The sequence below is a fragment of the Castanea sativa genome, chromosome 6 (genome assembly GCF_040712315.1).
Source record: "Castanea sativa cultivar Marrone di Chiusa Pesio chromosome 6, ASM4071231v1".
In the NCBI taxonomy this organism is placed as follows: Eukaryota; Viridiplantae; Streptophyta; class Magnoliopsida; order Fagales; family Fagaceae; genus Castanea; species Castanea sativa.
In genome coordinates, this window is record NC_134018.1 from 10,564,562 (window position 1) to 10,628,036 (window position 63,475).

The 63,475-nt window shown below is 36.9% G+C and overlaps 4 protein-coding genes and 1 long non-coding RNA gene across 10 annotated transcripts; 3 read left to right on the top strand and 2 right to left on the bottom strand.

The window, feature by feature from the left end:
• The first annotated feature begins 3,258 nt into the window (after positions 1–3,258).
• LOC142639421 (uncharacterized) lies at positions 3,259–3,771 on the top strand. The gene has a single exon (XM_075813606.1). It carries the CDS (start codon positions 3,259–3,261, stop codon positions 3,769–3,771), a length of 513 nt encoding a protein of 170 aa, XP_075669721.1.
• Positions 3,772–15,725: 11,954 nt separating this feature from the next.
• On the bottom strand, positions 15,726–16,409 carry LOC142639422 (uncharacterized). Its single transcript, XM_075813608.1, has one exon. The coding sequence runs from the start codon at positions 16,407–16,409 to the stop codon at positions 15,726–15,728; it is 684 nt and encodes a 227-aa protein (XP_075669723.1).
• Positions 16,410–33,238: 16,829 nt separating this feature from the next.
• LOC142637852 (uncharacterized) lies at positions 33,239–42,724 on the top strand. 2 transcript variants are annotated; one of them, XR_012844917.1, is made up of 4 exons: positions 33,239–33,397; positions 33,872–33,979; positions 39,137–39,214; positions 42,556–42,724. It is a non-coding gene; the product is annotated as an uncharacterized LOC142637852 (long non-coding RNA). The 2 variants fall into 2 exon arrangements; XR_012844916.1 differs by having other exon boundaries at positions 42,553–42,722.
• A 3,535-nt stretch (positions 42,725–46,259) lies between these two features.
• LOC142637851 (uncharacterized) lies at positions 46,260–55,232 on the top strand. Of its 5 annotated transcripts, none has more exons than XR_012844914.1 (8): positions 46,260–46,322; positions 46,405–46,538; positions 47,639–48,371; positions 48,467–48,824; positions 49,430–49,492; positions 51,009–51,712; positions 51,808–52,162; positions 55,101–55,232. XR_012844914.1 is itself a non-coding variant. In XM_075811808.1 (6 exons), exons 2-6 carry the CDS (start codon positions 46,517–46,519, stop codon positions 51,817–51,819), a joined length of 1,188 nt encoding a protein of 395 aa, XP_075667923.1. In that variant the 5' UTR covers positions 46,260–46,322; positions 46,405–46,516; the 3' UTR covers positions 51,820–52,305. The 5 variants fall into 5 exon arrangements, 1 of the variants encoding a protein (XP_075667923.1); XR_012844913.1 differs by lacking the exon at positions 55,101–55,232 and adding an exon at positions 52,352–52,978; XR_012844912.1 differs by lacking the exon at positions 55,101–55,232 and having other exon boundaries at positions 51,808–52,305.
• Positions 53,504–56,456, bottom strand: LOC142639423 (uncharacterized). The gene is made up of 2 exons (XM_075813609.1): positions 55,113–56,456; positions 53,504–54,698 (listed from the first exon to the last, which is right to left on the bottom strand). Exons 1-2 carry the CDS (start codon positions 56,138–56,140, stop codon positions 53,504–53,506), a joined length of 2,223 nt encoding a protein of 740 aa, XP_075669724.1. The 5' UTR covers positions 56,141–56,456.
• Positions 56,457–63,475: the final 7,019 nt, after the last annotated feature.

Genomic DNA, 63,475 nt, shown 5'->3' on the forward strand with positions numbered 1-63,475 from the left:
GTTCGAGAGTTCAAATGAACTTCTGACCTGACTTGTGAAAGGGAAAAAATATAAAACACACACACACACACACACACACACATATATATATATATTTATTTAACAATAGGAACGTCGAGAACACGAGGGTTACATGGTTCTGCCTTGTCGACCTACATCTATGGAAGAATCCTTAAGGGCTACATCTTTATTATGTAAGAGTATAATACAATAACCTGTGTTACAATGAACTCTAATATAAGTATATATAGGCGACTAAATCCTAGACTACTGGTAAATGTAGGAGTGGGCTTAGGCCTATTACATTGGGCTAGTATGTTTAATATATCTCTAACACCCTCCCTCAAACTCAAGGCGGAAGCTCAATGAAGGCTTGAGGTTGGATAAGCATGAGAAGATCCATTGAAAATGCCTTGAAGAATGCCTTTGATGAAACCATAATGAAGAATATGCTAATTGACCAATTTCGGAGTTTCAAATGAAGAAACAGAGTCCAAAATCGGAATCTACGCGAAAAAACTGAGCAAGATAAGCCCCATTGGAAATTTTAAATTTTGGTCAAAAGCAACGCAAAAGTAAAACTCAAAGGGTCAAAGTCAATAGTCAGCAAAAAGTCAACGGGTCAAGTTTAGTCAACGGGCTACACTATCTGAGTAGGGTCACGGATCGGGCTGTAGAGCCGCTGACATCATACAACGACGTATCAATGACGTGGACTAGGGGCTGACATGGACAAGCTTGCATGGTTGCTGATGTGGAGTGATGACGTCATCGGATGACATCAGATGACATCACCAGGGGTTCTTTGACGCGTGGCTAGAGTGTGAGATGTCCTCCGATGTGTGGAGGAACTTCGGTGGATTGTGTAGTGAGTTGGACACCCAGACTTTGTTGGTATAACAGACCAGTGGGCTACGAGGATGCTAGGGCAGCACATGTTGCCAAAGGAGGATCTAGTTCTAACGAATTCGAGGCAGCGCGTGGAGCAGTCCGCCGAAACAACGGTAGTGTGTGGGGGTGCGTGCAGCTTTCTTTAGAGGTCAGAATTTTGTGTTTTCCTCTTCATATGCCATGGAGTACGTCTGTATAGTTGGTTTCATCAGGGGTACATGGTTCAGCCTTGTCATCTTACATCTACGGAGAAGTCCCTTAAGGGCTACATCTTTATTATGTAATAGGGTAGTGCAATAATCGGTGTTACAATAAACTCTAATATGAGTATATATAGGCGACTAGACCCTAAACTACTAGTAAGAGAGGGTTTGGATACCACATTTTGCGTCTGCGTCCAGAGCTTTTTGCGTTTTTTTTTTTTTTTCTTCTGCTGCGGGAGGGACAAGCGCGCACTGTTCATGTGCGTTTTTAACAATTTTTTATTAAAAATGGGTCCCGCAGTACTATTTACACATTTAAAAATTATTTTGCTACAGTGTTTTCAGTTTTCAGTTTTCAACAATAAGTTCTATCCAAACGGACCCTAAATGTAGGAGTGGGCTTGGGTTTATTACTTTGGGCTAATATTTCTTTACTAATTTAATTTGCCCTTAAAAATATTTTTGCATTCCTTGATTTAAATCTTGCACATATAAGCAGGGACGGAGGCATGTATAACATTGGAGGGGACATACCCCCCCCTCTCTCCCAAAACTATTGAAACCCCTTTGAAATGGTATATTGTTTTTAGAAGTTGGGCTTCTAAATGATTGGCCCCTCAAAAAATTTTAGCCCAAGTCCACTGTTAGTTTGTATTTTCTATCGTTTGAAATCTTGCGATAACCCTTCAGAGTCCGTCGGCCCCACACCCCACTGTTGGATTCTCAAATAGACCCCCTTCCCACTCATATAAAAGATATAGTTTTTTTTCCAAAACCGAATAAATGTCTAGTAGCCTTGTGTCCTTTCTTTTTATATTTTATAAGAACACTGAAGTGCATTGTGTTTATGGGTTCCAGTTAGCTCAATTGACAAAGTCTATGATGGATGAATATGAGATCTAGGATTCAATCTTCGCCTACACCAAAAACTGATTGGTGTCTTAGTTTGATAATAAAGAGCAAAAAAGTGCATTGTGTTATTTGTGTATTCAATTGTAAAGTGTAGTGTGCATGGTGCTCTATTCGAAATTATTGGAGGTTTCTTTTTTTTTTTTCCACAAATTTGATCTTTTTTCTCATCATGTCATTTTCTTCTTTAACTGATTTTATCTTTTACTATTAGATCTAGTTGCTTGATAAGTTGTGCTAGCTATAATTTGTTTTTAGAGGGAATTTAGGCTGCCATAGAGATAATATATTTTTACTTATTATTATTTTAAGATTTGAAAAAAATGTTAAGAATTTCCCTATGGATGCCAAATTTATTTTTTAAATGTTTTTTATATATGTTTATAGCAAATTAGACAAATTTTGTACACACATTTGAGCTTCTCAAAAAAAAATTGAGTTTAGAAATATTATCATATTTTAAATTTGATCATTTTGTATGCAATATATTCATGAATTATAACTAACGTACAAATATGTAACTTGGCCCTCCAAGTAAAAAAACCTGGCTATGCCCTTATATATCAGCCTAACCCAAAACTAAACAATAACACAAATTAGCTCATCCTAAAACCAAACAGTAGCACATATCTTCCTTTGGTCTTCTCATTCTTTGAATCTCATCTCATCTTCCGTCTCTGTCTAACTACCTTGGTAGAAATTAAATTATTTCTCTCTCTAACTTGAGAGCTTCTCTCTCTTCAAGAGAGTTTTTCTTCCCTTCAAGCCAAGACATTAGCTTACACTGTTTCACATCCTTCGTGTCTCTTTATGCCTTTAATATTTTCCTAACCAATCACACCCCCTTTTCGAGCTGCCTTTTAACTTATCAAGGTTTTTTACTCTTTATCTATTCCGGGTCTCTATGCTTTTTGGTTTTTTCCCTTTCTGTCATTACCAAGAAGCTAACTTATCCTATCAAACCAAACAAACATTCACTTTTTCTTCCTTTACTCCTTGCTTGTCTTAATATTTCTTCAACAATATGTATCTTGTCTCACCTTAATACCTTTTATCTCTCGCCGTACTCTATTGTCTCTTTATCTTCCTTTTCTCTTGTCCCTTTCTCATTTGCTTTCCATCTATCTTTACTGCTTTCTTTAGTGTTTTTTACCCATGAGTGACCACTTTCCTGTGAGGGACTACACTTGGTCCAAGAGTAGCGGGTCAGAAGTTAGTGCTGACCCCTTTTCTGATGAATCAGACCAAGAATCACATGGAAGTGAGGAAGACAAAGCTCCATTTGCTCAACATGGACCCATTATTGAAGCAGATCCTGATGAAATTAACATGCAAAGGGATTTCTGGTCTCACTATGCAAATGGAAGACCTCTTGCGTATGTGCAATGAAGGTCCATGGGCAGTTGATGGAGCACTTCTGATTTTGGAGAAATGGAAACCAAATCTGGTATTTAATAAGTTACACCTTAACTTTATATCTATTTGGGTTCCATTTCATGATCTTCCTCTTGAGTACCAATACCCTGAGATGGCAAAAATATTGAGTCAAATAATGGGGGCTTTGGAAAAAGTTGATAAGGAAGATCGATTTCCAAGAAACATTAGGTTCTTACGAGCCAAGGTTCGAATCGACCCTTGGATGCCAATGTTCTTTGGCTTTAAGTTGCGACTCGATGATGGTACAAGGACTTGGATACAATGTAGATATGAGAGAGTACACAAGCTCTATACAAGGTGCGGGATGATTGGCCACACTAGAGGGCAATGAAATGAAAGCTTAGCGGAGGTTGAACGGCTTCCTATTAGACAGAGGAATAGGGTTTAGAGATTGCATCTTGTTCAATATGGATTTGATTCCATAGAACCACAATTCCATAAAGAACTCAAAGCCTACTTTAATTGAAGGAGAAGGTGGACAACTAAAGCAAGGGTGGGAGATTTGGGGCAGGATCATCAATTCCTGCAGCAATAAACCTTTGATCAACATGGTTCTGATAACACTGATCATCAACAAGGTACAAAGCAGCATCAACAGCATCCACAGTATGCAACTCAAAACCAACCAGCCTAACATCAGCAACAAACACAACCCTCTGCACAACCCCAACAAACTTCCACACCTCAACCTATGGACCCAAACACTCAAGTCTTAACCCACATTGAAGGTGAACATGCAGCTCTATACTTAGCTATTTATTCCTTATCCCTTGGTCACAATGTTATTCCACCAACACCTTTTAATTCCCCTATCTCTTCCAAACCTGACACACCTAGCCCTGACACTAGCCCAGAAACAATGCTTAATCACTTGAATGCAACACAGGCCCAACCATCACCTCTGCTTAATCAACCTGATACCAATTAAGGAAATACTACAAGCTCCGATATGAGATGGGAAAGGATAAGAGGAGAAGGACCTTTTATGAACAATGGTTTCCTACAGGAGAGCCACAACTCAAGTGCTACCACAGAGAGTGAATCACTAACTGCTATTATGTTTAACCTAGATAGTTTGAATGAAGGTCGCCCTGACTGGACACGTGGGAATGCAGTCTTAACGAATAGCCAACCTCAATACTCCTCTGATTCCTACATTAACTCCTTGGTCCAGAACACTGACAGAGCTAGATTTATTTTTAAAGACGGGAGCCTAAGTGAAGGACCTGCTTGCTCACTCCCAAGTGCAGGAGATCGTAGCAATATAATTCTCAGAGTACTAACATCGAACCACAAGGATTAGGGTAAATTCAAAGACAATATAATTAAACAACAATTTGGGTGAAGAAGAAAAGTACTTTTGCTAGGTGATTGTTAATAAGAATAATAATAAAAACTGATTTAATTCAATAATGTAAATACTAGGGCATCGGGGTGTTTCCCTATATCGATATAAAATTCTCTGTGATCTAAGAAATTATATATTTCATAATTTATTGTTCTTATTGTGGGGTCATGGATTTTGGGATTTGGCCGAGAGCATGTGGTTTTGGCCGAGAAGCATGGGTGGTCCGAGTCCGAGGAGTACTATTTCCTCGGATAAAGCCAAACGCAAATCTGGTATAGATTCTAATGAGCAAGGATGACCTTCCAGGAGGTTCTAATGATAGCAACGAGCATCATGAACATACAAGAGGGATAAAGGCTCAAAAATATCTAAGGGAAAACTACTACCACCACATTAACGAGGAAGTGACCTCTGAACAGTATTATGGCAGTCTTACAGCCACCCTAGAAGACTTTTAGAGGGGGCTGATGGGATAACCATCAACTGTCCACATGTGGTCCACGTGTAGGGTAAGGATAAAGGGAGAAATGTAATATAAATAAGGGTAGAGATCCCAGAGAATGGAGGATGAAAAAAGGAGAAGAGAAAGCACAATAGCAATCTCAACAACTCCTGTAACCATTGTCATCCAATATATGCTTGAACAGAGCTCCTCGGACTGTGCCGAGAACCAACTTTATCACACAAACCGGGTTCAATTCTTGTTGGCTCATCATCCAAAACCATATTAACTGTTATCCAAGCACTAAAACCTAGCTCTTTGACCCACTCTCTACAAATTTATTGTACTGGGTTCACTAGGCCAAGATCCTTTATATTTTGGGCTTGGTCTGAAAATTGTGTCCCCACACTTATACAATTAAATACTTATGATTCGATTGAACTGAGACAATTCAAGAACGCATAATAACCTAGATTAATAATTCGGTTAGAAAAATTTTCAGAAAAACCCATTCACTTTAAAACTTGATTTCTATTTGAAACTATTAGAAATTCATCTAAATACTAAGAAAAACATGATTGAACTTATTGAAAACATGGAAAAAATAATACATCAAAAGAAATCTAATTGAACTATCAAATATGTTGTTGATAAAATCCTAGAAAGAATCGTATTGAATATTCATACTGTATAGAAGAAACATAACCCCTAACCCTAGCAAAGAGTTTAGGCTGTTATTAGAGAAAGGAAAATACAAGGTTTTCTCTCCAAATTCGTTCTCCACAACCTCCCTTCAGAACCCTAATGTCCAAGTGTCCAAAGAAAAAAAATAATCTTTTACTATTTTAATTTTTGTCCAGGTTTACAGCAGTAACTTGTGAGTTAATTTTGGCCTTCAAAAATTGAGAATTTCGTAGATATGTAAGTGATAGTTCCAAATCATTTGGCCCTATGTCAGTTGCATTTTTTAGGAGAGAGATACGCTCAAAATACTGATCAATGCTCAAATTTGATTTTTCCTTTTCAGATTCTACCTCTTTGATTTATTTCCTTATTTGAAGCTTCCTAACATGGTAGATGACCCAAGCACTCTAGCTGCACCTCCTTAGACATTTAAGCATCGTCCTTTAACTCCACTTTAATTCTAGTTTGGCTTCATTTTTCTCACAAATTCCTATAAACTCATCCTTCTTAGATGATTTCCTGAAAATAGAAAATTACTCACAATGAATGACATCTTATTCAAGAAATTCTGTAAAGATAAATAATAGGGACTAATGCAAATTATGGCTTAATTATACAAATTAAGTATAGTAATAAGGAGATAACGCCCAAATAAATATATAACAAGTATACGTTTTAAGGTGCTATCACACCCCCCAACTTAAATCTCGCTAGTCCCTAGCAATCCACAAAACACACATGTCTACTGAAAGTGAAAGATAAAATCTGAAATACAAGCCACTTTCATAGGCTACACGACTGCACTTTCCATGTGCAGCTAGTCTTTGAGTTTACTCTCGTGAGGGTTTGCAGTGACTCTACCCACAAAAGTCAAAGGTTTTCTGAAAATTCCTGCAGCAAATGTTAGTCTGCTTTATCATTATATCATACAAATGAACTTTTAATTTTGAGTTGAGATACTATTCATCATATTAAAGAAATTTCACTAGCTTCACTTTTGGAGTGTGTGTGTGTGTGTGTGTGTGTGTGTGTTTGTGTGTGCATAGCCCATCCGATCAAATTGGCTTTTCCAAATGATGATGCCGAAAATCGTCAGTAAGCCACACGGTCCTCACATGCTCCCGATGAAGAACCTACACAACACAAAAGCTGAAGACCTTAAAAGGAGTATCGGTGTGGTACCAACCAAATACCCTCCGATGGTCAAGTTAGAGAAAATCTCTTCTTCACAACTCTAAAGTGCTAGAGCTGAGGTGAATTATGTGTACCTTGGTTTATGAGGACTTTAGGGTATTTATAGTAGTGTAGGGCCGAAATAAGCGCCTTGGCGAGGAAGTACTTTCCTTCTAGGAGAGTATTTTGTGGATTTTAGTATCACCTAGAGTTCTTTTCCTTATAGAGATATTCTCAATTAAGGTCAAACGTGTAGCACAAGAACTTTCCTTATACACGTACACGTGGGGGGAAAGCTAGGTTATGGACGAAGGTTCGCTCATCGCCCTCAGCTTTTCCCTTCGTCCGTGTTTCCTTCCTAAGGTCGTCAGCTTACGTAGCTGCTCCCGAAAAGGTCGTCAGCTCAGAATCTTCAACTTTATCTCGTCAACTTTCTCCCTTCAGCCTTGATCTCATCATCTTATTCCCTTCAGCCTAATGCCGTCAGATATGAGGCAGAGCCGCAGTCGTCAAAGGAAGGTGGTCCAATGACCAGAGTTGATGGGCTCGTTACTCCCGTCACCTTCTTAAGACGTTAGGAGCTAGTTGTTAAATCACCCTCATCAGCTACCTCCTACTCCATGATCCCGTCAGCTATAGCTGACGGGTTATGGAGTTGACGTTGTTGGGAAGCCATTCATGCGTGGTAATTCGAGCCATCTTCATTAAATGGTGGGACACATGGCATGGACTGATTGGCTCCGTGCCAGGACGAGCGTGTCGCTTCGTCTTCCGTGCCCTCTTTCGCCTATATATATTTCATTTCCCCTCTTATTTCCAACTTTTCACACCTTGCTGATTTCGAGAGAGAAAGCGTCACCTCTGAACTTCGTTTCATTCGCTGATCTCTTGACTCCATCAACTAAATTGCCGTCAACGTCTTGGGACCGTCCTTTTACTCGAGGATTCTTTTAACTGTAAGTTCTCTTCCTTTATTTTACCTTCTTTTATTTTTCTAGTAGTGCCCTTTAGTGAGGTTGTCGGCCTAGGTTTTTAGAATAAACCCGTCGTTTGTAGGTAGTCAGATGTCTAGGGAGGCGACGAGTGAACAATCGTCGATCTGCGAAGGAGCGGGTTACGACGATGTCTTCCAATCAGGTCGTGAGCCCGAGGAAGGTCTATCCCGGTCGTCAAAAAGGGAAACGCCAACCCATTCTTCTGACAAAGAAGTAGGGAGTTCTAGAGAAGGTGAGGTAAGCGAGGATAGTAAAGAGGAGGAAAGGGTAGGTGACAAAGACCAAAGGACCAATGAAGAGGAAAAGGAAAGAACCAGTGACGGAGGTAGGAGTGACGGTGACGAGGAAACCTTAGAGAGTACCTCGAGAGCTTTTGGTGACGATCGTCCTTTTATCCTACCCCCAGAATGGTCCGTCAACCAATTTTCTCCGACGATGTCGAAAAATATTTTCAAAAATTTGCGGGCCCGTTATCAGATACCAAACGATATCCCAATTCGCCTCCTCAAGGAGGGTGAGAGATGTTATTCGGGACGAACCACAGACGTTGGTATGTATAATGCAATGTTCGCTGCCAGATTAAGATTACCACTGACGGCCTTACACCGTCAGTTGGCTAACTTTCTGGGAATATCCGTCAGCCAGATTGCCCTCAACGCCTGGCGAACATTCATTGGTGCCGAGATCCTGTGGGGTCGTCTGAGTGGTGGGAACCGTCAATTAACCCTGGACAAGTTCTTTTGTTGCTACCGTCCTCAGCACATCTCCTCGTCAAAGGGGATATATCATTTTTCAGTAAGGGAGAAAGAGTTAAAGTTGGTATCGAACATGCCCGATTCTAATAGAAAGTGGAAGGGCAAATACTTTTTTATAGAGGGGATGAACTGGGTATGCCGTCAGAAGGAGTGGGAGTTAATGCCTCATGGTTTTTTTGACAACACCTGGGCATATGTTAGGAACTTAGGTTGACCCCGTCTACTTTTTTACTTAGTCTGCCTGTTTGGTTCCTAACCCCGTCTCCTTTTCTTTTCAGCTAACGCCCGTCCACGTATTACCGCAGAACAAGAGGATTTCATCCATCGAGTGACGGCTATTCCCTTGGACGAGCGGAAGTGTCGGGACCTAATCACATTAGACACTTTACATTTATATTGTGGTGGTCCGAAGCCGACGGAGGAGGCTTGCAAGCTAAATGCTTACTCTCGTCGACGTGAGCATTTTCCAGTTTCTTCCGTCTGCTCTGTGACGTTGTTTCTTTTCTAACCCTCTCTTATCTTTTGCATAAATGGAGTCAGCCAGGCAAAGAATACGGGTTGCCGCTGCTACCAAGAAAAAAGAACAGGAGAAGGCCCAAGGGGAGGCGACACCGATGTCAGTTCCGAAGTCCGTCGGGAAGGTAGGAGCCAAGAGGAAGGCTGAAGGCAAGGATGGTCGTTCCAGGAAGAAGGTTGCCTTAACTCCTGGAGGTAAACCTTCCAAGAAGCCGTCGCCTCCCAAGGCCGTCCATAGGGGAGGCAAAAGGTTGATGACGTCAATAGGCCCCGTCAGCCAAGGACTCGTCCGCCGCCTTCTAACCCATAAAGATTATGTCGTGGAGGTGACGGAGTCCATTCTGAAGGATGAGGAGATGGACCCCTGTGCCGAGCAGGCAACGAATGAGATAGGGGCGTCAGGCCTGTTCGATCTTACTAGGGTATGCCTTCTCTTATTTTGGTGTCCGACTAGTTTTAATGACCTGACGTTGTTTTTCCTTGGCAATGTAGGCTATGGTTAGGATGAAGGTTTTGTCAGAGAGGTGTGTAGCCAAGGAGGAGGTGATTACCCGTCTGCATGAGCGTATTAAGTACTTAGCCGACGGACAAGCGCAATATAAGGACGCGAATTGTGTCCTTAGTACGGAGTTGAAGGAACTAAAGGAGAAGTTGGTAGAGGAAAGTCGTCAGCGGAAGTTGGAAGAAGAAGCCAAGCTGACGGCAGAAAAGGAGCTGAAGTCCATCCTAATTTAGGTGGAAATGGCTAGGAGCGATGCTGTGACGGAGTTTAAGGACTCGCAATCCTTTATAGACGCTTGTGCCGCCTACTATGTTGACGGGTTTGAGGACTACTTGAAACAAGTTAAGTCCGTTTATCCTGGCTTGGATTTATCCAAGATTACCATGGACAAGCCTATTCCGTCGACTCCTGCAGGCAACACCGTTAATGAGGAAGGTGACGATGCCAACAAGCTAGAGGTAAGCCAAAGGAATGATAGCATTGTTCTTGCTCAGCCAGCTGTGGATAAGCCCATCACTTCGACTCCGTCAGCAAATCCTCATGGCGACGATCAAAACGCCGTCAACCCTTCTTCTCCTAACGCCTAGCCTTCTATCGCCAAAGGTGACGGAAAGTCTCAAGATCCCCCCGTTTCATGAACTTCAGCACTTTTCTTTTTGTAAAATATAAACGAATTTTAATTTTTGACGCCCATTGCTTTGAGCTTTTGTAAAGACATTACTTAATTTATGTTAATCTCAATGTATTGTTTTATATTTGAGGCATATTTCTCTTTTCTATCCAAGTTAAAAACCACTTGCTCGTGATGAGCCCGTCAGCCTATGGGTGACGATGTCCTCTTTCTGCTAATTATCAAAATAATAACAACATCAGCTTTCTTTTAGGTGAAACTTCGAGCCGTTTTTATCTATTCGTCAGCCTTATGGGCAATGGCATCAGATTTCTCATTTGTTTTAACAACTTACTTTAGCTTGCTTATGCCTGTCAGCCTTTTATAGCGTCAGCTTTCTCAGCTGATTCAATAAAACTTATTTGTTTGCCATTTATCCGTCATTTTTACGGGAAACGGCGTCAGCTTTCTTTTAGCTGATTAATAACTTATTTTAAGTTGCCGCCATATACTCGTTAGCCTCTAGGGGTAACGGTGTCAGCTTTCTCAGCTGACAAACTTATTTAAAATTGATTTTATATACCCGTCACTTTATATGTGACGGCGTTAGCTTTCTCGGCTGACACTTGTGGGTGACGGGTTCAGCTTTCCTCTTTGCTAATTATTCATTAGCTTCATGGATTTTAGTAAGTTTATTTATTTTGTAGGTTTTATAACGGATTTGTCCTCTTTTTGGACGTTATACTGAACCCGTCTACTTGTTGTCCTCATCCACTTTGTGGTCTTAATGACAATCTCCCACCTTGTGGACTTAATCATAAAGTCGTCCTTTTCGTGGTCTTTGCAGTAGGTTCGTCCATTTTGCGGACTTAATAATAAAGTCGTCCACCTTGTGGCCTTGGTAGTAGATTCATCCACTTTGTGGACTTAGAGATAAGGTCGTCCACTTTGTGAACTTAGCGATAAGTTCGTTCACTTTGTGGACTTGGTAGTAGATTCGTCCATTTTGTGGACTTAAAGATAAGGTCGTCCACTCTGTGGACTTTAGTGATAAGGTCGTCCACTTTGTGGACTTGGCAATGCTGTCTCCTTGAAGACATAACAAATTTACTAGTCGTTTCTGAATAAAAATCCTCTTATTATGATGAATGCATAAGTAGAAAATTGTTCCAAAAAGAATAAGCTTTCAGCCCTTAGGGCTTAGAATGTATTGTAGACAAGAATAAACTAGGACAAATAATTAAAAGACATAAACTGGAAATGAGGAGTAGTGTTCTTCATGCTATCTATTACTGGTAGTACTTCCTGAGATGCTCGGCGTTCCATGGGTGGCGTAGCCTTTGCCCGTCAAGTGTCTCTAAGTGATAGGTGCCCTTCCTTAGCCATGATGTTATCTTGTAGGGTCCTTCCCAGTTTGGGCCAAGCTTTTCTTGTGCGGGATCTCTGGCGGCACCCATCACTTTCCTTAAAACGAGGTCTCCGACTTTAAAGTCTCAGTGTTTAACTCGAGAGTTGTAGTGTTTGGCCATGAGGTCCTGGTATCGTGCGAGTCTCTGCTCAACCATCGCCCTGACCTCGTCAGCTAGATCAAGTTGTAAACGTTGCTCTTTGTCATTTCTTCCCTCGTCGTGATTGTCCACCCTGTAGCTCATAAGTCCAATCTCGGCTGGGATAACCGCTTCGCTCCCGTATGCTAGCTAGAACGGAGTTTCTCCCGTAGGAGTCCTTACTGTCGTTCATTATGCCTATAGTACGCTGGGCAGCTCCTCAGGCCATATGCCCTTTGCCCCCTTAAGCCGAGTCTTGATGATTCGTAGTAAGGATCGGTTCATGACTTCAACTTGTCCGTTCACTTAAGGATGGGCTGGGGAGGAATAGTGGTTCTTGATTCCTAGCTCTGAGCAGAAGGCTCGAAAGGAGTCGTTGTCAAATTGCTTACCGTTGTCCGAGATCAAGACCCTTGGAATTTCGTACCTGCAAATAATGTTTTTCCATATGAAGCTTCGTACGTTCTTTTCAGTAATCGTGGCTAAGGCTTCAGCTTCGACCCATTTGGTGAAGTAGTCGATGCCGACAACGAGAAACTTCAGCTACCTTGTTGCTATAGGGAATGGTCCCATGATATCCAACCCCCACTGGGCAAATGGCCATGGGGCGGTTATTGGGGTCAATTCTTCCATCGGCTGTCTAATGATATTGCTGAACCTTTGACATTTGTCGCAAGCTTTTACATAAACCTGGGCGTCATTTTGCATCATCGGCTAGTAGTATCCGGCTCGAATCAACTTATGTACCAATGACCGTGACCCTGAATGGTTACCGCATATCCCCTCGTGTACTTCTCTCATGACATAGTCTGCTTCTTCGGGGCCTAAACATCTCAAGTACGGTCGGGAGAAACCCCTCTTATACAGGACGTCCTTCATCAAGACGAACCGCGCTGACTGGACCTTCAACTTCCTTGCGGCCTCCTTCCCGTCAGGCAGCGTGCCGTCTTTTAAGTAGGAGATCAAGGGGGTGGTCCAATTGTTTTCGGAACCAATCTCCTGTATATTGACAACGTCTATTAGTGGTGAAGGCTGAATAAAAGAGAGTACCTTGTCGAGGGCGATCATATACTCTGCTGACGTAGTTTTGGCAAGACGGTCAGCCTGCTCGTTTTCTCCTCTTGGGATATGGACTATCTTGGCCTGCAACTCATCTACTTTCCTCTTTGCTTGCTCCTAGTGCTTCTTCATCTTTTCTCCCTTGCACTCATACTCGCCGTTCACTTGGCTTGTGACGACCTGGGAGTCGCAGAGAATAACCATGTTCGTGGCCCCTACAGCCTTGGCGAGGTCTAAACCTGCTATCGGGCTTCATTATTAGTTGTAGGGAAATCGAGATGAATCATACATTCGATCTCATCGCCTTCTGAAGATTTAAGTACAATCCCTGCTCCACCAGCCTTCTTGTTGGACGACCCATCTGTAAAAACGCTCCATTGGGGATTTTCTGCCTCCTTGCCTTTCGCGCTGGTGAACTCCGCAATGAAGTCGGCGACCGCTTATCCCTTGATGGCAGTGCGAGGGCGATATTGTATGTCAAATTCGCTAAACTCTATTGACCACAATGTCATTCGTCCGGCAGCTTCAGGACTGCCCATTGCTCGCCATAAAGGCTTGTCAGTTAGGACGACCACCATATGGGCCTAGAAGTATGGCTTGAGTTTTCGGGCCGCCGTGACTAGAGCGAAGGCGAGCTTTTCCATGGGGGATACCTTTCTTCTATACCATGCAGCGCCTTGCTGGCGTAGTATACGGGTCTTTGTGCTTTTTCGTCTTCTCTGACTAGGGCCGCACTGATGGCGGCTAGAGAGATAGCTAGATAAATGAATAATTCTTCTCCCGGTTGTGATGGACTTAGTAGCGATGGTGAAGAGAGGTAGGCCTTTAAGTCCTCGAATGCTTGCTGACATTCAGCCGTCCACTCAAAAGACCTCTTCAGCGTACCGAAGAATGGTAGACATTTATCCATTGCCCTGGATACAAATCTATTAAGCGCGGCGATCTTGCCATTAAGGCTTTGTACCTCTTTCATGTTTCTAGGAGGCGCCATTTCCATTATAACCCGGATCTTGTTCGGGTTAGCCTTAATGCCCCTTTGGGATACCATGCATCTTAAGAATTTTCCCACCGTTACTTCGAAGGCACACTTGTCTGGATTAAGCTTCATGTTGTAGGAGCGGAGAGTGTCGAAGGTTTCCCTAAGATCCTCCAAGTGATTGCCTTCCCTTCGGCATTTTACTAGCATGTCATCGACATACACCTGGACATTTCTTCCAATCTGTTGTGCGAACATCTTGTTCATGAGTCACTGATACGTCACGCCCATGTTCTTTAAACCGAACAGCATGACCTGTAACAAAAAAGGCCTTGGCTTGTTACGAATGAGGTTTTCTCCTGGTCACTTTCGTCCATCTGGATCTGGTTGTATCCAAAAAATGCATCCATGAAGCTCAATAATTGGTGTTGGGCCGTAGAGTCCACTAGAAGGTCGACCCGCGGGAGGGGGTAGCTATCTTTAGGGCACGCTTTGTTTAGGTCTGTGAAGTCTACACACATTCTCCATTTCCCGTTGCTCTTCTTGACCATCACAACGTTCACCAGTCAGTCAGGGTAGTAAACTTCCCTAATGAAACCCGCCTCTAGTAGTTTGCGGACCTCTTCAGCCACTGCCCGATCTCTCTCTTAGGCGAACACCCGTTTCTTCTGGCGGACGGGGGGAAAGGAAGGAGACACATTCAACCTGTGCACCATGACTGATGGGCTGATTCTTGGCATGTTGTCATGGCTCCAAGCGTATACGTCCCGATTTTCTTTGAGGAAGGTCACGAGTGCCTGACGTACCGTCGGGTCTGCAAGGGTGCCGATCTTGGTCGTCCACTTTGGTTGGGATTCGTCAAGAGGTACGTCTTCAAGCCTCTCAATGGGCTCTATTGCTGCCCGTCGTTGTTCTATGTTCATGGCCTGAAGGTGGTCATCCATCTCCGTCATGGCTACGTAACATTCGCGTGCGGCCACTTGATCTCCTCTCAACTCTTCTACTCCATAATCAGTAGGGAACTTTACCATCAAATGGTAGGTTGAGGTTATAGCCTTCCATGAGTTGAGGGTTGGACGTCCTACGATGGCGTTGTAGGCTGACGAGCAATCGACTACGAGGAATGCCACATTATTAGTGATCTGTTGTGGGTAGTCTCCAACGGTTACTGCCAAGGTGACGACGCCAAGGGGAAATACCCTCGTTCCTCCAAAGCCGACGAGCGGGGCGTTAGTTGGAACTAGCCGCTCCCTATCAATCCCCATTTGTTGGAAAGCCAGGTAGTACAAGATGTCTGCCGAGCTGCCGTTGTCGACGAAGACTCAATGCATGTTGTAATCTCCTGCCTATATGGTAACGACGAGCGCGTCATCATGGGGGTGGTGAAGACGTCGTGCATCTTCTTCTAAGAATCCAATAAAGGGATTGTCAATCCGCGACATTTTGGGTATGGAACCCATCAGCTGTATGTTTTGAACCATCCTGAGGTATGTCTTCCGGGCTTTTTTCGATGACCCAGTGGCCATGGTGCCTCCTATAATCATCCTTATTTCTCCTGGGGGCTGTTTGGAATGCTCATTCTCCCGTCGGGGAGCTTGATCTTATGGTGGGTCCGTTCTCTCCTTGCTAATGAACCTTTGTAGCCTTCCTTGTCTAATGAGACCTTCTATTTGTTGCTTCAGGTCGTAACAGTCAGCTGTGTCATGACCATATCTCGGTGAAAGCGGCAGTATTTGTCCCTTGACCTCTTGTTGGGATCCCCCTTCAGCTTGCCGGGAAAGGTCAAGGCTCCTTCATCTTTAATCTGCATTAGTACTTGGTCGATAGGAGTGGTCAAAGGGGTGAAACTTATGAATCTCCCCGCGGGTGGTCTAGGGCGTCGATCATCCCGTCGTTCTTTAGTTCTAGCCTTCTTTCGCCCCCTATCCAATCGTGCTTCTTCCTGTCTTTCCCTTTTTTTGGGCTTCTCTTCTTGAGCCAACAGTGCGTCTTCTGCGTTCATGTATTTGGTCGCCGGGTAGAGCACATCTGACATGGTCTTTGGGTCGTTCTTATATAGGGAGAATAGGAACTTACCCTTCCGCAATCCGTTGGTGAACGCTGCTACGAGTATCTTGTCATCCGCTTCATCAATCGAGAGGGCCTCTTTGTTGAAACGAGCTATGTAAGACCTCAGCGTCTCATCTTCCCGTTGCTTAATGTTCATTAGGCATACGGTGGACTTCTTATACCTGTGGCCTCCAATGAAGTGCGAGGCGAATTGAGCGCTTAACTCTTTGAATGTACCAATGGAGTTGGGCATCAGTCTACTGAACCAGATCCTTGCGGGTCCTTTCAGCATGGTGGGGAAGGCTCTGCACATGATTGCGTCCAGCACCCCTTGAAGGTACATCAGGGTCTTGAAAGACTCCAAATGATCTAAGGGATCCTTAGACCCGTCGTAGCTTTCTACCTACGGCATGCAAAATTTTTGTGGAAGGGGGGAGGCACTAACAGACACTGTGAAAGGCGAGTCGGTTCGCTGGACCAGATCATCTAGGTCGTTGGACACCCGTCCCTTGAGGGCGTTCATCATGTAGTCCATTTGTTCCTTCATCATCTGCATCTCAGCGACTATGTGAGGTGGGACAGTATCGGTGACAGACGGCTGGTTTGTGTCTTGCCGCTTTGGCCTGCTAGGTGCGTTGCTGCCTTCCGGCCCTTCTTAATTCCTTCTTTCCGTGCTGGTTCCTTCTTGATCTTCTTCCTGGGTGTTAGCACCCACGTTCCTCTGACGCAATTGTTCTTCCAAGTCTTGGTTTTGTTTGGTGAGGTGTTCCACAGCGGCGGCCAGAGTTTTGACTTGCCTCTCGAGTGCCATCGTGTGTGGTTTATCTCCTTGAACGTTGTTAGTGGTCGCCATCGAGCGAGTGAGTACCATGCAACTCTTTGTCCGGGAAGCGATAGCACGACTTTATAAGTCGCTAAGTTGTTTCCCACAGACGACGCTAACTGATGATGCCGAAAATCGTCAGTAAGCCACACGGTCCTCACGTGCTCCCAATGAAGAATCTGCACAACACAAAAGCTGAAGACCTTAAAAGGAGTACCAGTGTGGTACCGGCCAAATACCCTCCGACGATCAAGTTAGAGAAAATCTCTTCTTTGCAACGCTAAAGTGTTAGAGCTGAGGTGAATTATGCGTACCTTGGTTTATGAGGACTTTGGGGTATTTATAGTAGTGTAGGGCTGAAATAAGCGCCTTGGCGAGGAAGTACTTTCCTTCTAGGAGAGTATTTTGTGGATTTTAGTATCACCTAGAGTTCTTTTCCTTATATAGATCTTCTCAATTAGGGTCAGACATGTAGCGCAAGAACTCTCCTTATACACGTACACGTGGGGGGCAAGCTAGGTTATGGACGAAGGTTCGCTCATCACCCTCAGCTTTTCCCTCCGTCTGTGTTTCCTTCCTAAGGTCGTCAGCTTACGTAGCTGCTCCCAGAAAGGTCGTCAGCTCAGAATCTTCAACCTTATCTCGTCAGCTTTTTCCCTTCAGCCTTGATCTCGTCATCTTGTTCCCTTCAGCCTAATGTCGTTAGATATGAGGCAGAGCCACGGTCGTCAAAGGAAGGTGGTCCAATGACCAGAGCTGACGGGCTCGTTACTCCCGTCGCCTTCTTAAGGCGATAGGAGCTAGTTGTTAAATCACCCTCATCACCAAACATGCATAGACCAAAAATAATCTAGATTAAAGCCTCTACTCTAAAACCTCTCTTAAGTCATCAATACTCTAAAAGAACACACATAGAAGTAATGACTTTTTTTTTTCTCTCTTCAAATCACATGTGAACTAAAAGGAAAGAAGATGTTTTAAGAATATCACATATGTATACAAAAAACAGCTACTAAAACAACAAGAAAAGATCTCTTAGAAAGGATGCTTAATTCCTGAAAACGTGAGTTTAATACCATTCTTATCCCTAGTTTTTATCTCAAACGCATACCAGCTAGGCACCTTTAGGATCAAGTTGGACTTTAAGCTCAGTGGTAGTATAATCTTATGGCTAGGTAAAGGCAAAACTACTCTTTTTAAAATATGAGATATATGAATCAAATGCAGAGAATTCAAGCCACACCCATATAACATTTACTCAACCATATAACCCTTCTGAAATACATGAGAGATGTGTAAGACACTAATAATTTATTGATTGATTATGTATGTCTCCTCTTTCTTTTTCTTTTCGTTTTTTTTAATCTTTTTTTTTTTCATTCTTCTTCTTTTTGATTTTTTTTTTTTTGGTGGAAGAAAAGAGAGACAATGGTGGTATCTGTATGCATCAATTGCTCAAAACTTGAACCCCCAAGAGAATACCCATAAATAAAAATGTTTTGTGGTATTGTATAAGTATTTCTCATTGCTTAAATGATGGTGACAATAGTTAATGTAAAGATAGACTGAATATTTGTTTTGCTGGTGACAAAAATTGGTGGTCTTAGGCTCTCATCCCCTAAAATTCCACATAAACCAGCATGCCTAAGGACAAAAATAAGTAGGATCATGGTATATCTCCCCATAATGTTCCAGTAGTCAACCAAAAAATATAGAGATCTTTTACAAAAATTGAAGCATATGAGAGAAATTTAAGAGTTCAAATAAAGATATATTCTCACAAAGAAAAATAAGGCTCAAGAAATCTCCATATGGGTTGAGTTTCAGCTTATATCTAGCTTGTTCATGATCCATGCATATCCAACATCCTACAGTCTGCTAACTTGGCTATTGTGCTCAAAAGTTTCCAATTGTGCTCTTTATGAAAGAGTCTTAATATAACAAATAGTATAACCAACTCAACATTATTCATTCCATCACATGACATAAAAATAAAGCTTATAACTCTACTACATACAAATTCAAGATTTTTTTATTTATTTTTAGAATTGAAAAGTTGCAACCAAAAAGAAAGAAAAAAAATCATGCAAGGCGCATCAAAATGTGTAGACCTCTCCCCCCAACTAAAATATTGCATTGTCCTCAATGTATTAAAGCCAAAATAAATTCAAGTATAAAGAGAAGAAGTTACCCTAAGCATTTAAATTTTTTTTTTCTTTTTTAAATTTCTTTCACACTTGCAAATGTTAGCTCACAAAAAAAAAAAACAAAAAACAAAAACAAAAACAAAACGCAAAAAAAAAAATACAATTAAAACAAATATGGTACAACTTCATAAGGCTCTTTCAGAGTTCACGTAACATCCCAATAGGCAGGGATTTCCAGTGATATAGTCTTCTCCTTTGGTATAACTCCCCCTAAGTATGGTTTTAACCTTTGTCCATTTACTTTCAAAATCCTACCATCTCTAGGGTCCTCAACTACTACAGCTTCATGGTTAAACACTTCTCTTACAATAAAAGGGTCATCCCACCTAGGTTTTAAATTACTTGGACCTAAATATGCATATTTAAGACCACCGGGTAGCGGCTTAGGCTCCAACTGTGGTGCCTCTTCACTTGAATGTATGAGTTTTTTTTCATTTTCTAGTAACTCCTCAAATCAAGGCTTTTATCCTTTATTAATTGCCACCATCTGTTATTCTTCCAAAACCTGTAAGGAATCCAACAAAGGAAATTTTTTAGATACATGAATATCACATTCTAAATCAAAAGAACCAATAGAATTATTAAGAAGAGTTTCAAGAGGATCAGAAAAACAATTCTTATTAAACTCTTCTTGAACCACCGCCCCAATGAGGTTCACATAAGCATAGTCATCATCCTCATGTGGTTGTTTAGCCACATGATATATGTTTAGCTCCAAAGTCATGAAACCAAAAGTGAGTGGCATTCTTCCATTCCAAGTCCAAGTTTTTGATATACACTGAAAGGGATCCAATTAACACTTGCCCCAAGATCTAGCAGCTCCATGATGTAATCTCCAATAGTACAAGAGATCGTAGGACAACCTGGATCCTTATACTTTGGTGGGGTCTTATGTTAGATAATTGCACTTACCTGTTTCGTTAGGAATGCGATCTTCTTCACATGATGCTTTCTCTTGATGGTGCATCGGTCCTTAATTACCTTGGCATATGCAGACACTCACTTGATAACAGGCAATAATGGAAAATTTATTTTGACTTGATGCAAATGCTCTAATATCTTAGATGTGGTGTCCAATTTCTTAGGTAATTTTAAGGCTTTTGGAAATGGTGGAGGGATTGGGCATTTTTCAATTTCACCAAATCCAAGTGACTCAGTTTCATCCTTCCCTTTTTCAATTGGGGTCTCCTTAGATTTCTTAGTTACTAAAGGAGAACTTTTATCAATCTCTTTACCACTCCTCAAAATGGTCACAGCTTTTACTTCCTCATGTTTATCCTTAGAGCCAATTTTTAAATTTTGATTGATGGGATTGGGTTGAGTTTGGGAAGGAAGTTTCCCTCTCTCTATCCCACTCAATGAATTTGTAAGCCTAGTTATATGACTCTTGGTCTCTCTTACCTCTTCATCTAGCCTAGTGAACATGGATTCAAATTTTTGGTTTTGCTCACTTTGCCTTTGAATGAAAGTACTAAGTGCATCCTCCAAGAAAGGTCTAGATGATGATGATGCATATGGTGAATTAAAATTCCTTGGAGCAAGAGGATTCAACACATTGTCACTCTTATAACTCAAATACGGATGGTTTCGCATATTTGGGTTATAATTGTTAGAATATGAAGAATTATTTGGCCAATACGAATTAAATGCATGTACTAGTTCTTCTGGCACATTCAAGAATGATGAAAGTGATGCACATTCATTCGTTGCATGGTTTATCTCATGACAGATTTTACACACCTCCATTGGGTCCTCTCTAAAGGTATCACTAACATTCTTACTTCCTTTCATTTTGAGTGCCTCTATTTCTTTAGTTAACATGCTGATTTTCACACTCATGTTATCATTTTTCCTCAACTTGAAAACACCTCCACTAGAAGTGGTAGTGTTAGTTCTAGTCTTATCAATGGATTCCATAGGACTAGGTCTAGTTCATGTGTTAGAGTTTTCAACTATCTCATCAAGATAATCCATTGCATCTTCGGGTTTTTTTTTTTGGTAAAAAGTCCCCTCTGCATGAGAGTTGAACAAACTGTCAGTCTCTAGGTCTAAGTCCTTCATAAATATAGCTAACTAATCTCCAATTTTCATACCCATGAGTTAGGCAGAAATTGAAAAGAACTTTGTACCTTTCCCAAGCTTGGTATAAGATCTCATTTTCTCCTTGGACAAAACGAGCTATCGTTCTTTTTACTTGCTGGTCTTTGTGGGGAGGAAAATATTTCTTAAAAAACTCTTGGGCATCTCCCCCCAACTACCTATAGACCTAGGTTTCAAGGTGTAAAGCCAACTTCTTGCCTTGTCCTTAAAAGAAAAAGGAAAGAAATATAATTTAGCAGTCTCAATAACATTTTGTGCATAGAAATTACTAATTACCTCTTCAAAAGCTCTAACATGGACATAAGGATTTTCATTTTCTTGTCCCCTAATGTCAAGAAGTATTGCTAATAAACCTTATTCAGTTCTACATGTGGTGCATTAGGAGGAAACATAATGCATGAATGAACAGAATTTTGTGTGGGATGCAACAGTTCATACTTAGTTCCTCTATTCTCCTCATAATTATTATATGTGTTTCATCACCCATGATTGATGAAGAAGGTGAAGGTGAAGGTGAAGGTGAAGGTGTGTCAAAAAGATTACAAAAGTAAGTTTCAAAAATTTCTAATTTGCCTTTCTCATTTCTAACCCAAATGCTCATACAACAATGAATCCACAATCAAATCAAATAAAATAAAAACAAAATAAGGGAAAAAAATGGAACAAAGTTACCAATAGAATAATTTCCACCAACTATGCTTTGCTCCAAAACAAAATTGCCTCTGAATACGCAGCAGCTCCTCGGCAACAGCACCAAAATTGCTTGCTCACTCCCAAGTGCAGGAGATCGTAGCAATATAATTCTCGGAGTACCGAGATCGAACCACAAGGAGCAGGGTCAACTCAAAGACAATATAATTAAACAAAAATTTGGGTGAAGAAGAAAAGTACTTTTGCTAGGTGATTGTTAACAAAAATAATAATAAAAACTTATTTGATTCAATAATGTAAATACTAGGGCATCGGGGTGTTTCCCTATATCGATATAAAATTCTTTGTGATCTAAGAAATTATATATTTCATAATTGATTGTTCTTATACAATTAAATACTAATGATTCGGTTGAACTGAGATAATTCAAGAATGCATGATAACCTAAATTAATAATGCGGTTAGAAAAGTTTTCAGAAAAACTCATTCACTTTAAAACCTAATTTCTATTTAAAACTATTAGAAATTCATCTAAACAATAAGAAAAATATGACTGAACTTATTGAAAGCATGGAAGAACTAATACATCAAAAGAAATCTAATTGAACAATCAAATATGTTGTTGATAAAATTCTAGAAAGAATCACATAGAATATTCATACCGTATAGAAGAAACATAACCCCTAGCCCTAGCAAAGAGTTTAGGCTACCATTAGAGAAAGGAAAATACAAGGTTTTCTCTCCAAATTCGTTCTCCACAGCCTCCCTTCAAAACCCTAATGTCCAAGTGTCCAAAGAAAAAAATATTTTTTTACTATTTTAATTTTCGTCCAGGTTTACAGCAGTAACTTATGAGTCAATTTCGTCCTTCAAAAATTAAGAATTTTGAAAAACTCAAAACTAGAAAGTTGTAGATATTTAAGTCACGGTTCCAAATCATTTGGCCTTATGTCAATTGGATTTTGGAGGAGAGAGATACTGATGCTCAAATCTGATTTTTCCTTTTTAGATTCTACCTCATTGATTTTTTTTTTCCTTATTTGAAGCTTCTAAACATGGTAGATGACCCAAACACTCCAGCTGTACCTCCTTAGACATTTAAGCATGGTCCTTTAGCTCCACTTTAATTCTAGTTTGGCCTCCATTCTCTCACAAATTCCTGTAAACTCATATTTCTCACACGATTTCCTGAAAGTAGAAAATTATACACAATGAATGGCATCTTATTCAAGAAATTATGTTAAGATAAATAATAGGGACTAATGCAAATCATGACTTAATTATACAAATTAAGCATAGTAATAAGGAGATAACGCTCAAATAAATATATAACAAGTATACGTTTTAAGACGCTATCAGGACCACAGATCAGAAGGGCTCAATCAGTGGATAATAATGTACATGAGGCCCATTACAGCTATGGATCACGTCTGGTGAGAGCCCAACGTCTGGATATAGGACTGGAAAAAACAGGCCAACATGGACCTCAAAGGTAAAACCCAATTTCAACATCTCCAGTGACCTTTAATTCTAACCCAGGACAGAACTCAAATCTTCGGTGCAATGAAAGTACAAGTAATAGCAGAGGATCAACAAGAAAAAGGCTTGGCATGGAGATAAGGAGATTGGAGAGAAACATCCGTCAAAAACTACTCTGCAGTTGCCTCGGCAATGAAGGTACAAGATATCTTATGCAGGTCAACTCCATCATACCAGAGAGTCTAGAGCAACCAAGTCAGCCCATCTCATAGCTGCAGGGCAATATCAACTCATCATCAAGTTAGCTAAAGCAAGAAGAAAAAAGCCACAAAGGAGAGCATACGCTTTTGTAGCTATAAATATGAATGGAGCGAAAATGTTTTCAGGGGTTAATTGCAATCTTGCCAACACAGCAATAGAAGCTCTACTTTAAGCAATGGTAGAAGTTGGTATCATAGCTAAAAACTATGGCATCCAACAAGTTTTGTTCTTAACTGACAGGGTTAATCTCCATCAAGTTTTCAAATTGAGGAAAAGCACAGATTGGCTGGATAGCAGTAGGATAGCTGATTTGAGCTTTCTTTCTCAACTTGGTTTATTTTGTAATACTTTAATTGTTCCTCATGTAGTAGTTAAGGTTGTGTGGTGTTTTGCTAAACAGGCTATTAATAGACCTTTGTATCACAGGTGGTACAATCCTACTCTATCTAACCATGTATGAACTCTTCCTTTGTTTGGTATCAAAAAAAAAAAAAACTACCTTGGTAACTCCAACTCTAAGAGTAAAGAATGAGTGTTTGTGAGTTGTAAGTATCTCTTTCTTTATTATAAATTTATATTATATGAATATGAGGATGCGTCTGATATTGATCGTATGGACTGTTTCTTTCTTTCTTTATTTTTTGTTATAATGTCATTTGTGTCAGGGATGAAACTAGGTGGGGGCCCAAGAGGGTCTGTGCCCCTATTCATAAGAAAAAAAAATGTATATAAGTATATTTTTTACAATTTTATATTTGGGACCACACTTTCAAAAATTTTGGGCTCCTTCCCCTACAATTTTACATTGATTTCAATTTAATAGCATTTTCATCAGTTGTTAAATACCATAAGACCCCAAATTTGTGCAAAAGTACATTTGTGCTACAAAAACTGTGTAAACTTGCACAATTATTGTAGCACAAACTTATTTTTGCAAATTTACACAATTACTATAGCTATGCAAATGGATGTTTTAGGCTTCTCAAAAAAAAAATGGATGTTTTAGAAATTATTTAGATTGAGGACAGTAGTTTTCAGTTGAAGAAGAGTTGGGATAATAATAAAAAAATTGATAAGGGAATAGTATTCTAATGAAATGTAGTGTAAAATAAATAATTTAATGTAGATTATCTTGAAAGGTGAGTATATAAAATAAAAAATTTGGTTAAATATACTAAAATAGACAAAAAAACAAAATGGAAACAATGTTGTTATGTGTCTTTGTCTTTGTTAGTAGATAATTGAATTATAATATATTACGAAATAATAATTTTGTGCATACATCTTTGTTGATAGTTTGTTAATAATAAATATGCTTCTTTGGAATTTCGTGATTTTTTTTTACTTATACTCTAGTCCCCTTAACTCGAAATCCTGGGGGTCCTTCCTTGATTTGTGTGAATTTCGATTTTTTGTGTATGTGTGCGTGTATGGTATGCATATAATATAACTTTTATAATTTAATAATTAGGGAATACATATGGTTTGTTACATGTATGTATTATCATCACGTTATAATTACATTTTATTATAAATTCAAAGATTTAAGAAAAAAAATAGTAAAGTTAGTTATTGTTCAATCATTTAATTGGTTACATAGAAACTTAGTTTAATATTTATGTATGAATGTGTATGGTTTTGCGGTTGAATAATCAATACAATGCTAATGGTTTGAGTTCTATCATTTAGTTTAAAATATTTTATATAAAAACAATAACAAATATAGATAGTAGCAACTGCATAAAAATAAAAATGTTTATACAAACTTAACAAATAAAATGGTTACACCTACCTACATTGGCAATAGATAATGACAACTAATAATGAACTATTACGTAACGATTTCGAATTTTAAACTCTTTATAATAAAAAATGGTAAAACTTCATGTATTTATGTGTGCATGTGTGTGTGGTTCTTTTATGTGTGCATGTGTGTGTGGTTCTTTTATTATTATTATTATTATTATTATTATTATGTGTGATTTTTTATATTATTAAACATTATTTATTTTAATTTTCTTAACAATGAGTTTTGATTAAAGGGGGAACTCATCTTTTTAAGATACAATTAAAAGTGGACAAGCAAAGCCAGATAATCACGATGCACATGGCACATGGACCTTGTCTTTTGAGGAGATGATGTGCTTGATTTGATGGACTCGTCTCATTAAGGTCATGTTTGATTGGAGATGAAATAGGAATGAAAGAAAAAAAGGGGAGAGAATAGGACTTTGGGTTGTTAGTAAGGAGAGAAAAGTTGGAGGATTTCTGGTAGGGCCTATAAATTTTCTCCCTCGAGCCACCAAAAATTGATTTCTTTGTTTTAGAGAGAAAATAAGCATGAAAGCTTATTGCAATTGGTGTTACTAAATTACCATATTAATACCTCTCACATTGCCAAGTATGTCTCTCAGACAATGGCGAAGCCAGAATTTGAGTTCAGGAGGGGGAAAAATTTTAAAGAATGCCCACGGTCACACACAAAAAAAATAACATCAGTATGTTTGCTATACTATATTTTTCTATTAGGGATTTATTTACACATGAATAATTTTTTTAATGAAAAATTTCCATTTACGATTCTAGTAAGAGATTTTAGTAGTTGGATACTCAGGTGCAAATCATACGAATATGAAATTTTAGTGAACAAATTGTAATATTTAAAAAAAAAATTGGGAACTTATAAACATTTGAAAATTCAAAGTTTAACATGAAAACAATATTGAGCTCTATAATTTATTATATAATTATCTTTACATTTTCTTGCTTACACAAATTTTATTAGCAAAGAATAAATTATTACATTAGAAAATGATTTTTCTTTTATCATTTTTATCACTTCAAAGGCAATAATAATATTCTTTTTCAATCTTTTCAATTAAAACTTGTGCTTCTTTACTTATTCACTTTTATGTTTGTTTTTCTTTTTTTTATATATTTTAAGCTTTAAAACACATTGATAGATTATGAATGATTTTATTTTTCTTTTATATTTAATGAAGTTTTCATATATAAAAAATAATAAACAAATGATAATTTTATAAATGAAAAAAAAAATACGTAAAAGCAAATTCATGTAAAAAGAATAACATAATAAACGAAATACAAAAATTAAGATGGGACCAGCGACGTGGAGGGGAGGGAACAAGTTGATAAAAGGACCAAAAAAATCCTTGAAACTCACAAACTAGTTATTACTCTTTGAGCTATATTTCCTCATAATGGTAATATGACAAATAAGTAAACCCTTAAGTAAATTTTGGGCAGGCCAGGGGGGCAATTGCCCGCCTCAACCCCCCTTGCTCCATTTTTGTAGTCTCATGTTCTCATTCTCCTTCTTTTGGATTCAAATCCTCTAGAGTTCCTAGGCTATTCTACCAATCCTAACCATTCTTTTATGATTTAAGGGTTTAGAATTTGCTATGTCAGCATTTCGGATTCAGATTCTCTAGAGTTCCTAGTGTAATCTACCAAATAAATTTCTACAAATTTTAACCATACTTTTATAATTTAAGGGCCTAAATTCTGTCATGTCAGCATTCTATTAATAATTCTCTTAAAATAATATTGCAAACAAAATAATTAGAGTCTCGCGTCAACGTTTCCAAAGGGGAAAAAAAAATATCAACCACCAAACTCCATCTCAGAAAATTACTTTGTTGAAAACTAAAATCTCCAAAAAAAATCTGAGTCAACTTGTTTTAACAAATTTCTCTTTAAGATATTTATCACACAATATATATATATATATATATTGAATGCTGACATGACATAATTTAGACCCTTAAATCATAAAAGTATGGTTAAAATTTGTAGAAAGTTATTTGGTAGATTACCCTAGGAACTCTAGAGGATCTGAATTCGAAATGCTGACATAGCAAATTCTAAACCCTTAAATCATAAAAGAATGGTTAGGATTTGTAGAAATCTATTTGGTAGAATACCCTAGGAACTCTAGAGGATCTGAATCCAAAAGAAGGAGGATGAGAATGTGAGACTACAAAAATGAAGCAAGGGAGGTTGAGGGGGGCAATTGCCCCCCTGGCCTGCCCAAAATTTACTTAAGGGTTTACTTATTTGTCATATTACCATTATGAGGAAATATAGCTCAAAGAGTAATAACTATTTTGTGAGTTTCTAGGTTTTTTTTGGTACTTTTATCAACTTGTTCCCTCCTTTTTATTAACTTATATATAAGATGGAACCCATAATCAAAGAAAGTTTATTTTATCCCAATCAAAGTCACCACTCTTTATCAGATGATTCAGATCCATTCTGATTGTTTTGTTTAGTACAATAAAAATTAAAATTAATAGGAACACACGATACAAACCCATACCCCTGTTTGGTCCCGAGATAACAAACGAAATTGAATGAGGTAGGTGGATTTAATTTTCCAAACCAAAAAATATTAAAATGAGAAACAAACGGTTGATTTTAAAAGAAATCAAAAGAAAAGGTTTTCAAAACGAAAAGAAATAAAGAATCTATAATTTAAGGGGAAAGAGATTACAATTGACATTAAAAATTGGAACTTTTTAAGGGGGGTTTGAGCACGAAGCACATATGCAAGTTTCAAAAGAAGGAAAAATCGTCTATAATTTTGTTGGAGGTGGAAACCAGGTTGGCAAATCTCCATGGGGAGGAAGGGGGTGATTTTTTTCCCTTGCAAACGTTGTTACACCCTTAAATCATAAAAGAATTGTTAAGATTTAAAAAAAAATCAATTTGGTAGAGTATCCTAAGAACTCTAGAATATCTAAATCCCCTCCTTTTTTTTTATTTATATATGTTTTTGTTCTTTTCCTTACATGTTTTTGCTTTTTTTTTTTTGGTTATTTTTTTTCTTCAAAGTGCCTTTTGTTTTTTCCAGTCAACATTTATTTTTTTGGTTTTTGTTTATTTAAAAATCAACCATGTTTTTTTTTCTTTATTTAATTAATGGTTTTTAAAAAAATTTAAATGGTGGTTTTTCACTTTTAGTAAAAAAATGCAATAAAATGGAAAAGTAATGTTTTATTATTATTTAATGATTAAAAAATATTACTGTTTTTCTTATATTATATAAGGACAAAACTTAGATACAATTTCTTAGGTACCTCTACTAAATTACTGCCACCTGTTTAGTTTAACAACTTAGCTAACGTCTGTTCACTGTCTCATTTTGTTTCTTTATTCTTCTTCTTCTTCTTCTTCTTTTTTTCTTTTCTTGGCTTGCTAGAAACCTATGCAGTATCTCAGATCTCTTAGACTCCTCACACCAGAAGGTTATTATTGTGAGATTTTATAAACTAAATCAAGCAAAGAAGAAGAAAAATCAATAAGGTGATGACCAAAGGCACATGCATTCAAGGGATGCACTACCTAATTTCATTTTTCTAGATGGGGTAAGTGAGTTTGCAGATCTACAGGGGAGTGCCTAATAGGTAGGAAAAAAAGATTGATTTCATAGTGCTTTTGATTTTCTTTCAAAGCCAAATCTTGACATCGATATTCCAGATTGGGCTTGCGGCGTGGAGTTTGGCAGCGAAGTGGTTGTTGGGTTTGGGTAAAAGTATGGGTTTGCGATGGTTTTGTTTGTGTAAATACGAATTGGATTTCAACGTTAAAATCAACACTCAACTTCAAACCCAGTTTTTTTTTTCCATTTTTTTGTTTGGTAACTAATAAATATTCAAACATAAAAAAAAAATGGAGGAAGGAAGAAATTTGGTAACTGTTGATTGAGTGAGAAATTTGAAGCTCTCATATTTTCTCTTGGGCTAGGGAATAACAAAGGAGACAGTGTTTTAACGCCTGTTAGTAGAGTTATTAAACTAGACAGGTGGCAATAATTTAAAAGAAGTACATAAGAAATTGTATCTAAGGTATTGTATCTAAGTTTTGCCCATTATATAACAGGGAGACATAAATTCTATCCCTCCATTTTACCGTCCTCCTAACCAAACATCATAAAAGAAAATTAAAATATTTTTTATTCTCCCACTTTTTTATACCTTCTCCATTTTTTATCCTCTCACAGCCAAATGGATCCTAAAGGCCGAGTTTTAGAAAGTAACTATTTTCCAAATAACTTTCATACAATATCATTTTGTGCAAAAATCTCATAGCAACATTATTATGCGAAGAAAAAAAAAAAAAACTTCCCAAGGTCAAACCTTATATCTTCCTTCTTTTTGTCCTAAAATCTGAATCCTTTCCATAACTTGGAGGATTAAAGTCTAACACGATTTAAGATATCATAGAAGACTGTAAACGAATTGAGCTTTATTAAATATTGAATGTTCAAGCTTGACTTGATAATAAATGTAAAATGTTTAAGGTTAGTTTGAGCTTGAACCAAACCTACAAACAATGCATGAGCTTGAGCTCGTCAAAATGTCTAAAAGCTTGAACTTGGTTTGCCTTGACTTAATTCATTAGTCGAGCTAAGCTCAAACTCGAGCTCATACTTAAGCATAATATCAAGTTTTTGATCTTGAGATACAACACAAGTACATTATGAAACTCATATTAGCATATCAAGCCCTTTTGGTTTGGATGAGTGAATTTAATTCTTAATTAATTAAAGACTTAGTAAGATATGAGTTTATTTTTCAAGCATACATCAAGCTTATTACCAAGCACATAAAATACTCTAAACTTGGTTTGTTTTTTATTGAACCATATTATTTACAAGTTTGATCATGAACAATTTTATTTAGTTTGTGCTTGACTTGTTTATTAAATAAGCCTAAAATAAAAACTCAAGATTGACTTTTTTAATAAACAAAAAATATGAATGATTTGTTTTATTGAGCCAAGTTCAAAATGTTTACAAATGGTTTACAACTCTTAACATAAAGATGAAGGTGGCACATACCGTTAACCTTAAGTGGCACGAAAGTGGATCAAAATTTGACAAGCAATAAGTTATTCTTACCCATGGAGAGGAGGGGAGATTGTTAAAAAAAAAGGTGAAAAAACATTTAAATTGCTTTTTATTACTATATTTTAAATTAAAAATAATTTTCCATCCACTTAGCAAACTAGAATGACAGAAAAATCAACGATAATGGATTAGGCTAGATTTTTACTTTATACTGAAGGGCTGTTTTTTTTGTATTTTTGCCTTTATTTAACAATTTTTAGAATAAAAGTGATGGAAATCTATATTTTAAACCTATAATTTAGGTGTGGAACAAATTAAACCATATAGTTTCAAAAGTTAAAAAGTAAACCCTAAAGTTTTAAAAAATTAACAAATTAAATTCTATGAAATTAACAACTTAAATCCCAAGGTTTAAAAAAAAAAAAACCCCTTGACTATATTTAACCTAAAACACAATGTCATTTCACTTAAATAGTCACAAGTTTGATTTGTTAAAGTTTTTTAAACTTTAGTATTTAATTTGTTAAACCATTACACTATAGGGTTAAAAGTGTAATTTCTCCTAAAATTTATTTCGTTAAAATTATATATATTTTTTATAGTTATATTAATTTAAAGAAATACACAAATATTTTCTATCACTATGTTTTATTTCCATCCTCCAACCACATATGATATGAAATTTTGATTTGATATAAATTTGAAGCGGGGACAAACCTTCCAGAGAAAGTAAAGAAAAGGAAGGGGAAGGAAAAAAAAAATTATGTCAATTTTTAATTTATATATATATATATATATATATATATATATATAATTTATATATATATATATATATATATATATATATATATATATATATATGATAACATTTTTCTATCCACTCAACAAACCAAATCTAATAGATCAATTTGGTTATCTCTCTAAATTGAGAGATTAAAAGTTTGTAAATAAGATCATTGTCATGGAGCAATTAAATTTTGATCATCAATAATAAAAGAATTTTTTTTTATAAAAAAGATCAGATTTTTTTGAGGAAAAAAAATCAAATGATTTTATATTTTTAGATTAAATGAGTCATATAGAAAGGAGTCAATACCGTATTAGAGATCGTTTCAGTTTGATTAGAGGAACAAAATATTTCGGTACCAACTAATTTCAGCAACTTTTTATTAAAAATGGGTCTCGCAATACTATTCACACATTTAAAAATTATTTTGCTACAATATTTTTAGTTTTCAGCTGCATCCAAACGGACCCGCAGTGTTCTAACATGTGGGCAATACACACAAATCAAATAAAAGTTATAATGTTTAGGGTTTTTAGGGGTAGGATTTGAATTTTGAATGATGTTCACGTGACTTGTCACTACTTGCCAAGCACACAAAACAACAAAAAGTTAAAGATTAAAATTTAAAAAAAAAAACATAAAAGACATGGGTCCCACTATATTACTATTTAACTTATTTTTTATTATTCTCATTGCACTTTTTGGTACTATTCATGAGTCTCACTATATTATTTCAATTAACTTTTACTTTTATTTACAGTACTTTCAACAACAAATTTTTAGTTTCACTTTCTAAAAAAAATAAAAAATTTAGTTTCAGCAACCACGTAATTACTATACCCTTAAATATATTCAAATATTAATTTTATAAAAAAAACAGAGATAAAACAAAAATTTTAGATCCAAACAGCTGGAGAATTCACGGGAGTAAGGAGTGGCCACCGTCAATGATGTCGTTCATCTCAGCCCAAGATCAAATCTTATAACCTAAAAACAAAGAGGAATTTCACACACACAAGAAAGCAACTAACTTTACTTAGTTGATCAAATATATTGATACCTAGATCAAAATTCAAAGAACCCAATTGAGGTACACAAAATCTGAAAGAAAAAGGTGGAGGATCTGAGCTTCTAAAGGAAAAAAGTTAACCGATCAAGAGAAAAAGTAAACATGGAAACTAAAAATGTGAAGGTGAAGAGAGGGAGTTGAAGAAGGAATCTTTTTGGGTTTTCCACAAAGAGGCAACAATTGGAGAGGACTTGAGAGTCAGTGGCGGTGGTTGCGGTAGCAGTGAGTGTGGTTTGGTGATGATGGTGCAAGAGATGCGGTGGACATAATACAGAAGAAGACAAGGAGATTGGAGCACATTTCTTTTTTATAAAATTAATTAATATTTAAATATATTTAAGGGTATAATAATCATGTGCGTTAGGCTGTAATTTTTTAAGTGAAATCGGGTTTTAAAAATTGAAGTAGCACCATTTGATTAGTGGATGTAAAAAGGGAATTTATACCATGATTTTATCTTCTATACTACTATTTAAGAGGCTTCTCTGGTTTGAATTCCTCATTTTTTTAGTTAAAAAATGTATTTACTGTTCTATGTTTAAGTAATGACAAAACTAAAGGACAATCCGGTAAAAATGTAACTCTCTTACTAAAATATTGCCTAAAAAATAGAATCACTCTCTTATTAATTTTTAAATTAATTTATTCACTTATAAGTTAGATTTTTAAAATAAAAATTATATATATATAAAATAATTAAATACAAAATTTTTTTTCTACAAAATAACACCACTACAAAAAAAAAAAAAAAAAAAAAAAAAAAAAAAAAGTCTTTCAAGGCTAGTTTAAATTGAATGGAAATTAGAAGCAATAGAGGCGAGTAAAAGCGGCTTGATTGAAAGTGGGACCGCAAACGCTCTTTTGTTTATCACGTGTGTGGCTGGCAGTCAAGTAATAATAATAAAATTCTAAAAGTTGCGTAGGTTAGAGAGCAGAGGTTGTCGTTTGTCGAACCAAAAAAAGAAAAAGAAATCTATCTTCCTGGCTGCAGCCTCCAGGGTAGGATCTCATCCACTCTCTCTCAATCGGGATCCAATTTCATTACTATGGAAGGTTTGATCAGTTTATTTTCATAGCCGTGAAAAGTTTTGATTTTATTCAGATCTAAGTTACTATGCATAGTCGAGTAATAATGATTCCTATAGAGATTTTATTGTACGATTTTGCTGTTTTGAAGTTTTATATGAGAGAAGTTTTTGCCTTCTGTTTCGTGTTTTTTATTTAATTCTGGCGAATTTGTAGTTTGAGGGAACCCAGTTGGAAAATTTCATGAAACAGATCTGGGTTTTTTATGAATCATGAGGGAGTTTATATGTATGTCTACATGAGGGAGAGGGTTGGTTTGGGTTGTAATCAAAGTTTAAAAAAATTTATGCAGAGATCTAAAGTTTCATTTTACAAGCTTTGATTTCCAGAGCTTTTTTCTGTAGTTCTTGTCGAATTTGGCCCTTCTAAGTTGATTTTCTTTTTCTTTTTTTCTAATTAAAAAAGAAAAAGACTTTGATGTGTAGATCTTCTCTTGTACAGAACTATTGACCAACAAAGGAGGATGAAATTCAACATGCTAATGCTATGACTCCTTGGCCACTATGAAGGACTAACTCAAACCATGATTCCTAGTTCATAGCTTTCCAGGTGATTCTCTAAATTCTTGATTTTGGGCAGGTCTAGCCTTCTAGGTCTGATATTTTTATTTTGACTTTTGGTGCTAACTATTGTCTGGAGAGTGAGAATGATAGATATGTCATATGTGCAGTCTTGCTTATTACTTCATATTTATTTTCAGAATTTCAGATTGTTATCTTATTAGCGGGCATTTGTATGGCTTGGTGATTATCATGCTGTTATGTGACAATGAGTTCTAGCTCAAATGGCACCTCCTTCCTTTGTAAGAAACATGCGAGTGACTATGTAACCTAAAGATTTTTTGGTTTAAATTAAAAGTAAAAGTTATGGTCTCTCCTCGCATAGTATTTGTGGATATAGGGCTTTATATTTTACACGTTCCTTTCTCTCCAAAGAGTCCACATCAAACAAGAAGGAATAGCCCCCAAATTACTGAATATGCCTTTTTGCCACAAAAACCTGGCCATTTTCTTAGTAAATCATGCTCCATCTTAGGCATAAATCCCCACCAGTCTTACACATACTACATCAATCCATAATAGTAAACAGCTTTTCTCAAATTATGTATTGTTAAAACTTTTTTTTGATAGGTAAGTTCATTTTATTTAAAAGAAAAAGGCACCATACAATATGATATATACCGTAGATGCTTGGACATGAAAAGTACAGGTATCAATGAAATTCATTAAACTAGATGTTTAGTGACCACTAAGTGAAGTCATCCCACCAAACAGAGTACGTTGCTCCATGATTGAATTCCGCGTTTTTGAAAAGTAAGTAAATTCTATTCAAAAGAAAAAGGCACCGTACGGTAGATGCACCATACACATACCACATCAATCCCATACACTGTATATGCATCAAGGGTCACGAAAAATACAAGTAACAATGAAATCCATTAAGCTAGTCATCCCACCAACAAAGAATGTAAAAGGATGCTTCTTAAAGAAAATAGAAGAATAAGTTTCATTTCCACCACAAATTGTTCCGAGCCTACAATAGTCTTTAAATCCTTTCTTTCCACAAAGTCCCCATGACACAAAGAGGCGTAGATTTCCAATTAGGCCCTGCGCCATTTCAAACAATTAGTCTTTTCCAATTAAGACATTTTCAGTTGGTAGATGGATTTAATATTTGAAATATAAAGAAGTATTGGAGATAGATTAGAAACTTACTTTTTTCTTCATTTTTCTTCATTAACTTCTTTTAACCTCAATCTAATTTAACTATCTGAATCTTGGTGTTTGCTTTGCATGCTATGTATAATTTTTTTTCTGCACTTGTAAGATTAATAAATCTGGTATATCTGCTTGACAATTGTTGTGCTGGCATCTTGTTTGATTGCTTCTCCTTGACATTAAATCATTGACCATCCTTATGATTGTTTGGGCCAAGTTCGGTTAACCCATTACTCATAACTCATAACCCATATCCCATATCTTATAATTCATAAATCACATTTGTTACTCAATTTTGTCCTAACTCAGACATGGTGTGTTTGGCACTCCAAATCCTATATTTTTTCTCTTACAAAAACAACTTTTAGCACTTTTGCCTATTGTGTGTGTCAGAACGATAATGTGTCCTTTTGTTATTTCACCTGCGTGATTTTCTCAAAACCCACAAACAGCAAAGGAAGGGAAGGGAAGAACCCAGTAAAACGCTCTCTCACCTTCTCTCTCTTGATCTGTCTCTGTCTCCCCTGGATCCTGCAACTATACAACCAACCATGGCACCAAACACAATAACACTACTACAATATCCTGCCTAGCTCCCAAGAATCCCATAATACTCATTTTTTAAGCACCCACAGATTCCTAATTCTGCCTATTATGCAATCCCAACATAAAGGTTTCAAAGGAGGAAAGCAAACACAAAACAAATTTGAACCTAAAGGACAACACTTCTTCAATAACAAACCCAGAACGGCAGCATTTTCTACAAATGCTCTTCCCAATCTGTAGAAACCAACACCCTATCAATCGTGGACATTGAAGGATTATCAGTGCCACTAAACCAAGTACATTGCCCTCCCTCAAGAGGCAAGTCAATCAAACTAAGATCCTCAATGAATTGAGAGAAATCTAACATGGCCATCAAAAACTAGTACAACCCAGCCTCTCACTTGGGAAATGAATTACATTAAAATCCCCAATACAACACCATGGAATATCCCAATGGTGAGGAATCTCAACTAACTCATCCCAAAGTAAACCTCTCCTGCTATCATCGTTCAGTCCATACAACCCCGAACAAGCCCAATCAAACCCATCTTCCACTCCCTTCTGGTACAAACTGAATAAGAAATCACCATATCTTCCAATCTCTCAACCACCCTTCTATTCCACATAACCAGAATCAGCAGCTGTATCATCTGCATCCATAGCAATCAAATCCGTATAAGAACAACTCCATAAACTACTCTCCAATTTCTGGTCTATTCCACTCAACTTTGTCTCTAGCAAACACACCATGTCACCCTTCCACTCTCTCAATAAATTATTTACGACTAGATGCTTTTTGGGGTTGTTCAAACCCCTAATTCCTTGAAATAAGTTTTAATTTCATTAATAACTAATCAGCCAACTCCATCACCCTTCCACTCTCTTAGTAAATTCTTTACGACTAGATGCTTTTTGGGGTTGTTCAAACCCCTAACGTTCCAAGAAATAAGTTTTAACTTCATTAATAACTAATCACCCATCCCTATAAACCACCAACCACATGAAAACACAATCTTACGTCCCTTCATGATTGACCATGGAGATCAGATTTCTCAACTACCTCCCTCCTTTGGACTTTGGTCTCACACTGCGACGAATGGTGCCCTCATCTCCTTTGGATACCTTAGCAGCTGCCATCTCCCTCTCTATATTAAGTATCATGGCAATAATAAGCCTCTGATGACGATCCAACAACATTCCAACCAACTTACAAAACCCACGAATTCTAAATTTGACCCATCTAGACACCTCCAAATTCCCGTGAAGAACCTCTGATACTGCCACATCCAACAGAGTGGACACGGCCTTGCACAACATAACAATTGACATATCAGTGGGCTCTCCTCCTCCTTCCCCGATTCCAACAACCAAATTGAACCAACTTCTAGGAATGGCAACAGTCTGGTTCAGGCCCGAACCCGGCCCGTTTAATAAATGGGTTTTTGTTGTTGCACCCAAACCCGCCTTGTAGGGCCCTGCGGGCCCCGTCTAGCCATGCCAGATTTGGGCCCAATCTGCGGCCCAATAAAAAAAAATTAATTGAAGCCTATAACGTGGCCCAGATTTGCTCGGATTCAAGATTCAAGCCCTGAAACGTGGCCCAAATGCCAAATCAGTCCAAATCATTGGACCAATACAAACCTATAAATCATAAATCAATAAATCACCTGATAATTAAAAATCTATAAATCAATAAATCATAGCTAAGTAAGATCATAAATCAATAAATCACCAAGCTAAGATCAACTAAGATCACTTGCTAAACATAAAAATAAAATAAATCCAACAAGTCCAAGAAATATGTCCAACAGGTCCAAGAAATTAAAAAGCTGCAAAATAAATCCCGCAAGTTTAGGATTATTACAAACCACCAACTTAATCCCAACAAGTCCAAGAAATTAAAAAGCTACTAAATTAATATAACAAGTCTAATCCTTCACAGCTGTGACACAACTCCCATCCACTTCATTAGGCTTCCCATCATCAAGAATTGATTGAAGTGAACAATCTCCTAGCATTGTTGAAGAACCTACAACAACAATGGATTAAAAAATGGAATAAACTTCATTAAATAATAACTAGCAAATATAAAAATACAAGTTTGATTTCATCACTGCGTTCACAACAAACACAAAAAACAATAAACAGAATTTCTTCCACTGCATTCACAACAAGCACAAACAAGATCATTCAAAAATTTATTCTGTTACAATTTATTTTTATATAGCTTTAAAAAATTGGTTTAACAATTTATTATCTTCTTCACTTTCAAACAAACAATTTATATTGTTGGTATAGCTTTAACTTCTTCACTTTCAAATTCAAAACAGAAAAATAATTAAAAAAAAAAAAAGTTTAGTATATTGTTGATACAGAAATAGTCAATCTGTTTCTTTTTCTTTTTTTATCTTATCTAATTTTCGTAGCAGATCTGTTTGTTTGCCTAGAAAATAGAGGAAAATAAAGGAAAACCAAAAATACTTAACGTCATCTCCTTATCTTTTCTCAGCAGTCAAACAAGTCATTAAATGAAAACCAAACCAAAAATGAAATCCCTAGCTCTAGCCTCTCACAAAACAATTACATTATTAAATTTGAATCTAAAACAAAACAAGCACAGTGAATCAAATCCTTCAGGAAACAACAAACAGTTTTGAGAGTACGTTTTTTTGCATTTTTTTTTAGAAACAACAAACAGAGCCTAAATGCTTATAGCAAGTCTGTTTGCCTGACGAGAAAATTGAGGAAAATAAAGGAAATCAAATTCTAGGCCAGACAGACACAGTAGCGTTAGAGTACAGAGTACGAAACTGTGATGAGCTTGAGGGCTGGCGGTGACAGAGCTTGAGGGCTGCTGGTAAGATTGAGTGACGGCCGGCGGTGATAGAGCTTGAGCGTGAGACTTGAGAGTGAGTGAGAGTGGGAGAGGAGAGGGGCGGCTAGGGTTGGTTGGCTGAGTGAAATGAGAAAATTTTAGGGTTTATAAGTTTATATATATGCTAGGGTTTTTTGGTAATTTTAATTTTAAGGGGGTGGGGTCCGGGTATGGGGGCATTAGAGATATGACAATCTGATGTGGACAAATAGACTACAAATGGAACGTATTTATGTATGATGTAGATGACTTTATTCTCAAAAATCTGTCGTTATCAATGATATCATGAGTTGTATATTCTTTGTTAACAATCTCAGTAATAAGCTATACATTTGACAAATTAATCAGTGGCTAATCAGTGGGTATCACCAATATCTATGTACTCCTTCATCTAGACTTCCACTTAATCAAAAAAATGAATTGTTAGATTTTTTTTTTCTTCATTCTCATACGCGTTTAGTGTTTATTTCACCTTCTTGAGTCATAATGGGCTCAGTGCATAGTATGCCATCAAATATCTATTCAGTGAGGCTTTAGTTAAATTGACCTGGTTTTTCTTTTTTGCAGTCGGTGTGATAAAGTTACCACCGCTGGTTTTTCTGAACTTGTGCAGAATTGCCATTCACTAGAGCCACTAAGATGCGGGTACACTCTTGTTCTTTAACTTTTTTAGCTTTTAGAAGTTTCAGTTTGGCTAATTCTAAAGTCTGAGCTTTGTTGCAGAGCCTTTGATTATTTGTGTTGTTTTAGGATGCAACTAAATTAACTTCACTTCTTTTTCTTTTCATTTCATAACAATTGAGAGTAGAAGGTACTAATTTTAGTTGATCTTGGTACCTGTTCAAAGGTGCATTGATGCTCGAATCTGGTAACAAGATCTTTCTATAGATTTTTTAAGAAAGATACTCTAAGCTATTTTATATGTGGACTATATTCGATGAAAAATGCTTTGTTAGTACGTTGGTGCATCATGAAACTTTTAAAAAATAGAACATAGGAAAAGCACTTGTTTTAAGTTCCTTAAGGATGTGAGAACTCACACTTTTAAGATTTGGTTGAACACTCCTACGATATGGAATTAGCTTCATGAAATAAAGATCTGTGATTAATTTTGTAATTATAAAACTTTTGATTTGAAATCTTTCTATTTATTTCATCTGGCCGGGGTATTGCCAAAACCTGGACCCGACCTGGACCTGCTTCGGGTTTATATAAAAAACCCAGACCTGACCCTACTGTTTATCGGGTCAGGTAAAACCCGGCCCATTAGGGTCGGGTGGCACGGATCGAGTAACAATTGCCATCCCTACCAACTTCCACATCACCCACCTTAGTGTCACCCATGTTTGTTTCGAAATTAGTCAACGCCAAAACATCCGAAAACTACCTCTGATCTGATCCACCCTGAGATTCAAAACCTACAAATTCTGACACTTACTGAATCTGGGCGATCTCCCCAGCCACCAAATAATCAGTTCGCACCATCTCCCCATGCACTAAACTCCTCAAATGAAGAGAATTCACCTTTCTCCCAGTAACCAACACACAAACTCAGAACATAGGGATCTGCCCATACTCTTTGTGGCCTAGTTATTATCGCCAGCCACCAGAATTTTGGCGTCAGTCTGTCGAATTCCGTCATCATCCCAGACGCATTACCTCCACCCTCAACGAAAGTGTGATCTGTTTGTTTGGTTTTTACGATATGTTGTTTACAAAGCCTGGTTTGACACAACCCTGTTTTTGGGCTTTCACCTAACTCTCAAAAACCACGGTCTACACAAAGGCTTGGGTTTATATTAGTGGCTCCACCAAATCATTAAGGCCAATCAAGCCCAAATCTGCTTCTGCCCCTTTCTGCCCATACTCTCGGTCTATAAATGAAGTAGCTTGGTTAGTGGGCTTAGTTTCTAAGCCCACACCATCCTTTTGCTCAAGTTGCTCATGGCCCATTATGGGCTGGATAACTGGATGATTGGCCCGATAAATTTGTTTGACTCGACCTCTTTGGAAACCCCAAGAAACTGCCTTATTAAGCACGACAGTAACACCTCTCTTAAAATCTTGAGTTTCCCATAGTCTACGCTTATTTTTTCCTTTTGAATTTGAACCAAACTGTAACAGTGATCTTTTTTGAAATGATTCCGCTGATTTGGAGGGGATATTAATGCCTAGACCTATCCCAGCACCACCGCCCTTTGCTATCCCCTCCGCTGCACCTTCCTTCATCCTGCCATTCTGACCACCATCTAGCTGCTTCTGTTTCTCTATATTCTGCACCAAGGAGGCCTCAACCTTAATGGCTGTTTCCCCTTATTATACAAAAGCTTTGGAACAGACCCATCCACTCCCTTCCGTTGATCCCCCCTTAACCACCAAGGTGAAAGAATGAGAGACAGGGACATTGGCCTGCTGCATAATCTGCACCCTAACCCAAAACCCCTCCACCCCCTCATCTCCTTACTTTCTGGAATAATCGCCAATCTCCTATGTTCACTGGCTTTGAGTTCAGTCTCAACAATATACCTTCCAAAAGTATTTGAACACCATTAACGTAAACGCAATATCACCCTCTCTAAACGTAAAGAAACGTTTGGGATTGCTTCCTAACACTGTTTGTTTAATGTTATCCAGCAGCCATTGGGTTGCCTTCTTTCCCATAAACACTGATCTCAGATAGTACTTAACCCTCTCATAACTATGTAACGCAAAAAATGTTCCCCTTCCACCAGAAGTTGCAAAAACTTGGCTTTAATATAAAAATTACAAACACCCCCATCTAAATATGACAATCAAGAAAGGGTATATACAAATCAAAACAAGTATTGGAGATGGAGATGGACTAGAAACTTACTTTTTTCTTCATTTTTGTTCATTAACTTCTTTTAACCTAAATCTAATATAACTATCTGAATCCTGGTGGTTGCTTAGCTATGTACAATCTTTTTCTGCACTAATGAGATTTATAATTCTGGTACATCTGCTTGACAATTTGTCGTGCAGTGCTTCTTGTTTGATTGCTTTTCGTTGACATTAAATCATTGACCATCCTTATGATGGTTTAGTTTTTCTGTTGTTGGATGAAAAATTTCAAGAATTTTTTACCAGATAAAAATGACAAATAAAATTTTTGAAGACATGGGGGAATTGGAGGAGATTGATATACAGAAAAATAAAATTGAGTGGGGAAAGTGTATTAGGATTAGAGTGAAATCACAAAGCCATTGATGAACGGAAAGATGGTGAAGATTGGTTCGGATAATCTGGTGTGGGTTAATCTGTGTTATAAGAAGCTCCCGACATTGTGAGGGACCAACATCCCAATAGTTTATTCTTGTCAGAACAAAATTAAATGAGATGGAGATAGAGCGGAATAGGCATAGAACCGGCTTTGGATCAACTTTTGCGGTTGGTTGTTAAGGATAGATGAGGGGGATGGTGTTATGGCGAGCTTTGGTGAATGTAACAGTGATGAATTATTCATGTCACCAGATTGATATGGTGATGGTGGATGATTTAGCACAAGGTGGGACATGAAGATTATCTAGACAAGGGGGATGGTGGTGTTATGGCAGGTTTTGGTGAATCTAAGAGTGATGAATTATTCATGTCAGCATGTTGATATGGTGATGGTGGATGATTTAGCACAATGTGGGACTTGTAGATTAACTAGACGAGGGGGATGGTGGTGTTATGGCGAGTTTTGTTGAACCTAAGAGTGATGAATTATTCTTGTCACCACATTGATATGGCGATGGATGGTTTAGCACAATGTGGGACACGAAGATTTACTGGTTTCTATGAGCATCATGATCTGTCTTGACGTGGCAATGAGTTGGGAAATATGAAACCACACTTGGACTTGTTAAATTGTGTAACTATGGTTCACATACACCACATAACATGTTTTTAAACAATTAGGGTTCCTGCTTTTAAATTTAATCTACTTCTGCGTTTGAATTTTACTTACTAATTTTTTGCAGCAGCAACATCTTGCCCAGCAACAGCTTCCTGGACAGCAGCAGTTTTCTCGGCAGTCTTATCAGCAACACCACTTGTTTCACCTGCCCAAGAGAGAGATACATATATATAAATTTTTTCTTTAATTAAAAAGAAAATTAATATATTGCTCCCATATTAATTTATTACCTGGTGCTATAGCCTTGGAGCTGTAAATGATTTGTTCCCCTTCTCTAGTTAATCCTTTTCTTGACTTAGCTAGATTATAAATTGAATGATTATATTAGTTATTAAAATATACTGTTTGGAACTCAAAAGTACAAAAAAAAAAAAAAAAAAAAAACTAAACTCAATTATTTTTATTGACTAATCGACTGCTTACTGAGAGATTTGTCAGGAAAGTAGTTTTTCTTATCTGCCAGAGGAGCTGAGTAGGAGTAGGGGCTGTGTGTGTGCTTGGAAATGTTGGCAACTGTTTTGCCGCATACCAGACATTTTCCTGAATTTCCCATCCTATATTAACAAACTAATATTAGTTTGATAGTAATTACAGAGCAACTAAATGAGAAACAAGAATGTCAAATTAACAGATTTTTCAAAGCTTAGGGCAGGGACGATGTTTTACTCTTCTAATAAAAAGTTTCTCAAATGAAAAATGTTCACTTATTTTTATTAGATAATTCTCAAAAAAGAAAAAAATTTAATAGATTAAAATGACAAAAATGCCCTCAATTCATTTTGAAGATTTTTTATTTTGTTTTGTTTTCTTCAATTGAGTTGGGAAATTTACACGTCTGAGTGGGTGGGGCGCACATGTTAGTTAAAGTGAAGATATTGACATTAGCCTTCTAAAACACATGAGAGTGAGACTCACCAATCAATAAGACACGAGATGGTATCACATGTTTCGGGTGTAAATGTCATCTGAGTCTCACGCACGTGTAAACAATATAGTATAATTTTTCATAAGATAGTGGGACCCACATATAGTGAGAATTTTTTTTTTTGAACAAGAATTTTCCCTCTAATAAGCTGTCCAAAATAAAAAATTTCCCCCAAATTAAAAACTGAGCTGTTCTTCCTGTTTCTTTGATGGCGGGATACGAACCGCCCTCGTTCTCCCTAGGACTCGATCTGGGTCTCGATTCGGAGCCCCAAATAGCTCCGGACAAACACCCGACCCAAACACCGGCTCCCCATGACGAAGATTTCGGACCTGAGGTCATGGACTCGGATCCTGAATCCCGGCCTGAACCGCCCCGGATCCTCAAGCGCCTCAGGCGAGGTCCTACCACCACCCCGACCACCAAAACGCCGTCGTCTCATGCCGTTGACGATGACATTGAAGATTTCTCCTCAGAAGACGATTTTCTTAAAGGTAATAATCAAGTGTTTATTTTGATAATAGACGATTTTCTTTGTGTTTGTGTGTTCTTTTGTTAGGGTTTATTTTGATTTTGAATTTGATTACCCAGTAAAGTAATTTTGTTTAGCTTAATTGTTCTGTTATTTTATATAAATATGATTTGTGATTTGTTGGTTCACATTTCAGTGCTATGATTTTGTGGAGACCAATTTAGTTAAAGAAAAAAAGACTTTGAATTTGGCTTAGAACTAAAATCAACTTCTCTTGGGAGTGATACTTGAGAATTTGTGATGGTGAGACTGTAAAATGGTAGGTTGGGTCCATAAGAATTGTCTGTTTTGCAGTTTCATGAGAGGGGCCAAAACAAAAAAAAGAGGTGAAAATATACTATTGGGTCCCTAAAATTTGAGTCGGATTATATTTTATTCAATGAGATTTGGAAAGGTCATTTTTAGTCCTCAAAAAATTGTCAGATTTATAGAGTTTTAATAATGGAGCTCATGTGGGTTTGCTGAATTCTTTCTACGTAAGCAAGAAAGACTAACTTGATATGTTTGCAATCTTTTGAGGACTAGAATGTTTTGAATTTCAGGGACTACAATAGAACCTAACCTAAATTTTAGGGTCCAAACATTATATCGCCAAAAAAATGTCTTACCTAAGACCTTTAATTGTTGCTTAGGTACTTCCTTTGACGACGTTTTATGCACTTTGAATGCTGTCGTCTGTTCACAAGATTATCAATGTGTTCACCATCTGCATTTGGAGCTCCTGAGTCTCTTCTCAATCCTAATCTATATTTTTATAGGAATAATCATTGCATAGTCACTGAAGTTAATCTTAAGTTATAATTATTGAAAAAAAGAAGTGAATCTTAAGTTATATTTTTCACTCTCCATTTTTGGCTGACCTTTTTTATTATCAAGAAATGATAACTGCTTTTGACGAGGATTTATGGAAAGTATTTCTGTCCAACAAAGAGTTTTGGCATTCCAACACCTGCTTTTGACGAGGTTTTTGAAGAATACTTCCAATCTCTGAAGGATAAGAATGTACCCCAGAGACCGAGTCATGCAGGCACTAGTAACAATGGCGGCCATCATGGAAATACAACTAACAGCCAAAATGATGAACAAATATGGGATTCAGATGACCCCCTTCCTCCTGCTCATCACTATTTTTTCCATCATGATCCAAGGATTCAGAACTTAGTCCGCAATCGCTTGCCCAGCTTTTCTCCACTTGGTGTCATTAACAACAGAAAATATCAGCAGCCTAATGCATCAGCAATCGATTACATGTATATTGCTTTCCATTTCTTCTATTTCTGTTGCTCTTGCATTTTATCAACTTTATTGCTTGTTATATCATAGTATGTCCTTATTGGTGCTTCAGGAGACAATTTAACAATGAAGAAGCTTCCAAACGGCAGGCAACTCAGAAACTGAATGTTGAGAAAAGCAGCACAAGGGGAAGAAATAAATTGAAAAAATCAAATACTGAAGATGTCGTGCTTGCTTCTGGAGGTTGGATGGACCCCAAGCAGAATGCAACTCAGAAAATCAATGTCAACAGGTCAACAAAGGGAAGAAGTAAATCAAGAAAATCACATGCCAAAGAAGTTTCACAAGCTCCTGGAAGTTGGGTGGAACCAAAAAGCAATGCTAGCACACCAATGGATGCTGGCAAAAGACGGGTTCAAGCAAATGGCGAGTCTGCAGGTCATTGGTTTACAAACTCAGATGGAAGGAAGGTGTGTTAAATTACTATTGGCTTGTTGATTTGAATGAATTTTATTAAGGTTATGGTTAGTTGCAGATTGGTTTCATATATTTGCTCAGTCACTTGATGTTTGTCCACATAACCAATATGAAAGTTCTGCGAGTTGATTGAGTATAGGCAGGTTGTTAATGATCCTGTTATTATAATTGAAATCTTGCAGGCAACGATGTTTGCCTGTCAACAATAGAGATTCTGCACTGTCTTATTATTACATCTAACAAAGAACACAATATTAGTTTTTTGTGTAATTGTTATGGTTGACTTCATTTTACTTGGTGGTTGTATATTTTTTTTGTCCTTTTACATTTGTATAGGAAATAATTGGCACACATTGCTGCAGGAAACCATTTTCTTGGCTGTGAACTTGTGAAAATCCATTCTAGTTGGGTAAATATCAAACCACACTTGGACCTGTTAAACTGTGTTACTATGGTTCACATACCCCACAGAAACGTGTTCTTAAACAATTAGTATTTGCTTGGCTACTCCTGTATGATCTATTATTCAAACATGTTCTTAAACATCTGTCTCCTGGACTTTGATAATTTACAGGCTTATGCTAACCATTAAATTCCACTGCAGGTTTATGTCACTAGAGGTGGGCAGGAATTGACTGGTCAAAGTGCTTATAGGCAATACCGGAAGGTACATCTAAATACCCCTACATTCATGGTTTTGGTTTTCACCTAATGTCAGTTAAATATACATTGAATATACTTGGTTACAGGAGAGTGGAGCAGGGCTGTTTAGGAAGTCAAGAAAGAGAGCTAGTACCAAGAAGAGAAAAGGCTGAAGCACTATGCAAGGATTTTATCCATTTATTACCTTTAACTTGTAGAATGTACTTGGAGGACTTGTATTGTAAGTGGTTCTATTCATGAAATCCCTACTTCACCGTAGAAAATCTTTAAATGTAATACTGCCTTTTACTGGAAAATTGCTTCACAACGTAAATATGTTTGAGATGTGTGCCAAAAAACCACGTTCTTAGAGCATTCTCACCAAGAATGCTATAAAATACAGCATTTAGCATCTCAAAAAGTTACTTTATTCATTTTAACAACTCACTTTATAATACACCCAACATCAAAAGTTCTGTTATTTTACTACTTCATTTAAATATTCTTTTTTTATTACACAGTAGACTGACTTGCAGTGAAATGGCTGCCCAAAAAACTTGCATGACTGAAGAATATTGACTAGACTCACCTCATCTGCCTCTTGTGTTTTATTAAACAAATATATATATTTTTTAACATCTTGTTACGGTGGGCTGCTAGAGATAGCAGCGCACTATGGCTAGCTGTCAAAATTTATAGCATCTATCACCTTTGATGTAGTGTGCTTTTTTTAAATTAGATGTTAAAAAATAACATTTATAGCATTTGACACTTTTAACGAGAATGCTTAGATTCTCACTGAATAACATTCATTTACTCTACACCAAACCATAGAGTGAGAAATCCATCTTATGACAATTAGGGTTGTTCAACTCTACAAACTGTTTGGCACTAGTGAAACCACACCGAGTTGATTGGAAACGGCAGATTTTTATGTTAGTTGTGGTGATCAGCCATTGACTATTACACTGACTACCTTCCCCTCCCCTCTATCCTTTCTCAAAAAAAAAAAAAAAATTAGTGCCATTTTTGCAAAATTCATGTACATCATCACGCATTTTAAAAATGCCATGTTACACTGGTTTTCTTATTCTGGTTAGGTGCTCCTTTAAGGATGCTGAGTCTCTTCTCAATTGTAATATGTCATTTTATAGGAATAATCATTGCATAGTCACTGAAGTTAATCTGAAGTTATAATTATTGAAAAACAGAAATGAGTCTTAAGTTATATTTTTCACTCTCCATTTTTGGTTGGCCTTTTTTATTATCAAGAAATGATAATTTGAGTTTGAATGTTTTTTTAGTTCTGCTGCTGGACTAATCTTACTAAATTTTTGGCAGATGCACATCCACCATCACAGTACCAATCTATGTACAGCAGTTCAAAGATCCCATTGCATGGAAGTGGGGTCTTAACCGCTAAATCATCTAGCCAGTTAAACACAAGGAAAAGGAAACAGGTTTCTGATACCTCAGCTTCTGCGGGTTTGGAGACGAGCCGCAGTGAGTTAATATTCCCAAGATTAACTCAGAGTCCTCTTCGAATGTTCCAGTTATTTGATTCTGACTCTGATGATCCGCCTAGTTGTGACAATGTGAGCGGAGAAGTTCGTAAAATTGGTCAGTGCTCAAAAATTGGTCAGTGCTCAACAGGACGACAATCAAACTCTGACCATTCTGCAACTTTGAGTGAACAAAAGAGAAAAGAATCAGCTAACATAAATCAAACTGAGGATTTATGGAAAGATTTCTGTCCAACAAAGGGTTTTGGCATTCCAACACCTGCTTTTGATGAGGTTTGTGAAGAATACTTCCAATCTTTGAAGGATAAGAATGTATCCCAGAGACCGAGTTATGTAGGTTCTAGTAACAATGATGGCCATCACAGTAACATCCAAAATGATGAACAAGTATGGGATTCAGATGACCCCCTTCCTCCTGCCCATCACTATTTTTTCCATCATGATCCAAGGATTCAGAACTTAGTCCACAATCGCTTACCCAACTTTTCTCCACATGGTGTCATTAACAACAGAAAATATCAGCGGCCTAATGCATCAGCAATCGATTACATGTATATTGCTTTCCATTTCTTCTATTTCTGTTGCTCTTGTATTTTATCAACTTTATTGCTTGTTATATCATAGTATGTCCTTATTGGTGCTTCAGGAGACAATTTAACAATGAAGAAGCTTCCAAACGGCAGGCAACTCAGAAACTGAATGTTGAGAAAAGCAGCACAAGGGGAAGAAATAAATTTAAAAAATCAAATACTGAAGATATCGTGCTTGCTTCTGGAGGCTGGATGGACCCCAAACAGAATGCAACTCAGAAAATCAATATAAACAGGTCAACAAACGGAAGAAGTAAATCAAGAAAATCGCATGCCAAAGAAGTTTCACAAGCTCCTGGAAGTTGGGTGGAACCAAAAAGCCATGCTAGCTCACCAAAGGATGTGGGCAAAAGACGGGTTCAAGCAAATGGCGAGTCTGCAGGTCATTGGTTTACAAACTCAGATGGAAGGAAGGTGTGTTAAATTACTATTGTCTTGTTGATTTGAATGAATTTTATTAGGTTTATGGTTAGTTGCAGATTGGTTTCATGTATTTGCTCAGTCACTTGATGTTTGTCCACATAACCAATATGGAAGTTCTGCGAGTTGATTGAGTATGGGCGGGTTGTTAATGATGCTGTTATTATAATTGAAATCTTGTAGGTGATGATGTTTTCCTGTCAACAATAGAGACCCTGCACTGTCTTATAATTACATCTAACATAGAACACAAGATTAGGTTTTTGTGAAATTGTTATGGCTGGCTTCATTTTACTTGGTGGTTGGATATTTTTCTCGTTTTCCTTTTACATTTGTATAGGAAATAATTGCACACATTGCTGCAGGCATTTTCTTGGCTGTGAACTTGTGAAAATCCATTCTAGTTGGGTAAATATCAATCCTCACTTGGACCTGTTAAACTGTGTTTCTATGGTTCATATACCCCACAGAAACGTGTTCTTAAACAATTAGCATTTGCTTGGCTACCCCCATATGATCTAATATTCAAACTTGTAAACATCAATCTCCTGGACTTTGATAATTTACAGGCTGATGCTAACCCTTACATTCCACTGCAGGTTTATATCACTAGAAGTGGGCAGGAATTGACAGGTCAAAGTGCTTATAGGCAATACCGGATGGTACATCTAAATACCCCTACATTCATGATTTTGGTTTTCACCTAATGTCAGTTAAATATGCATTGAATGTACTTGGTTACAAGAGAGTGGAGAAGGGGGGTTTAGGAAGTCAAAAAAGAAAGCTAGCACCAAGAAGCGAAAAGGCTGAAGCATGATGCTTAAGGATTTTATCCATTTATTACTTGTAACTTGTAGAATGTACTTGGAGGAATTGCATTGTAAGTGGTTCTAGTCATGAAATCCCTACTTCACTGTAGAAAATCGTAAAATGTAAAACTGCCTTTTACTGGAAAATTGCTTCACAATCTAAATATGTTTGAGATGTGTGCCAAAAAACCACATTCTTAGATTCTTACTAAATAACATTCATTTACTCTACACCAAACCATAGAGTGAGAAATCTGTTTGGCACTAGTGAAACCACGCCGAGTTGATAGGAAACAGCAGAATTTTATGTTAGCTGTGGTGATTGGCCGATGATTATTACACTGACTACCTTCCCCTCCCCTCTATCCTTTCTCAAAAAAAAAAAAAAAGTGCCATTTTTGCAAAATTCATGTACATCATGATGCATTGTAAAAATGCCATGTTACAACCAAAACCCATAGCCATAATTAAACCCACAGACAAAATCAAACACCAAACCACCACCAACACAGCCACCAAACCACCATTTCAACCACAACCCATAGTCACAACCAAACCCACAAACAAAATAAAAAACCAAACCACCAACATAGCCACCAAATCCATAGCCATCAAACCACCACCACAGCCACCAAACCCATAGGGAAAAAAAAAAAAAAAACCCACTACCACTACCATAGCCATATCAAGAGGAGAAGGAAGAGATAGAGATCAGCGGAAGGGGTGGAGAAAGCTGGGTTGGCGAGGTGGGTTTGGGGTGGCTGGGCAGGCAAGATCGGCAAGGTTGAGGGGAGATCAGCGAGATGGGTCGGCATAGGGGGTGGGTCGGAGTGGGGCTGGCGGCTCAGCAGCGAGTCTGAACTAGCAGCTAGGTTGGCGGTGGAGGAAGAAGAGAGAAAATGAGGAAGAGAGGCCGAGTGAGTTTGAGGAGAGAGAGGGCAATGGGACGAATGAGAAAGAAGAGGAAAAAAAAAAATTAAATATTACTACAAGAGTGAACACACAAATATAAATTTATTTTTTATTTTTTACATTTGAGTTACAATGCACGGCCAAATGTAGCTGATTAACAGTGTTGGATTTACACTGGTTTTCTTAATCTGGTTAGGTGCTCCTTTAAGGATGCTGAGTCTCTTCTCAATCATAATATGTCATTTTATAGGAATAATCATTGTATAGTCACTGAAGTTAATCTGAAGTTACAATTATTGAAAAGCAGAAATGAATCTTAAGTTATATTTTTCACTCTCCATTTTTGGTTGGCCTTTCTTATTATCAAGAAATGATAACTTGAGTTTGAATGTTTTTTTAGTTTTGCTGCTAGACTAATCTTACTAAATTTGTGGCCAATGCACATCCACCGTCACAGTACCAATCTATGTATAGCAGTTCAAAGATCCCATTGCATGGAAGTGGGGTCTTAACCGCTAAATCATCTAGCCAGTTAAACTCAAGGAAAAGGAAACAGGTTTCTGATACCTCAGCTTCTGTGAGTTTGGAGACGAGCCGCAGTGAGTTAATATTCCCAAGATTAACTCAGAGTCCTCTTTGAATGTTCCAGTTAATTGATTCTGACTCTGATGATCCGCCTAGTTGTGACAATGTAAGTGGAGAAGTTTGTAAAATTGGTCCGTTCTCAACAGGACGACAATCTAACTCTGACCATTCTGCAACTTTGAGTGAACAAAAGAGAAAAGAGTCAGCTAACATAAATCAAACTGAGGATTTATGGAAAGATTTCTGTCCAGCAAAGAGTTTTGGCATTCCAACACTTGCTTTTGACGAGGTTTTTGAAGAATTCTTCCAATCTCTGAAGGAGAAGAATGTACCCCAGAGACCATGTTATGCAGGCACTATTAACAATGACGGCCATCATGGAAATACAACTAACAGCCAAAATGATGAACAAATATGGGATTCAGATGACCCCCTTCCTCCTGCTCATCACTATTTTTTCCATCATCATCCAAGGATTCAGAACTTAGTGTGCAATCACTTACCCAACTTTTCTCCACTTCGTGTCATTAACAACAGAAAATATCAGCAGCCTAATGCATCAGCTATTGATTACATGTATATTGCTTTCCATTTCTTCTATTTCTATTGCTTTTGTATTTTATCAACTTTATTGTGTGTTATATCATAGTTTGTCCTTGTTGGTACTTCAGGAGACAATTTAACAATGAAGAAGCTTCTAAACGGCAGGCAACTCAGAAACTGAATGTTGATAAAAGCCGCACAAGGGGAAGAAATAAATTGAAAAAATTAAATACTGAAGATGTCGTGCTTGCTTCTGGAGGTTGGATGGACCCCAAGCAGAATGCAACTCAGAAAATCAATGTCAACAGGTCAACAAAGGGAAGTAAATCAAGAAAATCACATGCCAAAGAAGTTTCACAAGCCCCTGGAAGTTGGGTGGAACCAAAAAGCCATGCTAGCACACCAAAGGATGCTGGCAAAAGACAGGTTCAAGCAAATGGCGAGTCTGCAGGTCATTGGTTTACAAATTCAGATGGAAGGAAGGTGTGTTAAATTACTATTGGCTTGTTGATTTGAATGAATTTTAATAAGGTCATGGTTAGTTGCAGATTGGTTTCATATATTTGCTCAGTCACTTGATGTTTGTCCACATAACCAATATGAAAGTTCTGCGAGGTGATTGAGTATAGGCGGGTTGTTAATGATGCTGTTATTATAATTGAAATCTTGTAGGTAACGATGTTTTCCTGTCAACAATAGAGATTCTGCACTGTCTTATTATTACATCCAACAAAGAACACAAAATGAGGAGAGAGTGGGCAACGGGATAAATGAGAAAAAGGAGAAAATAAATTAAAAGAGAAAATAAATTATTTAAACATTACTACAAGTGTTACATTTGAGCTACAGTACACAGCCAAAAGTAGCTGTGTACTGTAGCTGAGAAGCCAAATCTTTTTGGTTGTCTCCACCAATGCTATTACTATTAGAGGGCTTACCTTTTCAAAGCTTAATGAATGGTTTACATGCTGCTTGGGAGGTGAGGATAAGATGACAGTTATTGAGGGAAGTAAAAGATTTGCAAGTTTTTTTTTTTTTTTGAGAAACACACACAGACACATATATAGGGGAAGAAGAATGAGATAAGGGAATACATTTACATGCTAACACCAAAACTGCATGCGGCAGTTAGTGTAGTTGGATGTTAAATTTCTATGAGATGTTGATAGTTCTTAGAGGCATAGCTGCCTTTTATTTGGAAATGTAATTGGCATGTAGCATTTATTTTGATTGTTTTGGATTAAAAAAATAAAATAACAAATTCAACAGCTTGTTCGATTGCTACGGCATCACCATTTATTCCAGGAAATCACTATTATTTTGTTTTACATTTAGTGTAGTTATTTCATGCCACTGATAATTTCACACTTCTAAGTAATTGGTGAACTGTTAGAACATTATTCTCTCAAATTCTCAATGAACTGCACAAGAAGAAATTCGCTTTTTAATGGGTTCAATCAAAATTTGGTACAAATAATTTCATTAGTTCTATAATAAAAAACAAACTCAAAAGAAAATTAAGCAGCATATTTTAAGTAATAGGTAACTCTTCAACATTCGGCTAAAAATATAGAAAGCAACTCTTGAGCATTACCATGAACAATAGTTGACGTTAATTTTTTTTTTTTTTTAATTTGGAAAATATTTATTGAAAGAAAAACCAGCAACTATATATGAACTAGATATACAGTCAAAGCAGAAACTAGGTTTCGCCGCACAGCAGCTACAAAAGAAGCGGGACCTATTGACTCAATGCAGCATAATTTACGTTGAGCTATGCATATACATCTCAAATTCACGCCAAAATAATCTCTTTAGAATTCTCTAGCACCACTTAGGTTCGATCCAGCCACATCGCAACTTTTCCCTTGAGCCATAAAAGTTAACATCCTTACCCTCAAAGGAATGAAACTTATTTGTCTCTAGTGAGAAGAAGACCATGCTTTGTCCACAGAATATAGGAAAGTAAATTTTGTTTTCCATTCCAGGAGTTTTTGCCTTTACAGAAAATGATGATGAACAACTCAAATAAAACATATGATTTTTCAAATTTTCAACTCTAATCCAGGTCATTTTAGATTCATTCAATTTGAAAACTTGTACCCATTTCCTCATATTACCCACAAATACTGAAAAGAGCTCGCCATCACATTCCACTAGATAATTTTGGTCATAACCACTCATGCATGGTGGTTTAGGTTTAGTAAGAACTTCCCAAGTATTCTCACCATCATCGTTTAACTTCAGAATTCCTAAGTTTCCTTTTTGACCCAAACAATAAAATGCTCCTCTATAGAAAATCGGGCTATTGTAATTAAAGGAAAAGTCAGCATCATTAAACTCATTTTTATGCCAATGGTTTAGGTCGACGTCCAAGTCTTGCCCCAAGCTAGAAGAGTACTCTACAACAAACTTCGCATCAGATTCATTCTTACTCAAATTAACAACCACGCATTCTGAAGAGAGTGGGGAGGAAGAGAAGCCAATGCAAGAGAAATCCAGAGCTCTACCCATATTCTCTGCCAACGGTAGAATGGCTTGTGTGAATGGATTGAAAAAGAAAGTTAACATTTCACCTAAAAAGAAACGTGATTTTTCAGCTACAGCTATTAGCAACCAACCATCCTTTGAGCCACAAATTATACCTCCTTTTAGTACTTGTGGCAAGTTGATGATATACTTGTCACCATGTTTTGGGTCAATGAAAGCACAAACACTTTCATTCTCAAAAAACACCAGCCATGGAGATGATAAAGAAGGGTTTTCCACCTTCTCCATGGCAATCCTCCATTGGATCGGAGGTGCTGCAGAATGAAAGATTTTACAAGTAGCACGAAAATGCAAATAATCAACTAAGATGAGACGCTCGGCAATCACTTTAACCATGTCGAAATGAAGGGCAGATATATCATTTGTGGACTCCATGTCCTTTAAATCATTCTCTCTTCCATAAACCTTCCCACTCTCTTGATCTTCTGTATTAATTTTGTGCTCGTCTTCTTTTATTGTATTTGTTAACCTATATAAGCACGAACTTATATCAGCAAGGAATAGAAGAGAAATAAATAGATAAAATCAACAAAATCTATATAGCAAATAAATCATTCGAAGTGTTCAAACATTCAGTAGATATAGATACCTTACAAAATTGCTATTACTAATAAAAGCATGAGCAGTTTTTTTATGAACAATACTACTTATCTCTTCCTTTTTGGATGTTTGTCAACTTTATGTAGTAAATTTTAAGTTCTTCAATTATAAAACTAGTTTGTACGGTACTTACCATATATGACTTTCCATTAGCAAGCAAAGATTATTGACAAACAAGTATAGATTCTGATATATATAATTTTTTTTTTTCCAATTATGACTTTCAATGTGCAAAAATATAGACGTTGACAAACAATTAGAAGTTTCGCAGGTGAAGCATTACCTGAGATGAGGCATAATCCAAACCGGACAAGATCGCTGTAGTCTTGGTAGATTTAGAAAAGTTGAGGAAATCGAAATCGTTCCATCTTCTATGTTGTACGAGTACAATTTTTTGTAAGTATCATCACCATGTAAAGTAAAATATACACGATTTGCCACATCTGGGTCAATTACAGGGATGGAAAACGCTTGCTGATCAACCCTGTCCGAAGGCAAAAAAAATGCCCGGTCCTTAGCAGTTTCTACCTGTACCCACTCTTTGTTAGAAAAATTTAATCTATGGATCCCAATTGCTAAAACGCCTGTCAAACTTTCATCCTTATACTGTATTTCAACTGTGAATAGATCGCCACAAGATTCCATCAAGTGCACATGTTTCGGACGAGCTGACCGTAGAAAGACATTTAGGGGCTCGATTTTAAGGCCGTCCCGATGAATTTCATGAATTTTTACAAGCTTCCTGCAGCAATCACGATAATTTCCAAACGGTGTCCATACTGCATACAAATTACCATCGCAGCAAACAGGGCTCATTAGTAGATTAGGCAGTACTGTCGGCACCATCTGTTCTTCCGCCAGTCCTACCTCCTTTATTGTTCGTTTCAGCTCATCATAATAGCATAACTCGGTCCATTCTTCATCGCCAAGTTCACAGTATAAGATATTGTTCGTACGGTGAAAAAATAAGATGACCTTGGAACCTGGTTTGCTTGGAGGAGACGTCAAGATGCAATCTCTAATAGCTACTTCAGGCATGCACGGAAGTGTTATTTCCTCCATAGTTACAGGATTCCACAATATGAGGCAGAAATCTCTACCCAAATATAAGCACCAACCGTGACAATTAGCCCATAAATACCTATTTTGCAACGCTGGGATTCTACGTATGCGTGTTTCATTGGGATTTGATATGCTGCAAAATATCTGCCTCTTATTGTTATCGCCAAAGGAATAAACAAGCCAAGGATAGGGTTCAGGCGGAGGCGGACGATGCTGTTCTTCCTTCTTTGCTGCCGATTTCTTCTTCATGATGAAAAGTAGACTTGCAAATTAAGGGTCAAGAATTTAAAGAGTTCAAACTTAGTGGTGTTTGAGTTTGAAAGACTCCAAGTCCTTGTTTATATAGGCCGGGTCTAGAGTCCTAGAACTTGAAGGATTCGGATTCCCTTCTGTCTAGGAAAACTAGGATCTCTCATGAACTAGGGCGTGTTACCCAAGTTGTTGATTATATCAGATTACATAATCAAACTCCATAAGGCCTCCCACCTAGCCGAAAGAAAAATATGTTTTCTATTGGCCAATAAAATATTTTGTTAATTTGTTTTACATTATAAAAAATTTAATCAGTGCCCAAAAATTTTAAATTTTAAAATTTATTTTGATACTAATTGTTTAGATTTTTTTTAAATAAAAATTTTAAAATATATTTTATATAAGTAAATGAAAATAGCCCAATTAATGTATTAAATTATATAAAAATGTTAGATTCTTTTCTCTTGCATGTTTTACTTATAAAATATTAACTAACAGTACATTTTTGTGAAAGCTAGAAAAAATTATCCAAAATTATAATTAATTAAATCCTATTTAAAATTGATTATGTTCTAAAAAAGATTAAGTAAATTAGCGATGGTATCAATTGAAGGATTTGACTTATCTCTAACATTTTTTAATTGGAATCTCCTTTTGTTTTAATATAAGAAACTGTCACATCACCTACTAATTACTAAATAGAAGGTAAAGATTAAAATCTCACTACCACTTGTCATTATATACTTAAAACAAAAAGAGAAGTCTAGTTGAAAAAGTACTAGAGATATAAGTCAAACCACCAACTAAAAAGAATATATTAGTGAAACTATGGGGAAATTTATGTGGAAAAAGAAAATAATATTTTATTTTGACCATTAGCCACATCACCTTTTTCCAACCATTATTTAATAGTAGAGATTATTTTGATACAATACTAAAAGGTTAAGACTAAACTAACACATGTAGCTGGTTGGGGACCAAATTGACATATATCCCAAAACCGAGGGACCAAATGTGTAATTTACCTAAGAAAATATCATATAAAGAGTTAGTTATTAGGACTATTAAATGATTTGCTTCTACGACCCATATAAAATAGGCGAAAACACTATTTTAATCCTTACATTTTGGTGTCATAGTCAATTTGGTCTCTACATTTTAATAACAGTAAATTTGGTTTCTACTAGTTTTAACTTGTAGTCAATTTGGTCTCTACCGTTAACTCGCTAACGAAAAATGCTTACGTAGCTAACGGTGTACACAGTTGGCACATTTGATACTGACGTGGCAAATAAAATAATATTTAATAAATATTTTAAAATGCCACATTGGCATTTCTCCAATTTTAACACAAAAAAAATAATTTTAATTTTAATTTTGCAATTTTAAAGGTGGAAAAAAAAATAGGAATCTTTAGAAAAAGAAAAAAGAGCAAAAATTTGATAGGGACAAATCCAACTAAATTTGTTTATAAAAAACCTAGAGAAAGTGATTTATCTTAGCCTGTTTTGTCAGTTCGATAATTCCACAAAAGGTGTCGCTGCACACCTAGTTTTTCTTATTGAAAGATACATTTTCTTGAGGAAAATCGCTTACAATGAAAAATAATGCCGTCCATGCTTTCTTATTGATCATCTGGTAACCTAGAAAACTATTCCTATCATAGCCATTATAGAAAATGGCTCTAGCTAGCGTGTGGGGGTTTTTTGGTCTCAAAGATTGTTTGTGGGGTTTTCTGAAATTCAAAATTGGTTTGGTGATAACAAAGTGGGTCTATTGGCTGTAGTTTTGGTTGTTTACATTTGTAATTGAGATTGTGATGGATAAACTTTATAAAAAGGTTTATAAATGCTGTGGTGTCTCAAATGAACTGAGTCTTTGTGTTGATTTACTAATCTGATATATGTATTTTTTGTGTTTGGTTGCCAAGAAAGTGCATGAAGTTACAAAGAAAATCTGATATTTTCATTTTCATTTTTCATTTTTAAAATTGAAATTATTTTTATTTTATTAAAATTGGGGAAATGCCAATGTGGCATTTTAAAATATTTATTAAACATTATTTATATTATTTTATTTGCCACATTAGTATCAAATGTGCCAAATGTGCACACCGTTAGCCACGTAATCATTTTTAGTTAGTGAGTTAATGGTATGGACCAAATTGACTACAAGTTGAAAATAATAGAGACCAAATTAACTGTAACCCCAAAATATAGGAACCAAAAAGGTGATTCTACCTATAACATATTATGTTTTACTTTTCATGAACATCTAGATAAAATAAATATATGTGTGGGTTCTAATTAACTCAACTGGTAAAATCATTGATGATTGAATAAAAGATCTGGGGCTCAATCCCCACCTACACCAAAAATCAATTGGTATCTGATCTGATAATAAAGAGTTATCATGAGGAGCGGACGCCATAAATTGAAACTCTCTAAAATAAAGATAAAATAAATATATGTAAATCTAAAGGGGGACAAAGAGCTCTCATTCTCTCACCCCAAAACATCCCTATCTCCTTTTTACATCTCATTCATTCTTATAACTAGTCGCTAACCCATGCATACCTATTTTTAAGTTAAACTAAAATAATTTTATAAAATTTTAAATTGATTAAGAAATTACATCATTGCATGATTTGCTCTTGTATGACTTCAATTTGCGTTACAATTTGGAGAAAAAGTCATTGCTTGAACATGCAATGGCTTACAAAAAATTTGTCAAATAGTTTCAATACCTTAAAAAAATTAACTCAAAAATTCAGATATTAAAACTTCTGAAAGATCAACAAATATTAAAGAATCAAATGATTCACTGCTTAGAAATTATTGAAACAAAACAAATAATCAAATGATTCACTGCTTAGAAACTATTGAAACAAAACAAAATATATATGACTAAACAATAGAGAAATATAAGAGACAGATGAGTTACATTCAAAAGAATAATTCATAACTATAATTATTGAAAGGAATCAAAAGATTCAAAGCCTATAAATTATAGATAATATGTGTGTGTGTGTGTGTGTGTGTGTGCGCGCGAGTACAAATTCAAATGTTAAAACTTCCAAAGTGGCAAAAAAGATATATAATTGAAGAGTAAGTTATTGAAACAATTCAAAATATATATCACTATTCAAAAGAGAAATATAAGAAGAAAAAAAAGTACATGAACCCATTAAGTAATAAGTTTTAAATTTTAACAGGTCTAAACTTTAAACGAACCTTATCAGCGTATGGCCCACGTTAAAAAATGTTGAGCAAGAGCCCACGTGAAAATAATGAAAGCTATACCTCTTCTTAATATATCGAATATAAGCTTTCTGCCCAAGAAATTAACATACTTTCATATAGTGAGGTGAAGTAATGACATATGCAGTAGCAGCAACCTTAAATTTCAATTAGTGCAAACTTTTTTATCTTGTAAAAAATGACTAAAAAGGGTTTAGTGGTTCATGTACGAAAATTATTTTTAAAAAAATAAATGAAACACCATAAAATAATTTTTTTTTTTTTTTTTTACAAAGTAGAGGAGAAGAAAATAACAAAAGAAGAGCTCATACCTCTACTCAACTTTAAAAAAAATACTAGGGTTTGCACTGCTTTTATAGTATTCATGATTAACCTTGCAAATTTGGAGATAATTATCAACATTTGAGTTTGAGTTTAAGTTGAACTCGTTAGAGAGATAAAATTTCACTCCTAACTCTACTGATGGGAAATTAAATCCATAGAAAAAAAGAAACACATCTATTCATAAGTATATGATATAAATGCTTAACCCTTCAAACCCATTAAGACAACCACAAAAAAGATCCAAACAAGTACTCAAACTCCACTTTTAGTCCATCAAAAACCTCTATGTCTTAACTACATGATTACCCAAAATTACATGCAAACGATCCTTAAGCTTCCAAAATAAGCTCCCATCACACCCCTCTAACCCTAGTCCTAAAGCAACTAAATAAAGTCTTAGAATGTGTCTTTGGAGTTCATATATGGTTTTTGTATGTGCAAATTAGATTTGAGCATAATTATGAGAGTGAAATAAGTTATCTAACAGTACATTTACATGAGAAAGCTCGAAAAGATGCAAGCTTTGACATGACACTCAAACAAGAAATAAAGAAAGTGATGATAGGATATGAAAAGACAAACATTTAGAGAAGAAGAAGAAGCTGATTATCAAAACAATACGGAACGTACATGGAAAACCCTAGAGAAGGGATAAAAAACCACGATTTGAGCAAGAACAAAACATTCTTACTCGGCTTAGCTTGTATAATGTATCAGAAAGAGGTTAGTTTACAATGAAGTTGCCCTTTTCTTCCTATCAACTCTCCACTTTCATCTCAAAATATCTAGTTGGGTTCTTGCCCTAAAAGTTTAGCTACATGTTCCTTTTATACTCTAAAGAGCATGACTTAGTACAAGGACAAGTGTCAAGTTACCATATTTTCACTCTTAAGATCTTTTCATAGCTGTGATGTAATCTACTAACTAAGGGATAAGAATTGTGCCAATGTGGCATTGGGACCCGAAGGTAGGTAGCTTTGCAACTGTTTGGGAGACAAGTCTTGGTCATCAAGAGGGACATCAGGAATAGTGTGATTGATACACGTGTCTCTAAGGTGACGCACTATGCATTAAACCAATAAGGGACGTCCTCATAGCTTTCAACTCTGGGAAGTCACTATGTCCCTTTTTGGTAATGCTTAAGTACTGTGTCAGATGTAAATCTCACTTCCTTCCCTAGGCTATCGCACCTTTAGCACTGACCAAGACAAAGTCTCTTAGCCATCAACTACTCTCCCTTATCTCACAGCTGCTCCGCGTGTAGAGTTTCGATTCAATCACTTATGCATTCTCTCATGCCTTAGTGGTGTTATGTACAGTTTCTATCGCTTATTTTGATTTTACAAAATTGTTTTACCAATATTGCACTACACACAAGACCTTTCTAAGCCTAAAACCCGATTTTTTTGGGAACTTCATACAACTATAATTCTAAAATTACCAAACTTCTCACTAAACATCATTTTATACTCCACAGATAAGTCCCTATATACTTTTTTTGAATTCCCAAGCTTTCATCATGAAAGCACCAATTTTTCGATATCTTAGAGACCCATTTTGAGAATTGTTGGCCAGCTGTAATAAGAGTATAAAAACCTTGTTTTTATATCATAATGAAAATCATCCTAAAGTTACTCATATCCCAACTAAAAAGCTGCTACGGCAAAAATGTATGTCTAAAGCTATGTACTTTTGGTTTCAACAATCTCATGGAAGGCTTAAAATCCTAATTTCCCAAACACGTTACAGCATCATAACTCAAAAACAAACAAAGCTATAGTTTTCTTAACACCAATTTAAGCAATTTAAACTGGAATTTGGTATTTTTATTTTGAACCCACAAAACTTTTTAACTAATCTAAGAGTCTGTTTGGATACTGTTTATTGCTGAAAACTTAAAACACTGTAACAAAATAATATTTAAATGTGTGAATAGTGCCGTGAGACCCAGTTTTGAGGTTGTTTTTCTGAAGAAAAAAAAAATAGTTACGGGTCCCGTGAACAGTGCACGAGACCCACCATTGTTTCAGCTAAACACTAGAATGCACGTTTTCCGTGCGTTCCAAACTCACACTAAGCACTTTGTAATCAACTCATAATAATCATAATCAAACAATTCTCCTTTTCTATGATTAATTTGTTAGTAATATGGATCTTACCTTAAAATTTATTGGTTTGCTGAAAGTCTAGGATCTTTCCTTCCCAAGGTTGTTTTTTTTCACCACCTGTAATAAAAATGAGTAAAGAGGAAAGGATGTGTTTGTTTTTAAAATAAATAATAATGATGAGTTTGAGTTTAAATTTAAGTTGGATTTCTTAAAGAAATAAAGTTTCACTCCGTGTTAAGTTTGGATTTAATAAAAATAATTGTAAGTGCCCAATCGCACCTGGACCCAAAGACAACTACGGGCTCAAGCCCAATGAGCCTTAGACAATAAAATTTGTAGAGTGTGGGCTTGAAACCTAGGTTAGAAGTACTGAGAACTTGACAACGGGCTAAGAGTTACAAACACATGTAAATAACAAAAGATAATTATAAATAGGCCTCCTCGGACGTAATCCGAGGACTACTTCTGTATTATTTCTATTTCTTACTTAAAAGTTACAATTCTTAGTTTCTTTCTTTGTTGCCGATCCCCCCTCTCTTTGGCCTTCACCCCCCTTAAATACTTCCTTCCCTGATACCTTTTAGACAGTGACTAGAAGTTTCAGCCCTACTGTTCAGGGGTCACTTCCCCATCAATGCGGCCAGGGAGATAGGTGCAGAGCTTTTAATGCGGAGGAGGCAGCCTTTGCTCTTGATATTTTCTTTAACACTGGTGCATCTAGAAGGTTCAGGGTGTCCCTCTTTAACCATTAGTCTTTCCAGAGTTGTGCCTTGACCTTCATAATGAAGTTTTGAGTTCTCTTGGATCTGTCCGAGGAGAAGCCCACCTTCGGCTGTATCCTCGGATCCTCGGCGTATGGGCCAATTCGTAGAGTTTAATTCTGGAGCAGGTCGGCCCTCCATGCTACAGTCCAAAGGCCCATATGCCAATTTTGGGTCCTTTTACTCCCCACAATAGCCCCTCAAAACTCTATTTTTCATCGTCCGAGGAGAAAAAATAGGGTTTTGATTCAACGAAGACTTACCCCACACATTTTGTAATTAACTGCATGTGTGGAAACCGTTTCGCATTCCAGAGGATGCCATTTGGAGGTTTTATTTTCAAAAACACGCGCATTTATTACCGTAAGTTACACCTTGTCCCCCACGTTCAACGGTGAGATGAGCATCCAACGGTCCTTGTTACTCCATGAAAATTTGGGTGGGACAAATGCAATTTCGAGGCCGTTTCCCGCACGTCGTGACGCTTCGGGAACCTGCGCCTTCATTTATTTCTCCAGAGGCTAATCCCATCAAAACATCAGCAATCACCCTTTGTCTGCAGAAATCCGTGGAAATTTGAACAACTTGAAATTTGTAAGTTCTTATTCCTTTTCTCTTAACCCTTTCTCCTCGAACCCTGTCCTCGGCTCCCCTTATAACAGTTCTTCCTCTTAGAACTTAGTCTTTCGTTCCTTTCTGGTGGGAAAGTTTAAATGTCTAGTTGATACCGCCGCTGGGATATAAGGCTTTAGAGCCAAGTATCGTATTCCCAGCGAGGTAGGTTTAGAATACTGCCCGGCGGAAGCCGTGGCCGGTTCTAGGAAGGCTGGAGAGGTTATCATCCCAATGGTAGCCTTCGTAAAAGGTGGGATGACCCTC

Excerpts from the sequence above, each read along its gene's own strand:
- LOC142639421 (XM_075813606.1), top strand. The coding sequence starts at position 3,259 with ATGGAAGTGAGGAAGACAAAGCTCCATTTGCTCAACATGGACCCATTA.
- LOC142639422 (XM_075813608.1), bottom strand. The coding sequence starts at position 16,409 with ATGTGCAGAGCCTTCCCCACCATGCTGAAAGGACCCGCAAGGATCTGG.
- LOC142637851 (XM_075811808.1), top strand. The coding sequence starts at position 46,517 with ATGTACTTGGAGGACTTGTATT. Across the intron at positions 46,539-47,638 it reads GTACTTGGAGGACTTGTATT|ATGCACATCCACCATCACAG; the intron begins GTAAGTGGTTCT and ends AATTTTTGGCAG. Across the intron at positions 48,825-49,429 it reads CAAACTCAGATGGAAGGAAG|GTTTATATCACTAGAAGTGG; the intron begins GTGTGTTAAATT and ends ATTCCACTGCAG.
- LOC142639423 (XM_075813609.1), bottom strand. The coding sequence starts at position 56,140 with ATGAAGAAGAAATCGGCAGCAAAGAAGGAAGAACAGCATCGTCCGCCT. Across the intron at positions 54,699-55,112 it reads TGGATTATGCCTCATCTCAG|GTTAACAAATACAATAAAAG; the intron begins GTAATGCTTCAC and ends GTGCTTATATAG.